General features: G+C 46.3%; 2 long non-coding RNA genes across 3 annotated transcripts; one reads left to right on the plus strand and one right to left on the minus strand.

The window, feature by feature from the left end:
* Positions 1-387: 387 nt before the first annotated feature.
* On the minus strand, positions 388-8,413 carry LOC131821361 (uncharacterized). The gene is made up of 2 exons (XR_009349889.1): positions 8,300-8,413; positions 388-609 (listed from the first exon to the last, which is right to left on the minus strand). It is a non-coding gene; the product is annotated as an uncharacterized LOC131821361 (long non-coding RNA).
* LOC131821362 (uncharacterized) lies at positions 7,687-41,768 on the plus strand. Of its 2 annotated transcripts, none has more exons than XR_009349890.1 (4): positions 7,687-7,902; positions 7,989-8,053; positions 9,764-9,889; positions 41,421-41,768. It is a non-coding gene; the product is annotated as an uncharacterized LOC131821362 (long non-coding RNA). The 2 variants fall into 2 exon arrangements; XR_009349891.1 differs by lacking the exon at positions 41,421-41,768 and adding an exon at positions 10,518-10,615.
* The last annotated feature ends 30,050 nt before the right edge of the window (positions 41,769-71,818 follow it).

Below are 71,818 nucleotides of genomic sequence, written 5' to 3' on the forward strand. Positions count from 1 at the left end.
TGGTTTGGCTGCAGGCTTCTCAAAGACAGGAGTGCAGCACTGAGAAGGGAGGTAGAGGGTGCCAAGCTGAGACCAGATGCAATGATGTGGCGACCATCGTCTTGAACCAGAAATGGGGACACATGGTCTGATGGGAGACTGTATCCAAAGAGGAAAATAAATGAAACAGGCAGGGGGTGTTGGGTGGTGAAGTCAGTTAAGCCTCTGACTCTTGATTTCAGCTCAGGGTGGTGAGATGCAGACCCCCGTTGGGCTGTGTGCTCAGCGAGGAGCCTGCTTGGGATTGTCCCTCCCCCTGGAGTCCCTGCCCCCCAGCACTTGTGCACTCTCTCTCTCTCCAATAAATAAATAAATCTTAAAAAAAAAAAAAAAGAAAGAAGCAGGTGGCCTGGGCAGGACATATGATTTTAGTAATGATGATAATGAAATAACCAGAGAGGACTATATTAAAAATCAGGCTTCTAGTGAAGTCTGGATTGCAGAGAGAGAAAAATACTGCTTTATATCCATCAAGCGGCATCTCCATGAGATGTTCAAGGTCTTCGGAATGCGTGAGCTGCTTGTCATACGGCTTCATCAGACTTCAGAAGGCCTTGGTCACATACTAACCTAAAAATACACAAAAGCCAAATTGAGTCATTGGTATGGGGAAAAGAAGGTTTTCTTTTCCACGTGTTGTTTTGAAGAGGGTGTTAATGAACTCAAATGGGTCTCACACAGCCGCTCAGTATAAGGGGCTTTTACCTGAAGGTCAGCTCCAAGAAGAATTTTTAAGAAATTTTTTCCCTATTCCCGTTCTATGCCTCTTCCTGAACCTCACTCTAAACATTTTTAAGAAAAGGTCTTAGAAAAATAGAAAATAAAGGGGCCAGGGATGGGGGAAGGGGAAGCCTGCTAGAATGTTCTTTGTTGAACAGCTGCAGGCACTGTGAGTCAAGGCCACAGGGAGAGAGCTCTTGCTTGCTCAAGTGTCTGAGGACTTCGGTCCAGACCACCGTTTCTTTGGAAATCTCCTTGACATAATGGTAATGTGTCTTCTTTCTATTAGGTGATATACAGTTGTACCTGATCCTTATTTCATAACTTGACAGAGGCAGGAGCTGGCAGATGTGTTTTCCTAATCCTAGACTGTTTGAATTCATGTCAACATAATGGACTAAAATGGCTCTTATAAAAAAACAGAATGCCACAGACTTAAGGCCAAAATTTCAAGGGACCAAATCTACCCTAATTCCTTATAATATCCCCACCGAGTGCAAAGCTGGACCCTCTATCACCTAGATGCCAAAGAGGCAAGGGACATGGGATGCCTGGGTGGCTTAGTCACGTAAGCCTCTGCCTTCAGCTCAGGTCATGATCTTGGGATCCTGGCATCGAGTCCCGAATTGGGCTCCCTGCTCAGTGGGCAGCCTGCTTCTCCCTCTGCCTGCCGCTCCCCCTGCTTGTGCTCTCTCTCCCTCCCCTCCCTCTCTCTCTGACAAATAAATAAATAAAACCTTTATAAAAAAAAAAAAAGAAGAAGCAAAAGACAGCAGAGCTTTTGTGCATCTAGGTGGTGGTTGTTACAGAACAGGCCCTTAGTGTTTGATCCACTGGATACGCCGTTCTCAGAAATCTTTGCAGACGCACGATCTTGCAAACCACTTGGTCGTTCAGCACTGCAGAAGATAATGCCGTAAGTATTTCATTGGCTTGTTGGTAGACCACCACAGAAGAGAGCCTCTAGCTGACCCACTCAGTGTTGTGCCCAAGCATACTCACCCTAGGCCACAAGAGCCAACTATGATATTTTTGGAAAGTGTCTTGAAATTGGCAATGTGGAGTGTATTGACGCCATAAAAATTAGCAAATGCCAAAAACCGGGGCTTTTTTTTTTCCCCTTTCCCCCAGACAGCTGGTTGTTAAATATTTACTAGCACACCACTGGCTTGACTCCATTCCTGGGAAGTACTAAACTAATTACAGGGCTAGAGAAATAGCATGGATGAATCTCACAGACATGATTCTGAGTGAAAGAAGCCAGACGCAGAAGATGACATATGGTATGATTCCACTTACGTGAAGTTCTAGAGCAAACTAATCTGTGGTGAAAACTCGCATGACTGAGTTACCTCTGGTGGAGGGGGGGGCATGAAGGAGCATGAAGAATTTTCTGAGTGATTAAAATATTCTGTATCTTAAGGTGGCTCTGGGTGGCCAGGTATATGCTGTTAATCAAGCACCCATCAAATTATATGATTAATATCTGTGCAGATCATTGTATGTCGGTTTTACCCCAAAGGGGGGAAAAATGACAAACAAATATTAAACCCTACTTAATAGGTTTGCTCTGTACAATTGTAAGGGCTCACCATTTTGAAACTATTTGTGTATTTTAGTTTTGAGTCAATGTGTAAATACATTGAGGATAATGAGAGTCAGTTTTCTCACTGTTGGAGGAAAAAAGATCCTCAGGTAGGGATCTCAGGATAGAATGAAGACTGTGATAAAAAGAATTTAACTGTATCACAAAAGTACGAACCCACCTCACAGAAGGGGGCAGGAGTGGAGGTCCCGACAATAAGTGACTTAAGAAATGATTGGATTCTCTAAGACGAAAGGCAATAGGAGCTGCACATAAGCACCAGCTTAACAGGAGCTGCACATAAGCACCACCCCCAGTGGGGGGCCAGATTGGCCATTCAGATCCTGGTACACAGGTGTACTGACGGGGAGCAATTTGGCACCCGGTGGTGCATGGTGGGAGCAAGGTTTCTCACTGTGGAGATGGGAACTTACAGGTAAGCAAGGGAATGGCCCACGTGGTAATGGATTAGAGTTGGAGACATAGATATGAATGCATGGTTAGCCTCAATATAGATACAGAAGTATCTGTAGATGTGTGTATATATTGAGGTTAGCATACAATTATATTTCTTTGTTCTGTCAACTGAGAAGGCCTGGAAGTGGTGATAGCCCAGTAGCAAAAAATACACCCCATGCCAAGATCTTGGTTCCTAAAACAATCCTTCAGTCAAAGAAAATGGCGCAGATGATTAACTCTGGGACTGGGGCAGATAAAATACGGGACAAGCCTGGAGGATCTTGTAGTGTCAAAGAGTAAAGAAACACAAAACAAACAAACAAACAAACAAAACTCCATTGCTACGAGTGTGTCCAAGAAGCTGTCTAAAAAGAGTTCCCAGTGGCTGAAGCTGAACAACTTTTTTTGAGCAACAAAAAGAGAGCAATACCAAAGCATAAAATAAATATCCGTGAGTCCACACTGATATAAGTAAGTTCTTGGGCAAGAAGAGACAAGTCTCCACTGTAGGAGAATTCCAACTATTTCCTGCAGACCCTTGAACCAAAGGATATGGTACATAATTCCCACACCTTAAGCGGGGGCTGCACACAGTCGTGTCCTTCCAAAGAGTGGAGTGAAGGAAAGGAGGAACAAGAGGAGATTTACAGTACAGATGATCAAGGTCAACATCAACAGCAAGAAGTCGTGCTGACAGTATACCTGTACCCTGGATACTTCACCTTTGTGGTCCTCCTCCCTGAAACCCATGCCCCCCAGTGTAATCATGAAAAAAACACCAGAAAGATTCCTTTTGAGGGACATTCTACAAAAACATGTGGCCAGTACTTTTCAAAATTGTCAAGGTCATTAGAAACCAGGAAAGCCAGAGTCACTGCCATGGAGGAGGAGCCTAAGAAGTCATGAGAACTACAAATGGCATGTGGTACCCTGGGTAGGATCTTGGGACAGAAGGGGGATCTTAGGTAAAAACCAAGGAAATAAAATAAAGCAGAGCTTCTGGTTAATAACAGTGGATCAATACTGGTTCATTAAGTGTAGCCACATATGCCTACCGCACTGACGCAAGATGTTAATAGGGGAATTGGTATGGGATATATGGAAATTCTGTGTACTCTCTGTGACTCAATAACCACAATTTTTTCTGTACAACCGAAATCTTTCTAAAAAAGAAAATCTCCTAAATAAAACAAAAGCCCTCAGCAACCGATGGCTGGCCATCCGTGGCTTGGGAGTGCAGAGGAGAGTATGGCCCAGATGTGCGGCTCGGAGCCACCGGGATGGTCCTAGCGTGCCCCTCTGCGACATTTTGAAAGTTCCCCTCTGTCCCAGTGGCCCTTTCTTTTCACACTACACTCCTTCCAATCTTGCCAGCAGAATGTGAGCTCTGATTAGAAACTGCAGTGGCCTCAGGGGGATGGGAAGTTGGAGCAGAGCCCCCAAACCAGCAGAGGCAAAACCTGGGGTGCCTCCTTCCATGAACTTTGCAGACCCAACGGGTGGGGCAGCCTGCCTGTGTGTGGATTATTCCAGTCTTATTCCAGGGAGACACAATGATGCGGCCATTCCCTGGGCTGTTCTCTTTGGGCTTTGTGCGGATCTAATTTGCATGAACCAAGAGGTTCTGTTTTGAGAGTTTCATTGCATTCTCCCCGAACGACGCAGTTGGGAAAGCTCGGCCAAAAAAAAGTGCTCCAACTACACAGCTGAGGGAAGCGCCTCCTCTCTGCAGCTCCTCTGCAGGCTTGCTGCTGTTGGTGGAACTGGAACATCTGAACATGAGCTAAAGGTGCTGATGTCTTAATTTCTGGAAGAATCCCAAATGAACAAGGCTTTGCACTGACTGCACAGGTAGCCAGGAGCATAGACTGCTCTGCTCATACCTGTCTGGTGTGCTTTGGTCAAGACTGCCTGAATGGGTGGTTCACTGACCTCAACCTGGTCATTACACTTCAAAGTAGTCACGTCCAGCCCAAGGTCAAGTCCATGCTCAGGGGTACCAGCCACAAATGGTCACTGACTAATACTATTTGAAAATGGCCTATGCTTCCTGATTTTTCCAGTTTCCCTCTTGAATTTTAAAATTGGTAGCCTGTTGTCTTACTACCAGAAGGAACGGTATGTGACAGCAATTAATATAGATTGATGGCTCCATCCGTTTTCCATATTAGCTTTGGGAGAAACACTATTGCACGATGTGTTGGGGCTCTATCAGACCAGCATAAAACCAGAGTAACTAACATGGAAACATAACCCGACCAAACAACATTAGAACATTCTGTCTTGCCCACAAAGGATTCCCTTCACCAACAGAACTGGAGAGAGGGGCGTTGGAAAAAAGTTTTTCTCTGACTTTTTGTCTAGCCCATCACTGTTAGCGGGTATCATCAGTAAAACTTCATTCCTAACTGACCGTGAGGCTCAGGGCTTTCATATACTCGTAAATACACCCAGAAGAGTTGATAAGAGATGCCTGGCTCTATACATATTGATCTACGATTGGGATTTACTGCTGCCTAGAAAGTTCTACCCAATTTCAGCTTCGGCACTGTACCCAGCAGAGGCAATAATAAATACCAGTGTGCCATTGGGGCTGTCACTTTGGAGAGTGGCATGAATGATGATAGAACACAAACACAAATTCCGGAAAGACTTGGATTGGCTTTCCTGTCAACGCTACTGAAATGCGAGATGGGAAACTATTGATAGAAAGCACCAAAAACTATTGATAGAAAGTCCCTGATAAAATGTTACATAACAATGACGGTGCTGTGCAGAAGGCCCGTTTCACCGTCTCTGGAAAAACAGGAATAAGTCCTCCGGAGAAGCCTGTTTTTAGAAAAGACTTTTGTGGGGCACCTGGGTGGCTCAGTGGGTTAAGCCTCTGCCTCCGGCTCAGGTCATGGTCTCAGAGTCCTGGGATGGAGCCCCATGTTGGGCTCTCTGCTCAGCAGGGAGCCTGCTTCCTCCTCTCTCTCTGGCTGCCTCTCTGTCTGGTGATCTCTCTCTCTCTCTCTCTCTGTCAAATAAATAAATTAAATCTAAAAAAAAAAAAAAAAAAAGAAAGAAAGAAAAAAGAAAAGACTTTTGTATTTTCCTTCCGAGGGAAATCAAAGCAGAGAGAGAATGGAAACGTGGTGAGCTGGAGAGACAGGTTAGGAACCCATCAAAAGTTGCAAAGTTATGTTTCAAAAAAATGCTCTGACCACTGTGCCTTCCTCCCTACTCAAGAGAAATGACTTCAGTTAGGCTTTGGGAAAGCAATTTGGGCTGTTTTTACTTGAGTACTTGTTTTCCCTGTGGTCTGATAAAGCCAGCGACACAGAACTGGCTTCAAGGAAACTATTGGGCGATGTAAGTGACAAAGTCAAAGGCAGTTGGAGATGTGGTACTGAAGCCCTCACTGTATTAAATTAGTTAATACATATACATAAAGGAGCAGTGTGTAGAACATAGTAAGTGCTCGATAAACAGTGGTTCTTGTAATAAATGCTGTCAATGTCCTGCCCCATGTTCCCTTGGCCAACCTCCGAGCTGGCTTGCCCCTGAGTTCCTGGGCACATCCCCAGGTTTCTGTCTTGAGTGCTGGCCTTCCTTGGTTTCTATGCCCCAGGGTTTTCAGTCACCCCTCCTACCCCCACTACCCAGAGCTCATTCACTTCTTGGCAGGAGAGCCCCAGGAAAAACCCTGAACCACTAAAAAATGGGGTTGGTGTTTAAGTACCCAGCTTCCTTGCCCTGAGGTGGAACGATTCTGAGGCCTGTTCTCCAACATTCCTCAGAGGGTCCTCAGCAGGCAGGATCGCACTCTAGCTGCCCACGACAGAAGCCCAGTCATGAAAGCCTCCTTTTCCTGTCTTCTCTCCTTTTCCCCACCCTCTCAGTTGTGCTTCCTGGGATCCCCTTTCCAAGCAAACTGCCTGAACCGTCCGTCCGTTCTCAGAGTCTAGTTTTTCCCAGCAGCCAGAACTAAGCAAAGTCTGGTTGGCCCTCCCCGCTGAGGAGCCTGGGAAGCAGAGCTGTGCAAGGTCGTGACATCAGATTTATTATTGGCGCCTCCACAATGATCTGGTCATGGGAGTCCAAATGGATGTATGTTGATTTGGGAAGTTATTGAAAATGGCCACAAATTACCGGAGAAGTAAGGAACAGGCTTTGGGGATAGGACTTGGAGCTAGAAACCAAAGAAAAAGGCCCATGTCTACTAAAATTTAAGAAATGTTGGCTACATTGTAACATGTTAGCAACTCCTTTGCTCCTGGGCCACAAACTTCGTAATTCCCATCATGTTCCAACATGGACAGCAAAAACACGTACAGTGGGTATCACAGTGGCCTGCAAAACTGCATTTGCTGCGTGGAAAAAAAAAATAAACAAGCAAAAAAAAAAAAAAAAGCCGTTCAAGGCTTTTAGTTCAGTATAAATTCATTCCTCTAAAGGAAAATGCCATCCTAAACATTTTTTACTTGCAAAACAATCTTCAAGCTATACAGCAATTTATTTCACATGACATTTACAGAAAATCAACAGAAGTAGCTTTTATAACGTGTGGATCCACAAATCACATCTCCTCACTACGGTTGTGCATCGCAATCTCTTGAGGTCTCCTTTGGTGCTGCCCCTGGCAGAGGGCCTTTAGAGATGATTGGTTCTGTTCACATAAGTATCCTTCCCTCAAAGGAAAATTTATATGATTCCCTACCCGGGCACCGCTGTTTTCTCCATTCCCAGGCCCACAAAGACAGTCATTGACAAGGATTGCTGCCTTGTGCCAACATTTCGTATGGTGCTTTATTTGAAACAAACAAACATTTGAAAAGGGAATTAAAAAAAAAAAAAAAGGCAAACTGAACAATTATAACAAAATCCAGTAAGATCTGGTGACAGCCTTAGTGCCCAGCCTTAGCATGTCATTATTCCAAGTGACGTTTCTTCCCTTCCCATTCACTCCTTTCAGTCCTTGGAGGGTGGCTGTCCTAAGGCCAGCTGAGCTCAGGGGTGGAGTGGGCTCTCACTCGGGGACGCGAGACCACAGTGTCTACTCTGCAGCCGTGATTATTGTTAGTTACCATTTAATGCTGGTCAACAGAAGACAGATGGTAAGCAATTACTTTCTGAAGACTTGTTCAGAAATAATCAGTATATTTAAAATTTTAATCTATTATGGATTCTTTTCCCTAATTAGGCCTAGATCCTCAATGAGAAGGATTTACAGTCTCTGAGCAAGGACACGAGAGCGACAAAACAAAGGTACATTAAAATATAAAACTGGGCAAGCTTTCAAATGAATAAGGTGGCATCAGAAGGCAGAGGAGGCGCTGTCCAGGGATGCAGGAGACCACAGGGTTTGGCTCTGATCTGCGTGGTTTGTGGACAATAACCCTCACATTGGGATAATGGTCAGGGAGAAAGTGAGCCCCCGTCTTAGTCTGCTCGGGCTGTTATAACAAAGTAGAGTGCACCAGGGGGATTAAACAGCAGAAATTTCTTTCTCACAGTTCTGGAGGCTGGGAAGTCCAAGGTCAAGGTGCTGGCCTGTTCTCATCCCACTGGGGGCCCGCTTCCTGGCTTGCCGATGGTTGTCTTGTTTCATTTTCATATGGTGGAGAAAGGGCTCTGGTCTCTTCCTCTTCCTCTAAGGGCACTGATGTCACCATGAAGGCTCCACCCCCACAGCTTCCTCTAGACCTAATGATCTCCCAAAGGCCCCACCTCCAAATACCATCGTGTTAGGGATTTGGGCTTCAACATGTGGACTGGGTGAGACACAAACATTCAGTCTTTAACACCCCCAAAGACAGATCTTTGTTGAGTGTTCATTAGCCGAAAGAAGACAGGGGTCTTGCCAGATTCCCTCCCCTCAGCTCACCTCTCTAGTGCTGTGAACAGCCTGGAGCACACAAAGCCACTCTGTGTGAGTGAACTCAACCTGCTTCCTATTCCTCTGGAAGAATGGCATGGAAATTTCCAAACTCGAGTTACAGGACCAAAAAAAAAGTGTTTATTGATAACCACAGTGGCCTTCTTAGGAGGGTGGGCCTCACTGAACCTGAACCAGAGCTGCTCTTGCAGCTTCTTGTTTTTCTTTTATTGTAGTAAAATTCACATAAAATCCTCCATTTTTTTTTTATAATTTTTTTATTTTTTATAAACATATATTTTTATCCCCAGGGGTACAGGAGGTCTGTGAATCACCAGGTTTACACACTTCACAGCACTCACCAAATCACATGCCCTCCCCAATGTCCATAATCCCAACCCCTTCTCCCAAACCCCCTCCCCTCGGCAACCCTCAGTTTGTTTTGCAGTCTAGTAAAATCTATGGACCCCTTCTTAGAACCATGCTGTTAAATGCCAGAAATAAAATACACTTGACCCTTAAACAATGTAGGGGTTGGGACACCGACTCCCCAGGCAGTTGAAAATCCATATACAACTTTTGACTCTCCAAAAACTTAACTACTAAGAGTCTACTGTTGTCCAGACACTCCTTTGATAGCATAAGCAATCGAGGAACACCTGTCTTGTATTTTATATGTATTATATATCTGAATTCTTACAAAAAAGTAAGCTAGAGAAGAGAAATGTTAGAAGAGAAAATACATTTCCAGTCCTGCACTTTATTTTGTTTAAAAAAAAAAAAAATCTGCGGATAAGTGGGCCCGTACAGTTCAAACCTGGGTTGTTCAAGGATTAACTCTACATAGACTCTCAAAGAAAGCCAATTTCTTTGGAATTTTGTCATTAAATGTTTGAGGACCAAATGTGCCAAACAGCAATATATGTTTTTCTTAATGAATGCATTGCTAGCAAGGGCTAGTTGGCAGAAGTAATAACTGGTAGAATTTTGCTTGTTGGCAATGGACTCAGGTACCTGATTCATAACAGATGCAAATGCTGAATGTTAGCTAGAAGGTTGTGAAAGTAAAGAAGTAACATTTTTCTGTCCGTGCTCACCAGCAGGGCAAAACTTGGAGGCCTTGGGCCCCCGGGGGAAGTTCTGGAGAGGACTTTGGACTTTAGCTGCACATGGAGCTTGAGTTGGCCTAGACCCCCAAGGAACAGAGGACGCCAGCTGAAATCCAGGTATGCAGAAGTACACTGAAGTCACTGCCGAGTGCAGCATTGGCATGGGTTGGAGGGCCTGAGTGAGTTCCTGTGGGGTAGTGGGCAAGCGCTTGAACTCTGGTTCTGCTACTGATCTTGGGCAAACACCTTCACCCCTGCAAGCAACAATCCGCTCCTACATTAAGTGAAGAAATCAGCTATCCGCAATTCATGTGGCTTGCATGAGGGCTCAGTGCAATAAGCTGTGTAAAATTTCTAGTGTGGTTTCTGATATGTGAACAATGTAACTATCATCATCATTATTATTGCTATTATTATATCAAGCTTCTCTTTATAAGAGAGGTCAGTCCTAGTTTTTTTTTTTTAATTTTAGTGAAAAATGAAGACAATTTTTGCATAAAGGTTTTAAATGCTCACAATAACATCTCTTCTAGTCCTTATTCATATCCGCTCCAACCATTTCACTTGACTTTCTCCTCTTTGCCATCCTTTGGGATGACACCAGATTAATTTTTTTTCAGAAGGATGAAAAATTTCTTGAGAAAGTATCCTCACTCTTTGCCCTCTACTTGCTACCACTGTAAACACACACACACACACACACACACACACACACACACACTCATTCCTCTCTTTTTTCCTGCAGTAAGAGAATCAAATCCAGGCCTCCTGCCTGGAACTACAGAACATTACCATCAGGCTGGTCCATTAAATATCATTTGAAAGTCAATTTTATCCCAGAGTGGTAAGTAGTATGCGTGCTTATGTCTTCATCTACCTTAATTAGGAAAAGCAATTTGCTGCACATTTCTTAAAAAAAGAAAAAAAAAAGCTGATCAAATTTGAGCTCCTGATAGATTGAAACACAGCGTATGTTGTGGTGGTGGTACAAAGATGTGAAACCACTTCCCACATCTAAATTATGGCTTGGTCTAAAAACAGTCCAGCCTTATGACTCGCATGTTTCCTAAGTAACTTGTACAATTGCCCGTAATTATGGAAATAGGGGCTGTCTCCTGAAAGGCAGCCCCTCCTCATTTTGTTTCTCGACCCAGAATAGAAAACTCCATTTTGAGTCTATCACTGGAGATGTTTCCGTCCCATCATATTTTCTGTGATTCTGTACCATTAACAATCTCAAGACCATTTTCGCACATCTCCTTTTGCCAAAATGGTTGGAGCGTCTGAGAAAGTACAGCTACGTTGAATGTAGGTGCCTGCTTTTCTAATTTCTTTTAACTAGGCCAGACCAATTTTAACTCCCATGGGTGCCTCTGAATTGAGTCCTCCTGAGACACTAGTGGGGTGCCAATGGCAACTGCGCTGGCCCTCAGATGCCCTGGGAGTGTCCGGTGGGCTGCAGAGGTAAGCCCTTTGGAAGTGGTTGTGTATGAGGGACTAAGGAGACTCTTGAGAGTCCCTAAGAGAAGGATGAGCCAGGCCTAAGGAGCTCCCAGTAAGAGAGCTCTGCACTTTAGAAGAAGGTGTGATAGTGAGTATCTGTCCTGTGGTCTGTGGCACTCAAAGCAGACTCCTGTGTACCTGTAAACTCAGGTCTGGGTCTTGGTAAGACATGAGCTGTCATTCTTTCTTACCACCACCCTCCCCCCTGCCCTATTATTCCATTTGCCATATAGCAGCCAGACAACTATTTTCAAATCATGTATCAGATCATGCCCTCCTCTGCTTGAAAACCTTCCATGGCTTTCCACCCTGCAGAGTGGTAAATAAAACTCTCCTGAGAGCCTACAGGATCCTACCCAAGCAGCTTCTGCCTGCTTCTCCCATCTCGTTTTGTAATTCTCTTCCCTTTGTTTATTTCAGCCACATGGCCTTCTTTCTCAACCTGAGCCAGGTCCAGTCTTACCCTACTGCCTTTATATCTACTGTTCCTCTGTCCTCAATACTGTTCCCTGGAAGACATCTTGTCATCCTCTCGCTCTCAATTTAATTCACCTCCTTAAATCATCCTTTTCTGACCTCCCCTGTCTAAAGTGGATACACTTCTCATGCCTCATAAAACTCTCTCACATCCCCCTTCCTATTTTATTCCTAGCCCTTATCCCAGGCTGACATGATCTTATTTGGTTGCTAGTTTATTGTCTCTTCCCTCTTAAGGACAGGGTTTGTCTTAGTTTGCTTCCCTTTCAAAGGCAAAGCCTGAGACAAGTGTTTGGTGCAGGTACTTTATTTTGGAAGACAGACATCTTCCAAATATTGTAGTAATAAAAAGGTTTAATATAGGAATCAGAACTTGCACAAATATAAGTAGATGTAAGGGAATGAAGATCAGAAAGACTGAGGCTACAAGGTCAAGGAAACACTGTTGATCTCAGCCTGGAGCAAAGCACTGTAATGGCTGGTTCTTAAAGGTTTTCTGGGGAATTGTATCATACCTGGCTCCTATAAATTCCTGTAAGTAATAGCCTTTTCTCATTTCTTCCTTTCCAATCTCACTTTGGTTTTTCTTATTGGCAAATTCTAACCTGTGCCCAGGCAGGTAAAATGGGTTGAAACCTATGTGGAACTGTTCACTGTAGCCATGGCTGGGATCAGCAATGAAGCTGAATGGATAAAAGGTACCTGACATTGGAAGTTCCCAGTCTTTTTATTTCTCTGTCCCAGACCCTGGAATATGCCTAGTACATCAAAGATACTCAATAATTGCTTCCTGAGTGACTGCTTTGCAAAAGGGCTATAAGGAAAAACTAACAGAGTTGTGATACTCAATTTGGGAGCCCAGCAGCACACAAACCACATTGTTATGGGATCTGACTAGTAGAGGATACTTCAAAAATCTGAGTGCATTTTCTATCGATTGGTCAGGACAGCTGGGCTCTGCCAGCATCTCAGGTTTTCAGGGTTTAACAGGGATGCTCAGTGGGAGGTAATAGAAAAACAATATGGCTCCCACTAAGGAGTAGTGGATAGACACTGAGATATCTGAGCAAAGCTGTCCAGGAGCACATGTGAGACACCCTGGCACCTCCTAGAACTACTATAGATAAGGGCAGGACTGAGTGAAACCTTTGCTATTATTTGCGATATAAATCCATTAGTACCACTGACTTGGCTGCGGGGAACTCACATAACAATATCTGTAAGAAAACGTGTCATGAACAAAGCACCCAAGGATGAGGCACATCGCTTAAACGTTCAGAAACTCCTAGAATAGGTTGGCTACCCATGGGATTCCATTAGCCAGTGAGAAATTGTACTGGCCAGGAGGAGGAAGGAGGATATGAATTTGTTTTAATAGTGTCATTCCTGTGTCTGTTGATAGTGTGGCCATGGAAGTCAGCGTGAGTCCATAGGCCTAGGGACTGGAGGAAATTAAGTGGTGGAGAGATGAATTAGAATTTAAATCAAACAAGCAAACCAAAGCACGGGTGGTGTACGGGGCAGTGCATTAAAAACCCCTATACCTCTACTCAGTCAGTATGAGCCTGCTGAGGTCTGGGGATTAGCTGATGAGATAGATGAGTGCTGGTCCATGAATTCAATAATGGAAATAGTTGCTGTCCCAGAAGGCAATAAGATAAGATTTTTTTTTTTTAATAAATATCTATGTAGCATATAGGTGGTCTAATTCTCAGCTTTTATTTGAGTCTTTCTGGGCATGAAGACTGGTCTTCATGGCTTTGAATAGGCTGCTTTTATGTTCATTCATTCAACCAATATTTATTGAGCTCTTACTACATGCTGAGCAATGAACTAAGCGCTAGGGATGTAAGCCAACAAAATGAAACGCATTACACATTTATCCAAAAGAAATGAAAGGGTACATCCACACAAAGAACAGTATGCAAATGATCACTGTGGCTTTATCCATAATGGAAAAAAATGACCCAAAGGTCCATCACAATTGGAGAACAGATCAACGAGGACTCCATATGAGGAGTGCTACTCAGCAATAAACTGGAACAAACTACTGATACATGCAACCATATGGGTGAATCTCAGGAGGTCTGATGCTAAGAGAAAGGAGGTGACCATGAAAGGCTACATCCTGTATGATGTCATTTACAGCATATCATCCCATCCTGGAAGAGGCATATTCTAGGCACAGAAAGCAGATCTGTGGCTACCAGCATCTGTAGGGTTCTGACTGCAAAGGGGCACAAAGAGAATTTGGGGGGTATTGGAATGTTTTATGTCTTCATTGTAGTGGTGGCTCTCTTATTGAATACATTTGTCAAATTCATTGAATTCTACCCTTGAAAAGGCTAGATATTATTAAATCGTACCTTTAAAAACTTGACTTTAAAAAACAACGAAAGCTCAGGGGTGCCTGGGTGGCCCAGTTGCTTAAGCATCTGTCTTTGGCTTAGGTCCTGATCTCAGGGTCCTGGGATCAAGCCCTGTGTTGGGCTCTTTGCTTGGTGGGGGGCCTGCTTCTCTCTCCCTGTGTCCCTGCCCCACTTGTGCTCTCTCTCTCTCTCTCTCTCTCAAATAAATAAATAAAAATTTGAAACATAGCAAAAGAAAACAAACAAACAAACAAAAAAAAAAACACAAAAGCCTCAGCTCATATCCTAGTGGGGCAGCAGATATTAATGAACACATTTAAAAGATGGTGCCTACAACATTTTCCGTCAGCCCTCCTCTGATTTCACCTGCTGCTCCAGGGGACAGTTCCCTGTAAACTCACATTCCTCCCATGTCACAGCCTCTCTTCTCAAATGTGCACTTCACGTTTTCTTTTCTTTTCTTTCTTTCTCTCTCTCTCTCTCTCCTTCTCTCTCTCTCTCTCTCTTTCTTTCTTTCTTTTTTTACTTTCTTCTTTTCTTCTCTGGAGTTTCTCCAATACCTTGGGATTGTTCAGCCCTCAAGCAAGTCCCCTGGCTGTGTGGGGGAGTTAACGATCAGGGGTAAACTCAGTGCTTTGGGCCAAAAGTTCTGGGAGGCACTCTGTGCACTTCTCAGGGGGTCCCAGTGAAACTGAACACAAATGACCCCAGCTCACAGTGGTCTGAGTGACAACCTTGATAAAGCACTTTTACATTGACCTTTCCTTCTCTTCCATGTCTTGCTGTCCCTGTCATCTCACTCCTACTTCATGCGATTGCTTCCCAAAACTACTTGTGCTGGAGCCCTTGTCTTAGGCTCTGCTTTTGAGGGAACCAAAGTAATAACAGCATATAATGTCAGATTATATGAAGCAAGATAAATCAAATAGAGGGATGAGGAGACAGGAATCCTATTGCAGATAAGGTTAAGAGAGAGTTCTATGATGTGGGGACCTCTGAGCAGACATCTGAACCCAACAAGGGAATGAGCCATATGACTATTTAGGGGAAGAGAATTTGGGCCTGGGGAAACAGTAAGCCTAAATATGGAATATTCTAGAAATGGCCAGGAGTTCACTGTAGCTGGAGCTAAGTGTACAAAAGATGAGGGCCTAGAGGTAGTAGGGAAGGCCATGTAGGATCATGTAGGCTGCATAGAGGACTGTGGGTTTCATTCTAAATGAGCTAAGAGACCACTGGAGGATTTTGAGCAGAGGAATGAAACGATCTGAATTATGTCTTTAAAAAGACAACTCTGGCTTTATGCTGAGATGAGACTGTAAGGGTCAATGGTGGAAATAGGGAGAACAATCAGGAGCCTTTTGCAGCCAGACAACTAAGAAAAATGATGGCAGATGGATTTCTTATGGTAGTGGTGATTTCTGTTGAGGAGTGGTTGGATTCTGGATATATTTTGCAGGTATAACTAACAGGATTTACAGATGGATTAAATGTATATATAAGATAAAGGGGAAGATGTGGGGTTGACACCAAGAATTTTGTCCTGAGCTATTTGAAGAATGATGTTACTTACCGCCTTGGGGAAGACCTCAGGGGGAGCAAGTTTGGGTGAGGGGAAGGGAGATTCTGGTTTAAGGTAGGTTAAGTCTGAGAAGCCTAATCAACATTCAAGTAGAGATGTTGAGAAAACAATGGGACATCCAAGCCTGGAGTTCCGGAAGTTGTCAAGGCTAGAGATTTAAATTTGGGAGTGGTCAGCAAGTAGATGATGCTTAAGGTCCTGAGATTCAAGATGAGAGCACCTAGGGAGTTAGTGTAGACAGAGAAAAGAGGAAGTTCAAGCATTGAATGCCAGTTTACTCCAACATTTAGAGGTCAGGAAGATGAATTGTAACCAGCAAAAGAGACAGAAAGAGCATCAAGAAAGATAGGAAGAGATCCAAGAAGGTGTAGTATCTCCAAGACTCAGAGAAGAAACTGTTTCCAGAAGAAGAGTGCTGATAGGTCAAGTTAGGCTAAGGTCCAAGAATTTGTCTTGGACTTACTTGCGGGCATCACTAGTGACTCTGAAAAAGAGCAGTTTCAGTGGGATGCTGAGGATGAAAGCCTTGCTAGAACAAGCTCAATAGGGAGAGAGAGAAAGAGAAAGAGAGACAGAGAGACAGAGAGACAGAGAAAAGGGAAGAGGTACAGAGAACAAGTGGAAAGAACATGAGTTTTGCTGTAGGTGGGGAGTGTAGAAATGAGGCAGTGCCTGGAAAAGGATATAGGGTCAAAGGAGCGCTTCTGGGTTCTGTTTAGATTCCTGACATCCAAGGAGGCTTGTGTGTAGATGGGGGTGCTCTAGCTGGGTGGCTAAATTCATGATGCAGGAGGGGGCAGGAGGCAAGTCTTGAGCAAGCTGGAGCTGGGGCATCCAGTGCACATACATTTCATTTTGGCTTTAGGCAGGAGCATGGACAGCTTGTCTACCATGACGGGAGAGAAGTTTGAGGATCTGATCACAGTTGCAGGGAGGCTGGGAAATTGGGTACAGGTTCTGGAAGTGGACTTCTGATTACTTCTATTTTCACCACAAAATAGGCAAGACCATCAAGCCAAGAGTGAAAACATAAAGGGGAGTTTTGCAGGTTTGAGGAGAGATGAGAAAGAGTGACCTCATTGCTGCAAAGGGTAGCATAGACTGAGTAGGAAAATGTCAAAGGATGCCAGCAGCCTTCCAGACCTACTTGGAATTCATGGTCATGAATGGAAGGTAAGAGCAGCTCCTTGTGTGCGGGTGCCAGGGAAGTGGGGAGGTGGATTTAGCTAGCCTTGGGGTGCAAAGGCAGGACAGATGGGGAAGGGACTGGGATGGCTGAAGTGGAGAGAAACGGAGTGGGAGTTAGGATAGGATCAAAGCAGGTGAGGAGGGACATGAGGCTACAGAATATTGATGGGAATGAAGAGCTACCAGGATCAGTGGATAACTCCCAGCGAGATCCAAAAATTGCTGGAGTGGAGGGATTAGAGAGGGTGATGTGGGAGATTGGGAGGTGCGAGATGGAGAGTGGGACACTTAACATTGGGATTATGTTAGGAACACAGCTATTGGTAATGATTACATCTAGGGTGTGACAGGTCTAGGCATCTGGCATAGGAGAGAGATACAACTGGGAGAGGAGAAAAGGTCAAAGATCTGAGAAGCTAGAGTTGGAAGGACTATCTATGTTGGATATTGAAATCACCAAGAATATTGCTCATGGCAGTGGTAGAGAGGCAAGTGAGCCAGGTGATAACATACTCAAGACATGAGAGGGGGGTGACTGTGTGACATGTAACTCAGAGACAGCCTAAAGGCATTTTTCATATTCTACCTGCACTGCTCACTTTTCCATGCATAGTTCTTGTTCAATCTCCCCTGACCCTCTTCCCCACTAAGGATGGGAAAGGAAAGCCCATGTTGTTACTGTTCTTGTAGCTAAGCTGGTACTTAGCCTAAAGATACCGTTTACTCGACTGACAGAGAGAGCAAGATCTGCTTTCCCTAGGCCTCTTCTAGAATACCTGAGATGCCAGGTGGGTGTCCAGATGTGTTTCAGCCCTGGTAGCACCTGCCCTTGTAAGGACAGCACAACGAAGTCAACTTCCCGCCACCAGTCATGCTCAGTGTTCTGTCAAGGTGGGTGTCCAAGTTGAGGACATAGTTTCTTCAACTCTACACCTGCCTGGACCAAAGGTTGGGCCTGAGGGGAACTGGAGGCAGTCAACATTGTTTCTGATGCTTCTTCCTTTCACTACATGCCAATCGTGGCACCCAGGTCCCCACACCTGGTTTCTGATCACTGTGTCACCTGGTTTAATTCCTGCTCAGGCAGTGCATTTCGAACTGACATCAGTTACCATTCCACTGGGGAACTACAAAAAGTCAAGTCCTGGTGTTTGCCATAATGAGTTATGCCAGAACCCTTGAGGGTAAGGCCCCAGGAATCAGCATTTCCAGTGATTTTCAGGCCCTTTCAGCAGCTCCAGTTTGAGAAGTGTTGCACTAAAGCAGTGCTTGGCAAGTACGGACTTTTCCAGGTGCTTTTCCGGTGACTTCTTTAATGGGAGACAACTCTCCAGTCCAAAGGAGCAGATTGCTAATGGTAGAATTTGGGATGCCTGTCAGGATCCTAGTAAGAAGCAGAGGGCTGGTGGGCAGCTATCCAATTTTGCCAGTCAAGATAAAGAAGGAAATGCTACCAGGTATAGTCAGAGTTTCATGGTCTCATGGTTCTCAACATCATGTGGACTCCAGAGCAGCTGTGGTGGGATCACCTGAAACTTATGAGAAATTCAGATTCTCAGGCCTCACTCCATGCTTGTTGAATCAGAAACTCTGGGAGTGGGGCTATCTGAAGTTTTCCCAAACCTGACAGGCGATTGTGATGCCCACTCCCATTTGAGAAGCACTCTTCTTCCAAGCTGTGAGCCCAAGCCATGGAATGCCCCTTCCTGTGTGACTCAACTCAATGTAGGCTGACCTCATTCACTCTCTGGATCCAATATGGCTCCCTGCATCTGGTGCTCTGGGGTGTTTTGAGTGTGAGAGGCGCTTTGTTCTGATGACCTATGGCAACGTACGTGGCGGCAATGATGTCCCTGTGTTCTCTGCTACCACCCTGAGGACAGTGGAACAAAGATCTTTGCATAGGGGATAGCTCTTCCTCTCCTGCAAGTGCCCTAAACTCTCATCACTGGGTGGTCACCCCATGTTTGTTCTCAAAGTAGGTCTTGGGTAATACCTTCCGATGTGTCTATATAGCAAATTATTCATTTTGACAGAGGTTGGGGGGGTTGCCTTCTGATGAGCTTTGTGAATGCTTACCTCTTGGTTTGGATTTCAGTGCTAAAGTTCATACACTAATACCTCCCAGGTGTTGTCTGGGTTTTCCTGCCACAGCTGTCCTTTCCTTAAAGAATGTCGTTAATTGAAACAGACTCTTTAAGGAACACAGAAGGTAGGAGTGCCCATCTTAAGCAAAGTCACACACAAATGATGTGGAATTACTTCCCTCACTGCCTCTTTCATTAGCCCAGAAAATAAGGGTTTGATTGAATTATACAGGAGTCTTACATTGGCTGTTGATTATTTTTAAACTTGGTCTATTATTTAAGAGTAATAGAGATTGTACAGTTTTATATGATCTGATTATTATTCAGATTTGAAAGTCATTCACGTCAAATTAAAATTCCTTTGGGCCCTTTAAGATGCCTTAAATTAAAGTTTATGATTTAATAACTAAAGGGTACAGAGGGAATGCAAACTGACTTTCTGAATCTTCAGTGATATGGAAATTTCCAGAAGATTCACAGTCTCTCCAAATTAACATTTCTTCTATTTAGCAGACACGGTGGCGATGCGGGGAGGATCCAGGACTGTGAGCCAAGATACCTGGGTTTCAGGGTAGGCTTTGCTGAAAGTGAATTAGTGCAGAGAAAAGACCTGAAATGCTTGGTCACCGTCCTTGAAGGACTTAGAAAAACCAGAGTGCAAACATAGAGGGAAAAGAGGGGAAAAATTGGTGTGGAAAAGGCTGATAGTACCAAACAAATCACAGTTAACACAGACTGCTGTACTAAGGCAAATGATGTCTAAGTCGAGGGGAAAGAACTTCTTTTTCCTTCCTGCTCCTCCTCCCTCTTTCCACCCTTCCACACTCCTTACTCCCCTGTTCTTCTATCAAGCAACCCACATAACAGCAAGCGTTCACTAAACATCTCCTGGTCCCACACTTATGGGAAGTACCATCTCCCTTTAGACCAGCGCCAGAGGGATGCCTGCCCTGGGTCCTAGTCCTTTAGACTCTTCGTGCTCAAAGTGTGGTCTATGGACCAGCAACATCAGCATCACCTGGCGCTTGTTAGAAGTGAGAACGTTTGGGGACTCCTGGGTGGCCCAGTCGGTTAAGCATCTGCCTTCAGCTTGAGTCATCATCTCAGGGTCCTGGGATCGAACCCTGCATAGAGCTCTCTGCATTTTCGCTAACCCCGCAGGTGATTCTGGTGTGCATTAAAGTTTGAGAAACACTGTTTCTGAAATTCTCTCTTCTGGCTCCTCCCCTCTCCCTCAGACAAGATTCTGAAGGGCCAGTGGATGTGCCCACTCAGGACTTGTCCTCCCAGAACACTCTGGATTCGTGGACTCCTGAATTCCCTGCTCAAAAGTCCCAGAGCCTGCTTCCAGGGCACCCTCCCCCACCCACTGAGGGTTGACTGCCCGGCCAGGCCTGTATGTGTTGCTCTAGGCTGGAGGGCCGGGCAGGTGTGGCTGTTCAGTAGGTGGAAATGAGGAGGTCCGTAGAAGAAGCTTGGTGAGGCAGCCGAAGCACCCACATCCACGTACCCACACTGCGGGTGGGAAAAGCAGGGTGGCGGGGTGGCTAAATGCCAGCTCTCTCTGCACCCCCAAATTCCACTGTGGCACTCTAATGAGCCCTAAATTCGGAATTCACAGCTGGCCTTCCAAGTTGTTAAGACGGTTTGTCAAGATAGGAGGAAAGAAGCTTTTCAATGTAAACATTTGTTAGCTTGGTATATAACTTTCAAACACTCAGCCATATGGTGCGTGGACCTCCATTTGTATGCTCGGCTCAGTCCGGCAGGTGTTAGGGGCGAGCCTCCTGGTGATGGGGTGAGGGGACATTTGAGGTTTTCCAGAGCACTGTGCCCCCCTTGTCTTCTGGGGACAAAGTTAGAGCGGTACATCTGCTTAGCTCTCTTCCTCAAGCTGCATTCCTTGGTGCATTTCTAGACTCTTCCTAAACCTGGAAGCCTTCTAGTTAGGGGATTTTCTTTAAGATTTCCTTGGGAGCTATGTGCTCATCATTTAATCACGCTTTCCTCTGGCCTCTCTCCAATTTCTCTCTCCCTCTCTCTTTTTAAAGAAGTAAATCCAACACCTTTGTCTGGCATTGGGTATCCTGACGTTAGTTCATCACAGTTCCTTAGAAAAACAACTCCCCAGATCACAACAAATTAATGGAAAATAAAGATCGAATGGCCCTATTTACGTATAGTAGAGATAGCCCAGACATCTCCCGTGCGTGCCCAACCCTTCCACACATCCTGGGAGACAGTTAAGGGGTTACTAAACTTTGGGGAGTACAGGGGGGCAGGTTCCACATTTCAGCAATTTTAAAATCCCCCGCCCAAAGTAAGAATGTCTCATATGGATAATGGAAGGACAAGAGTGTGGTTGGCAGCTTTATTTTCCCTCTCAAGATGTCTCAGAAAATAACCCTGCGTTTGGCAATGGACTGTGTCTTAGGTTCAATGAGATGTGCTCTTTTTAGGTTCAAGCTTGTAACAGAAGTAGCATTTTCTCAAAAGCACCTGCCAAGGGCGGGAGAGAAGGTACTAGTCCTCTAATCTAGCACCTACCTTTCGGGGCCCCAACCCCTCCCTTCTTTTTTCCTAAGGGCGGGGCCACACGGATCTGAATTTTTAGCAAACACCCCAGTGATTGTGATGCTGGTAGGTGGCAGGCTATACTTGGAGAAATCTTGGTGTGGAAAGACGGTGGCCTTACTGTCCCTAGGTGGCCCAGTTCCATTTATATCCTGGGTCAAGCCTGTCAATTAACTGTACTGACGCCAGTGACTCACGAGTGACTTGGAGCTCATGAAATCCCTGCATTCAATTTAACAAACATTTATTAGGGCATCAGCTCTGCGCGGGGGAATATAATGGGCCCTGGGAACCCACCAAAGTATCAGCCACAGCTCTAATCATGAGGTGCTTGGACTCGTCTCTATTTACATCGAGTCAGGACTGTCAGTCCTATAACTTAGGGATATCTGTTTTGTTTCCTGGGTAGAGTCCTGCGTCAGATTGGAAATAGGCACAGAACAGAATGCAGATGAATGACACATCTTTTTATTTTTTTCAGGGGCGTTATTTATTTATTGAGAGAGAGCGCCAGCATGTGCTGGGGGGTTGGGAAGGGGAAGCAGAGGGAGAAGCAGACTCCTGTCTGAGTGGGGAGTCCAACGTGGGGCTCTATCCAGGACCCTGAGATCATGACCTGCGTCAAAGGCAGACGCTTAACCCACGGAGCCACCCAAGCGTCCCTAAATGACGCCACATCTATTGAGACAGAAGTACCCAACTTGATTATCTGTATTGTCTCCAAAATTCAGGGTAATCATTCAGCCTTGGCTTTTTGTTGTTGTTGTTTTAGTTCAGGTGTGGATTTTAGGTGTGAATTCCGTGTGAGGCTCGGTGATCGGGCACACTGGCGGACATGCCTGGACCAAGCAGAGCCATCAACCCACCTGCACGCGGTGGTTGAGGATTCTCTGACATAGTTCATTGTGGAAGTTTCGAGCCTCTGAAGAAGAGTTTGTGAATTAAATGCCTTTTAGTCATAAGGTTTAATGAGACCACTTTTAAAATATATTTGGGGGAATTAATGGAATATCTATCTTCCTTTTTTTAAGATTTTATTTATTTATTTGATGGGGGGATGGGGGGGGAGAGAGAGAGAGACAGCACAAGCAGTGGAGCTGCAGGCAGAGGGAGAAGCCGGCCTCCTGCTGAGCAGGGAGCCCAATATAGGACTTGATCCCAGGATCCCAGGATTGTGACCTGGGCTGAAAGCAGACACTTAACTGACTGAGCCAGATAGGCATTCCAAGGAATATCTATCTTCTTTTCAATGTCTCCCCCACCACACACACACACACACACACACACACACCAGTCCCCTGCTTCTATCTCAGAGAACACAAAGCTGTGTTTGTGATTTATTATCAACCTGAAGCTAATGATTAAAAACTCCTCCCAGGGTGAAGTCTGGGGAGGAGGAACTCCGCCCTTGCTCACTACAAGAGGGGGATGACTTTCTCATTTACAGAAATGTGCCTCAGGTTTGGAATATCTTCCGTCCTTGACTGAAAATGGCCTAAGCCCCCAATTCTCCACTCCCTACTTAACCTCCTGCTGCTTTTCTCACCTCTATTCACCACTCACAAGAGACCCAAGTGACCTCAAGTTGAAATTTGGGGCCCCCTGAAGCAGATGCCTGAAACAGGCGCCATCTTGTTTTGGAGATTGCGAGAAAAAAGGACCCTCAGCCCCTCCCACATGAACTCCTCCTCTCTCTTGACCTCTCTGGGAAACGCAGGCCCTCATCACACCTATCAGACTCTGTGGGATTTCAAGTGTGTGGGAGTAAAGGCGGTCCCATGGCTGGTGTTTCTTTGCTTTTTCCTTGACAGGGAGCACCATGGCTCCCAGGCTCTCCAGCCAGGAAGTCCCATCCTCAGGCTGCCTGGCTCAGCAAGGGAGCTGCCTGACTCAGGGACATGGGGTGGGGGTGGGGGGTGCCTAGTCTTCACTTGGCACCACAGGCAGCCTTTTAGAGTCCATACCTGCCAATAAGGCAGCCAAGAGGGTGGTTTAGTAAGTAGAGAAAAGGTGAAAACGCAGTAGTGAGCCAACTGTCCCCTTTTTCCTGCCCTTGATGACTTGCATTTTCTCCCAGACGGCTGCCATTCTGTTCCCCCAGCCACCGTTGAGATGAGATTAGAGCTTTAGCTAGAGCAATGTCTCTGCCAGTCAGAGGTGAGGAGAAATGAAAGGGGTGCTGGGGCTAAGTGCTGCCTCTCTAAGAAATCACTCAACCCTGGGGCCTGTGAGTGGAGGAGGGGTGTGGGACGGGGCGGGGGGAGGGGAGAGGGTCCCATCAAAATGACTCAAAGTCAACAAAAATCCAATTGACTTCATACTCCTTGCTTTCCCAGGCTGTGTATTATCTGCACACACACACACACACACACACACACACACACACACTTTCCAGGGGAGGACTTCTCTCCAAAATGCCCCTTGGTGATGGCCACTCAGACCCTGCTTTAAATGCTTCCAGTGATGGACATCTCATTCCCTCGCGAGGTGAGCGTGCTGGTCACAGTCCACTCGGCAGCATCTCAGGGATATTTGTAGGCTCGTGGGGGAATATGTTTAGTCGTGAGCTCAGCCGACCCAGTCCCTCTGAGCACCACAGGCCTGGACCAGGAAGCCAGTGGCTTTTAAGATGAAATCAATGGTGAGCCTATGTGTCCTCCAGGGCTAAGGCTAGGGCCCTCGTGTGTTTCACGCCAATGACTGGATTGTGCCTCGAGTTCTGTTACAACCACTTTTGCTAAAAGTCGTGCTCTCCTGGTGTTTTGGGGGGCCCAACTAGCCTAGGTGGAGTCTTTAAGTACCTCTGAATAAGGAGGCATATTTTCACATGAAGGCACGGGGAAACCGCAGTCCCGGAAAGGAGGTTTAAGCTGGATTTTCCCAGAGAGGCTTGGATGCTCTAAGACCATGCGCCATGATTTCTGTTGAATTTTCCTCAAGCATTTGGTCTGCTCTGTTCTTCCCTAGGCTTTCTCAGCTTTTTTACACTAATGGTTCTAAGGACATTTCTGTTGCAAGAACTGACTGGCTAAACACTGTCAAAAAACCCAACTTCAACTGTCTTAAGGGACACTTAGAGAAAGTGCTGGTTCACATCCCAGAGAAATTCAGGGTACAGGCTGGCTTTATGGAAGGCTTGATTCGGAGACTTGGGACGGTCAGGGAGACCCATTTCTCTCAGACTGGAGATTCTGCCCCACTCTCCTCCAGCCTCTGGCTTGATTTTCAGATCTCACACAGTGTGTGTGTGTGGCGGGGGGGCAGGACATAGGCAGTGGCTTCTCATTATATCCTCACTTCTAAGACTTGCTACTCCAATCAGAAGGAAGCTTGAGACTTGGAGAGGAACTACCAGAACGTGACCCCTTCTCTCTTTCTGTTTTCTGCACCTTGTGTAAGGGGCGGAGCTCCACCTAGATCATTGGTGCTTAGGTTGGAAGGAGGGATGCATGCCTAAGCAGAAATCTGGAGTGTTGCTGGAAGAAGGAGGGTAAACAGATACCAGGAGGGAAAACCGAATGTGTCTGTACCATGGACCCCTATAGATTTTGCTCTCAGAGTCTTCTACCCCATCAGTGGGACTCATAGGTCCACAGAGTTGGGAACCAGCCAGCACTGGCAGCTGTGGCTTCAAACACAAGAAGGATAAATCAGGAGCCCTCTTGGAGTAGAACACCAAGAAGAGTTTTGCAGTCAGGGCCAACACAAGGAGGGCAACACAGGGAATCCTGCTGTGTATAGGGGGAGAGGAGGGGAATGGGAAGAATTGGAGGGCACTGTGTATGAATGTGGCTTGGCCACAGGACCCTCCTAAACTATATACTACTACTACCTTGCAATAACGTACATTGAGTATAATGCCAGACATTATCCAGGTACTTCAGAAGATCGCAGAGCTCGTAAGTGGCAGAAGTAGGATTCAAACTCCAATAGCACATAACCCCCATGTTATAGTGTCCCCGGTGAATACACAGAGAGGACAACACCCTCCTGGCTCTAGGGACAGGTACATGACTGAGGGAGCAGCTGAGCCATTCTCTAGAGCCGGCAGCCTAGAGACCATAGGAGAAGGACAGATGAATGGGAGAAGGAAACGTCATGTCTTCAGGACGGAGGTCACTGTGAAGGGAGAACTGTGCCCAGGACAGCACCAGAAAGTGGCAGGGACGCTGTATTCTAGGAGGAGTGCAGGGAGCAGAGTAAGTCTGGGCTTTTGCCAAGCTAACCACTACCTTGTAGTGTGATGGGGACAGGGCACATCACCTCTCTGTGCCTCAGTTTCCTCTCCTGTGAAAGAAAGATGACTGTACTTTGTCTCCCCTGTTGTATACCATTATGGAGATTAGACAAAATAATGTAAGATAAAACACTTTGTACAGAGAACTCCCAGTCATAATTATGCTTTCTTTACGCACTTAAAAGCCTATTTGCAATAATTTACGGCATTGTCACTGAGGTAGTGTTATTAAAGAAAAGCCTGTTTTTCTAAAGAGTATCAGACAGTATCTTCTAGAAATAACTTCCATTTAAGAAATTACACGTTCAAGGTAGATGATTTACAAAACAAAAATGAATATGGGAAGAAAACAATAAAATCGCCCAGAAAAATCTATTTGGTATTTTCATTAATATTTTTTCCATTGGTTTTCTAGGCCTCTCTGTGCTTTCTTGTAAGCTAATAGTGTTTCGATTTAATATTTTATCTTACACACACACACCGTCTTTACTCTTACAACCCACTTCTTTCCATTTAATTTATTATGAACATATTTCCTAGTCATTAATCTTACTACAATGATTTCTGATTTTTTTTTACCATGATCCATAGTAAAAGATATATTTATGTTGCTACTGAGTAAACACACATACACCTGTACGTATAACTATCCAATACCCCCCTTAGTATATATCGTGCACCCCGGTATTGTGTACTCTGTATTAGAATGAAATGGCGTATAATAGAATACACTGTTTCATGATTCATTAGCAGATTACATGATCCACATAAGGATCACAATCCATAGTTTGAAAAGCACTTAAGCCACGACCTAAGTTTTATCAGATCGACAACAGCCCATTTATGGGCTATACCATAATTATTTCACAGATCTTCAAAGGTTGAACTTCTGTAATATTTCTAATATTTTGCCATTTATTCTTCTGTTTATTAAAATTTCCAGGAAATACGTATCGAGTGTGTAATAGGAACCCAGCAGGGACCTAGACAGATGAGGTCCCACGTTTTTGCTCTTACATTCTCTGGGGGCTGGAAGACCAGTGATCCGCATGTCCACAGAGCAAGAAACTCCAAGATAACGTGATGGGGAGTCACAAGGTGGGAGCTATCTTAGGCGATGGTCAGGAAAGTTCTTTCTGAGGGGTGGCATTTCAGCTAGTATTTCCATAATGAGAAGATATTGTTGAACTACTTCCTGAGAAGACTTGGGGTCAAGAGAATCTGGGGTGGGAAGAGAGTTAACAGAAAGGTCCTAAGGTGGCGGTCCAGAGCTTGGCCCATTTGAGGATCAGAAATATGCCCAGTGTGACCCTAGTACAGTGAGCCAGATGGAAGAGTGACAGTCCTAGGACAGGAGTTTAGAAAGGTTGGGGCAGAGGTCAGATCATCCAGAATCTCTTAACAACACAAACAGGCTCCAACTTTGCTTACACCCACAGGTATGTCCCAACGGAGAAGCTTACAAAGCCTCTTGAGCGGCAGCGGCTATGACCTGGGAACACTGGGTTGGTAGGGAGATTAAGAAGCAGGCATATTTTTCTGAAAGAAGACTTCTGTGCGAAGATCCAAGTTTTGTTGGAGGAGCAGGTCCCTGGCCCAGCACCTGGTTGTGTTGTAAACAGATCTTTCATGAGGGACTTTAAGGTCCCAGAAATACGGTCTTTGTCTAATCCCCTGCCATGTCCGCAGCACCCAGCACAATGCTTGACTCAGTAGGCGTTCGATAAATGTTTGTGAAGCAAACGAGCCAAAAAATGGACACCAACCCCAGACTGTAGGCAAAGGACAGATGTAATTTGGGACAAATCTTAAGTACACATTCATGTTTTCTCAAATGTGACCCTCTATCCCCATGTGAACAAAGAGAAAGGCCTTCTATGTACCAAGGGGACAGTATTTCTCCAGCTTCTCTCTGGTGAAGTCGTAAATAATCTCTCAGAAGGCATGACTTATTTCACTTGGTTTTTTTTTTTTTTTTTTTTTTTTTAATGAAATGGCATGACAACTCACCAGCTGCTTTTTGCAATGAAAAAAGATAACACATCACGATTGCCAGAAACAGATGTTGAAGAGACCTAGAAATCTGATTTTTCCACATCAGGGACTCTGTTGTGTATTGAAATAAATGGACAGGGTTATTGGAAGCTAGACTATTGCTTCCTTTGTGGTTACTCACTCATTGTATTGAGGAAGGGATAGTGGGGGACATCACTGGGGACAGGCCCTGGAGGAGGCATCAAAGGCAGACCTTGTCGGCCAGGGGTTCCTACTGCTTTGGGGCCAACTGGCTTCCATGTAACACAGCCCTCTCCTGCCCTCCTTACTGGCCATTATGATCAACCCAAGTGCCCCAGCTGAATACAGATGGGCCTACAGAGACATCTCATTCCAGTGGTTCATGAATGCCTCTGTTGACTGCTTTCCCTTTTCTGAGTAAATGAGCACCTAGGCCCAGTGCTTTGGAATATAGAGAACATTCCAAAAACCAGCACAGGGAAGAATGTGAGGAATAAAGAGAGATCTCTGAAAAGCAACTTTATACCTCCCTCAGGAATCTGAACTTACAAGTGTGATCACCCAGTGAGAAGACTGCTTTAGTCTTCATTGAAATAATTTTCCTTCTGGGGGAAAAAAAAAAAGACAGCCTGTCTATGGGAATTAGGTGGTGGGAGGCTTTCTTTCTCTCTCTCTATCTCTTTTAAAGATTTTATTTATTTGACAGACAGAGATCACAAGTAGGGAGAGAGGCAGGCGGTGGGGGTTGGGGGGAGAAGGCTTCCGGCGGAGTGGAGAGCCTGATGTGGGGCTCGATCCCAGGACCCTGGGACCATGGCCTGAGCTGAAGGCAGAGGCTTTAACCCACTGAGCCACCCAGGCGCCCCAGTGCTTTCTTTCTCTTCACAAAATTGTCTTCGATCAGGTTTTTAGCTTTTTATTGAGCTATATAGTATTCCTCCAGGAAGTACACAAATCACTAGTGTATGGTCTGGCGGATTTGCATTAAGTCAAGACACCCAGGAAACCAGCCCCCGGATCACAAAACGGAACATGACCATTGCTCTGTAAGACCCCTCCTGCCCCGTTTCAGGCACCTCCCACACCAAAGGTAACCACTGTATCGTCTCCTAACACAATAGATCAGTTTTGTCTGGTTTTGAGCTTAATGTACAGGAATCTTGCCATATATGCTCGTGTGGCTTCTTTTGTTCAACATCGTGTGTGTGAAGTCTCCCATAGTTTTCTATGTAGTTAGAGTTCTACGACTCCTACTGTCATAGGGTCATCTGTTGTGCAAGTCTACCCCAGTTTATTTTTTCCTTTCTACTTTTGATGGACATTTGGGTAACTTGCAGTGTTTGGTATCATAACAACACTGTTTTAAACCCGTCTTTTGGCGGATCTATGAACCCATTTCCATTGCTTTGCCCTTCCTACCCCCTGCCTTGGGTAACTCTCAGCCTCGACCACTGAGACTACCTGAAAGTGTGCTTTGACAGGATTTCCCTTGGAAAAGTCTGTGCTCTGGAGCTGTCTTTCCTATTCTCCCTTAAGTTGGATCCTTTCTGTAGCCACAGACATGCAGACTGCTCAGCATCTGCTCAAGTATGAAATTAATCTTTACATAATGTTGGCTGGGATTGGGGTGGGGGAGAGGCGATGGGAGGAAACCCATTCGGGTTATTGAGATTTGTTTTTCAGGATGATAGTTTCAAAATGTCCCTGATTCCCTGGATATTAAAGCTTACAGAAAGAATGAGGGAGGGCTGAACTTGCTTTCTGAAAAGGAACATAAGCAGATGTTAAAGAGAGTTATGAGAATCGGTGTGGATTGCGATTGTGGTTGGATGGGGTGGTTTTGAATCTGGCTTTGTCACTTACAGTGTGGCATGGGGCAAATTACATGACATCTCTGTGCCTCAGTGGTCTCAACTGCCAGGTAGAGATATTTGTACCATTGACCTCATGGGGTAGATTTGTAAGGACTCAACGAGGGAGTACACATGAAGCACTTAGAACTCCCGACACGTGGGGAGTGCTATGTGCCTGGTGATCATTTTAGTGCCTCTTATAAGTCTTGAGCCCTAGAAACTGTGCCTGAGATGGAGATTCTTGTTCAAGTTCATTGAGAGAGTAGTCTCAGGAGACGGGGAGGGCAGGAGGCTAGACAAGGCAGAGGGAGCTAATCGAGGGTGTGGTGTGGTGGGAGTCCAGCATTAGACTACTTTCATAGTGGCTCTTGGAGTCACTTGGGGCACCAGAGTCGCCCTACCTTGAAGCAAGGGGTTTGGCTTTTATGTCCCCATTTCTGTTGCTTATTGACTGTGGGATGCCAAGGGCAGGGCACCGGGCCCTGGCTGGCTGGAGCCAATCCTCTCAGCAGCCAACAGCCCACAGCATGGTGGACAGGTTGCATTGGCCAAAAGGGGGATCCGAGTGGGGGCACCTATACTGTCTATCATTCCTAACCAGGCTTGTGTTTGCGGTCAAGTCAGAAGAGCCACAAAACCAGTGGGGGAAGAAAGCCTTTTAAAGGTAAGGCTGGTACCTTCTGGGACATTCTTTGGCAGGAACAAGATGACCAAAGGTGTGCATGAGCTCTGGAAGTCCGTGCCTGCAGGAGTGAAGAGATTGTGTGAGTGTGTGTGTGTGTGTGTGTGTTCACCCGCCCACACTAGCAATTGCCTTGATACAGGCTTAAAGCATGAAGGCTGCCCTGTCATTGGTCTCTTCCACTCCACCAGCCCCTCCCTTAGCCCTGCTTCTTGGGACACTTACCATTCTAGACCACCACTTTTCATCTGAGTTTTTCCCTGCCTTCTGGCCATCTCTATCCCTGTGGGAGAAATGAATGAAAAGAAATGTCATCTCTTTGAGGCTGCCTGGATCTCTGGTGCTTCAAAGTGAAATGTCTCAGTACCAACAGCTCATGACTTAATCAGCATTTAGATAATCTGCCCCTCTCTGTGGGAGATGGAAACCAGTGAGCTCTGCCAGATGTGTGTTTGGTTTCTAGGAGGTTGCTCCACCGGCCGTGGCTCTCTAGTAGCCAGATTTCCACTCCCACAGGACAGGGCGAAGTTAAAGCAAGATGAATCACAGCGGCAAAAGATAGGAAGCCGCTCTGCTGACTTCCCTAACTCTCGGGGGAGGGGATAGGATGTGGGAGGAGCCTGTGAACACCCGCGAGGCGCTGAAGGGGGTGGGGTTTAAAGTCCACCAGGAAGCTGGTCTCACACTACCCTACGCATTTCCTAATTTCAATCCCGCAGACTCTGGGAGGTACATCTCAGCCTGCCTGGGAGATAAACTCTAGAAAAGGGAAAGAGGCTGTCCGGTAGCACCCAAGTGACATCTGTAGCACATATGAGCTTCAAGCATTGGTGGGTGAGGTAGGAAGCTATTCATTCATTCTCCATTCATTCATCTGGCCAACCGGTATTTACCACGTATCCTCCGTGCGCCTGTTTCTTGGCTCCGTCATGGACCAGTCAAGGAAGTCGGCGACCGAATGAACAGTCATAATTGCGATGAGTGTGACAAGGCCAAGCCCAGCACCGACCGGGAGCTCCAGTGCATGGCTCACTGCTCCCAGAGCAGAGCTGGAAAGCTTTTTTAGCTTGGGGCCTGCTGCTTCTGACACATGCGAAGCCCATGGGACAAACATAAGGCCAAAGCAAAAAACAAATGAAATGACCCCATCAAGGAAAAACTGCTCATTGTGGTTCCTAGCAGCCCCCTCTCCACCCCCATACCTGAGGACAGTTTTAAAGCACGCAGTGAATTTTCATGGGTCAAATGGGAGGTTTTGTTGCTAGCTTTACCTCCCGAGGAACAACAGGAGAGCTGGCCAATGTTCCGTGTGATCGTTGGTCACTACGTGACTCAGTGGTCAAAACAAAACCCATGGGGCCTGACCGCTGAGGCCCGGGCTTTGCCGCCAGCTGTAACTTCCTCATTTCTTTTTGTAGCCGGTGGACCGGGCTCTTGAGGATGGTATCAGATGAAGCTGGTGCAGCCATCCGGTCCTCTCGAGAGTGGGACGGAGGTGGAGAGGCCGCACGATAACCATAGAAATAGCAAGGGGAGGAGTAGGAGCAGTAGCCTTTCTCGGAGGCACCCAGCTCTGAGTTTAGCTAGCCCTTGTCTGCACTGCCTCCTTCCATCCCCCACCCCAGGTTCCACCACGAAGCTTGTGGCATTTTTCTCCAGTAGAGCTAAGCTGACTTGCCCAGGGTCCCAATACCTTCCATGCCAGACTCCCTAAGGGGGAGTTGAGGTCTGTTGGACTCCGCAAAACCCATTCTCTCAATTATTTGGCTTGACAGTCTTTCAAGAAAGGGAGCTTTGGCATAGAAGGAAAAGAAAGCTGCCAGTTAAAGCCCCATGACCGTGGCGGGGGCCTGCTTAAACACTTTGCCCTTTGATTTTCTTCTCTGAAAACTGTGCACAGCCCAGAGAGGTTGGGAGGATTAAGTGGAGTAATTAATTTAAAGGCCCTGGCACACAGTAGGCACTCAATAAATGAGGGTTCCCTTTCTCTCAGCAAAAGCCACTTGGATTCCTTGGCCAGATGAAAATCAGGGAAGCGTGAACTCAAATGGAAGCTTTCCCGAGGTCTGCCATGAACAGGGCCTGAATTTTCCCAGCTCCGGAGGGAGGCTAGTGAAAATCCCAGCCCTCAGCCACCCAGTGGGTGCCACACCTGACCCAGCAATGGAGATGGTGGCAGGGAACGCCTTTCGTTAAATGGAGAAACCATCGCCATGCAAATATTTAATTTTTTTAAGATTTTATTTATTTATTTGAGAGAGGGAGCACAAAAGCTGGGGGGGGGGGTCAGAGGGAGAAGCAGCCTCTGTGCTGAGCGGGGAGCCAGATGTGGGGTTGGATCCTGGGATCATGACCTGAGCCCAAGGCAGACACTTAACTGACTGAGCCACCCAGTCACCCCCAGCCATGCAAAGATTTTAGTGCACAACCTGACAAAACTGTAGGGACTTCGAGAGAGCTGAAAAAACAAACAAACAACAACAACAACAACAAAACTTTTGAGAAAAGAGCTCCTGGCAGGTTGAGGGACTCCTTCCTTGATTGTTGAAGCTTCTAGAAAGTGAGCCCAGTGACTTCTCAAGTGCTGTATTTTTACTGGGCACCGAGTCATACAGCCACCCACCCACCCCTGGCCCCCTATGGCATCTCCCAAGTGGCCTTCCTGCCCGCTGGTCACATCCCCACAGAGGACAGGTCAACGCCTGGGTTTACATCTGGCTCTACCTTGGGCTACGGGGAACTCCCACCCTTTTCTTCAAAGAACTGCCTTGGGCTTTGTAGATAGTTTCTCTATTGTATGTAAATATTCTTTTGATGGTCTTTACAACTTCCTTCCTTCTACTGTGACTTTAGTTTGCTTTGTTTTCCCATCTAAGGATGAATACTGACTTTCAGTTTTAATTTTTACTTTATGAATTTGAGGCTATGAATTTCCACGTAAGCCTGGCTCTAGCAGCATCCCACAAGTTCTGATGTAAAATATCTTCATTCAGGGCACTTCCGGGCTCAGTTGGTTAAGTGTCTGTGTTCATCTCAGGTTATGATCCCGGGGCCTGGAATGAGCCATGTGTCTGGCTCCCTGCTCAGTGGGGAGCTTGCGTCTCCCTCTCCCTCTCCATTCGCCCCACTTGTGCATGCTATCTCTCTCTCTCTCAAATAAATGAAATCTTTTTTAAAAACTTCATTCATTGTTCAAAGTACTTTCTAATTTTTACTATGATTTCTCCTTTTACCCAAGCCTTATTTACAAGGAGAATATTTAATTTCCAAATACTTGGTGATTTTCTAGTTATACATATTTTTATTTTTTTAAGGATTTATTTATTGATTTGAGAGAGAGAAAGAGAGAGAGAGGAGGAGCAGAGGGAGAGAATTTTTCAAGCAGACTCCCCGCTAAGCTCAGAGCATGACCAGCCAGATCCCACAACCCATGAGATCATGATCCGAGCTGAAACCAAGAGCTGGATGCCTAACTGACTGAGCCACCCAGGAGCCCCTAGTTATACATATTTTTAAATTGATTTCTACCTTAATTGAACTGTGATCAGGGAACATATTCTAAGTGACTTCAATTGCTTGAAATTTGTTTTGATGTGTTTAATGGCCCAACATATATTTAATTTTTTTTAAACAGACTCTCTCTTTTTTAAAGATTTTTATTTATTTATTTGACAGAGAGAGATCACAAGTAGGCAGAGAGGCAGGCAGAGAGAGAGGAAGGGAAGCAGGCTCCCTGCTGAGCAGAGAGCCTGACACGGGGCTCCATCCCAGGACCCTAAGATCATGACCTGAGCCAAAGGCAGAGGCTTCAACCCACTGAGTCACCCAGGTGCCCCCATATATTTAATTTTGATAAATATCTCATGTACACTTGCAGCATGTGCCCGTGCGTGTGTGTGTGTGTGTCTATGTGTGAATTTTGTTGTTTGTATGGTTCAAATCTTCTGTATTATTCCTGATTCTTTTTGCCTTTATTTTTCTCTATCAGTTATGGAGGAAAGTAACAAGACAGGAATTATAGAAATAATTTAAGTCTCTGAATAAACCACTCATACCCACACTTTTCATTCCTTGGAATCCTTTTAGCTATAATCCCTGCTTGCCAGAACATAAGTATTTGGGAAAGTGTGGTCCAAAGGCTTGCTGGTGATCTTGGGTTTTTCAAGAATAAGGGAATTAGGTTAAAAGTCCTCATCAAGGGGCACCTGGGTGACTCAGTGGGTTAAGCCTCTGCCTTTGGCTCAGGTCATGATCCTGGGGTCCTGGGATTGCGCCCCACGTCAGGCTCTCTGCTCAGCAAGGAGCCTGCTTCCCTTCCTCTCTCTCTGCCTGCCTCTCTGCCTACTTGTGATCTGTCAAATAAATAAATAAATAAATAAATAAATTAATTAATTAATTTTAAAAGTCCACATCAAGATTGTGGGTTTCTCTGTTTCCTCTTTTTTTTTTTTCCAGTCACTTTTTGCTTTATATTTTGAGGCTGTGTTATTATGTACATACATGATTGTTTTACCTTCTCAGCAGACTGACACTTTCTTTATCAAATGTCCTTTATCTCTCATAGTGCTTCTTATTCTTAAGTCCACTTGATTTGCTATTACGGTAGCTATGCCAGCTTTCTTTTGGTTAATGGTTTCGTGGTATAGCTTTTCTATCCTTTTGCTTTCAACCTTTCTGTATCTTTACACAGAAAGGAAGGGCATTGTGTCAAATGCCTCAAAGAATATCAGGCTCATTTTAGTACGTTTCCCTTCTCTCTGAAATCTTGGCCCTTCAAATTCTTGCCTCCTGGGTATCCCTGAACTTTAAGTTTTTTCTCCCCATGCCATGAGACTTCCAAAAGCTCCATGGACTCCCCAGGGTCTTGGTTGTCATTTTTCACTTGGCTTCTTAGACTCTTGGCCTCAAGTTTCCTAAGAATCAGCAGATGCCTCCAGAAGGGGATTGAATACAGAATGCCAGATTCTCCTCCATGCACTTCCCTTCTCTCTGGGATCCTGGCTACTATAGACCAAATGTTGGCATGCCCCCCAAATGCATATGTTGAAATCCTAATCCCTGATGTGACGGCATTAGGAGGTGAGGGCCTTTGGGAGATGATTAGGCCATGATGGCAGAGCCCTTGGGAATGGGATTAGTGTCTTTACAAAAGAGACCCCAGAGAGATCCCTTACCCCTTCCACTATGGAAGGTTGTGGTGAAAAGATGGTAGTCTATAAACCAGGAAGCAGGTCCGACACCTCACCAGACACCAAATCTGCCAATGTCTTGATGTTAGTCTTCCCAGTGTTGAGGACTGTGAGAAATAAATGTTTGTTGTTTAAACCAACGACCACTGTTTTTTGCTCTGGCAGCCCAAGAGGACTAAGATACTGACCTTTTAAGACCTCGTTCTTCTGGAAGCTCTCTGAAGCTTTCAACCACATTCTTTGTATTTCTGCCCCCCTCTTCTTGTCAGTCTTTGTGGAAAAGCTAGTCTGCAAAAACTCCTCCAACACTGTCAGAAGTAGATGCTGAGGTGAACACTTTAGATGGTCATTTAATCTGGGTAAGCCTCAGTTTGCTCATGAGTAAAATGGGGGCATATGAGACACACCTCATGGGGTTGTTTTGAGGCTTGGATATATATTAAATATGCTTTGTAAGCCTAAAAGCTATTTAAACACAAGCTGCTATTATTAGGTTTTTATATGATTAAGGTTCCTGATGAAAAATAGTGCTGGGTGTCAGGGCTTTATGTATTTATTTGAGAGAGAGAGAGAGAGCAGAAGAGCAGGGGAGGGTGGAGGAGGGACAGAGGGAGAGGGAGATGCAGATTCCTCGCTGAGCAGGGAGCCTGACGCAAGACTCAATCCCAGGACCCTGAGATCATGACCGAGCTGAAGGCAGACGCTTAACTGACTGAGCCACCCAGGTACCCCCAAGGCAGTTTGTTTATGTATCCAAGTCTATCTGGGGGCATGACTAGAGGTTCCTTCTGCTGGGAACTTGGGTTGCTATGACTGCTGACTTGTTTGGTAGAACAAGTTACCGGGTAGAATGTCCCAGAACACCATTCCAAGCACTTTCTCTGAGGGCTCACTTGTGAAAACTTGTGAAAGGCTATCAGCAAGACTTCTGGAACACTTTCTCCCAAGTACACATCTTTTTGGCTAGCAAGGGTTTACCTAAAAGGACTGGCAGGATTGTGTGTTAACTCTACTTCGATAAAAAAAGAAAAGAAAAGAATTAAAAGGGGTGAAAACTACTGGTGTCCATGCTTCATTCTGAGATGAATAGCCCCTGGGATTTTTGTCCCACTGGTTACAATCTTAGGGTTCATCCACCTTCTCCCCTGAGCAAGTCTGGCTCAGCTCAGGTGGTATAAGAGGGTTGCACAACTTGTTGGTCTATTCTGAGTAAATGCATCGCCCGCACCCCTTTCTCTTCCTGTCCTGTCAGATCTACATTTGCCTACCGTTGTGGAGCTCTGTGGCTTTTTCTCCCTGCGCAAGGTAAGAAGCCACCTGGCAACACAAAGATGCATCTGTCCATCACTTTTTGAGAAGACCACTTTACCTCTTTCCTGCTGAGTGGTGGATGATAAGACCTGCTTCCTGTTCATTCTGCTTGGCATTTGAAATATCACCTTTCATATCTGTTATCATGTCCCAGGATCCTGATGTCTTTTTTTGTCTTGAGGAACCCTGCTGTAACTTGAATCGGGCATTAAGAGCTGCACAATGCCATCCCTGATCAGGCCTCAAACACACTTGACTTACAAATGTTAACTCAGAGGGGTATCAGTGTGATTCAGAACCACACATTAACACCTGAGCTCCAACCAGCCTTTTGAATTGGCTAACATGTTCCTTGCCTGACCTGATGGAATAGAACACCAGACACTGTGGGGGCGAGTGAGAAGGAAAGTTCTAGATGCTAAAGCCATGGTTCTTACCTGGGAGGTGGGAACAATACTTTCAAAATGCAAATTCCAAGCTATACCTTAGTTTTACTGAATCAGAACCCAGAGTGGAGACAACACTTCCCCTTTCCTTCTTCTTTCCCTATCCAATAAGAATCATGGTGTCCAAGCACAGAGGGGCTGAAGGCACTGGCATCTGAGGGTGATGAGTTCAGCACCATTTTGATTGTTCCATGGTTTAACAGACAGTCAAGAATGAAATTATCAGACTACCAAAATCTTACGTACAAGACACCTGGTTCAGCCACACTGCTTATTCACTCTGTATCTAGAAGTAATAAACTTGATCTTTCAAACAACAATTTTTCAAATGGGAAATGCACTAATGAGAATAGGTGCTTGAAAAAAGTTCAGTGTCTGACTGGTTGGTTTTCGTTGTTGATGCCATCGATGCTATCAATGAAATGATGAAGAATCAGGTGTGATTCTCTGCTGTGCCTTTGGAGGTTCCAGAGAAAAACTGGCTGCCTGGTTTCAGGTTGATTTATACCAAATACTTCTTCATTATGCTATGCATTTCATGGTCAAGTTGGATCTGCTTTTCCCCATTCTCAAAATTTTAGGAATATATGTTTACAATTTTTGAACTTTCTTGGAAAGACGTATAGGTATAAGCAGTCTTCAAATGTTTATTCATGGAGCAAGGAAGTTTTTAGATAGGTATTCTAAAGAAATAAGCTTCTATTTTTTTTTTTTCTGTACCTGGAATAGTTGTCAATACTATTACGTTATTTAGATGAGCTCAGGGGTCTTTTTCTGTTCAACATTACATGCTCAGGACAGTGCACAATGCCTGGCATGCAGAAGGTACTCAATGAACATTTGTTAAATGAATGGGTTGATAGTTAAATGTTACCTGCATGTCTGTGGATAAGTCATTCACTTGTTTTGTCCTCATTCTTCTCTCCTGTAAAATGGGACCAATAATGAATAACCCTTGGAGTATCGGGAAGAAAAGAATTATAGTGGGGACTGTGACTTGCCTCTTGGATCTCCTTTATGGAATGAAGAACTCATTCCCATAGGGGTTGGGAGTGTTGAGTCCCAACAGCCTTAAGCTGAGCCCCACTTTGTGATTTGTCTTAGCTGCAGAGAGCTCCCTAGCCCAAGGTCATGCTCCTTCCACATGGTATCCCATACCCAGCCACTATCTAGTACAACATATAAAGGCTCAGCTTCCTTGCTTCAACTCAGAACAACTATGATGAGCCATTTCAGGTCTAGAGCTTTCCAGGGGGTCATCTGAGGCCTTCAGTGGAACTGGACTGACTATAGTTCAGATTCTTGGTCTGGCCCCCCCTGCTTCTTGCCCCTCTCTTCCCTGGGTGTTGATCCCAAGAGCAAGGCCTAAAAAATCTAGAGTCTGGTTCCACAGGAATCCAACCAGAGACAGCAGAACACAGTATGTGCTAAATAAAACACTTATGGGGGTCTGGTGGCCAAGCTAAGGCAAGGATCCACTGCAACACCTCCCAGCCCAAGAAATAGGCTCTTCTGTGAGCTCCAAGATCCTAATAAAATTGTTTTCTATTAAACTTTCTTGGAGGGAGTTGCTGCAGTGGTCCGCAGTAGACCATAGACCTTCATCCTTTCCCGAGGGCATACAGCTATCCCCCACTTTTCAAAGTCTTGCCTTAGGCCACTTCGCTTTTACAAAATACCTACATCTGGGCCTGTTTTTGCTAACCGAATGAAGACTGAACAGGACTTCTGCTTTTATGAGGGAAAAGGCAAAGAGTGAAAATAGCAGCAAAATTAGCATTCCACGTTTGTGTTGCAGCGAACCGTCAAAGAGGTGGTGAGAGGGGCCCCCCAAGCTCCTTCCCCCAGAACTCCACTCAGCACCTCCGCATCAGGCCGCTGAGCTTTGAACTGTGTCTGTGAGCATCTATGCTTTATCTTGATGTATTTTATGCATCCGTTAGCAAGATGTGGCCTAAGGTATCAGACAAGTCTAAGAGAGGTGATTTTGGGGGTCGGGGAATGCTCAACAATTCCTCCATATAAACGAACAGCAATTGCTTCTTTGCTTTATGTCAATGTGGCTTAGGGGAGGTTTTGCCAAGAACACCCGACTTGGGGATAGCAGGGCAAACCCATAGTGTCATAGATTAGAGAGTGGACTTTGGAATCAGGCAGCCCTGGGTGCAGGTGTCAACAACCATTCATCAGGTCTAGGCTATGTGATGAGTCGTCCTTCTTGCCCTCAGTTTCTTCATCCTCAAAATGGGAATTTTAAAATCCCTGCCTCTTGCGGTTGTTGCGAGAATGCACGGAATGGTAGGTACAGCTTGTAGCATGGGGCTGGTTAGTGCTTAATAAGAGGGACCATTACTAGGCTGGGCTCAATGGAAATTGATAACGCCATCTGGGCTGGGGAGTGACCACAGAGATGGAGGGAGGTGGGCTACGCTCACGTCGGGGGTGGCCAATCTCATGCCCATCCAGGGAAGGACTTTGTATGGCAGCCCAGGTGGAGATGCAGGGATCTCCCTGCCCAAGAGCACGCCCTTGGCTTTGCAAAGACTGAAAGTGAAAGAGGGAATACATTCCCAACCGTTTGGTGCCAACGCAGGAGCGCCCTGAGCTCTGTGGGGGAGGGGGACTGTTCGGGACTCTGTCCAGCCTGCATTACGGCTCGGCTTCTCCCTCTGCCCAGTCCTGCCCCTGCCTCCTGCCTTCTGCCATTGAGGGTCTATCCTTCCGAAATAGCCTTCACCCTAAACTCCATCACAGGGGCTGCTCCGGAGACTCCAACCTATAACAAAGTCTGAAAGCACAATTAAAGGGGACGTCTTCAGGCCCCACCTCCCCCCAAAACCCCCTCCACACTTCCTTTGTTCATCCTTTTATCTTTCAATCTTATCCCTTTGTCTGTGTTTTGTACTCTCCCTATTCAGAGCATTTCGTTTTAATGGCCTGTTGTACACAGCTTGTCCAGGAGCTGTCAGGTCGTGGCAGAAGCCTATTTAGACAAGTTGTCAGGTTGAACGGGAGAGGGGGGAAAAAAATCCCAAATCAATGTGTTTTCGCATGCAATCACACGTGGGCTAATTTATCTGTAGCCACGTTCTACCCCGCCAGTTTGGCATAAGGGTCCTCAGACAAGGGGGCTGTGCGTTGGCTGATTAACAGAGCGATTTTTATTGGGAGAAGGACAACACAATTGTTTTATGGTAATTATCACCATTTGAACCTGCACACACGCTCCTGGGGAAGATTAAAGAAAAGGCTCTGTACGGATGATGAAGCAACTCGAAACGTGCGTTGGCTAGAGAAGGCTGGAACTATTTAGAATATTAACGTTTTCTACCTTGTGAAAGCCCCTGGGAGGCCCCAGATTGGCTAACTTTTGAAATAGCCCCTGTGCCTTATCTGTAGGACTGAACACAAGTACATTCCGTTTATGGAGTTGGGGCAACAGGACGGTGCTGGCTAGGATGACTTGCCTAGAGACAACAATCCAGTCTATTTCAAGGCTAAGGACAGAGTCTTTCTGAAGTCCTGCGCTGGGCCAGGAAACATCCTCACATTTGCACTTCGTGAAAGCAAAAAACCAAAACCGAAAAACTGAGCGAGAAAACACACATACACACCACTCACGCTCACACACACAGAGGAGAGTGTTTTTTTGTTTGTTTGTTTTTGTTTTTGTTTTGTTTTTTTTTTTTTTTAGAGTGTTGGGACTGTGATGGTTTTAAACTTGAAACATGCTACAAACTACAAAACACTTCCCAGGTGAATTGAAACCTCCAATGGGGGAAAACACAGACTTTGGTATTTTCTTCTTTGATATTTGATAATTCTCATTGCATTTTTCTTTTTTTGGTCCATTCCCACTGTCATGTCTGAGTTTAGGACAAGGACAGAGTGAGAAAGTCTGTCACCGCAAGGCAAAACAGCTGTAAAAATGGTCTGCTAACCAGAATATGGCTGTTTTAAAGGTTTGTGGCATATGATTAGCTTAACAGAATCTTGCTTAAATAGGGAAGAATAAACCCTCTTGAGTCTGTTTCTCTTCTGAAATTTGAAAGTTGATGGTCCTGGGGGCTGACTTGTGGAGATCTTCCCACTTCTACCACTTTCTCTGCTTTTTTTCCCCCTTCCCTTTTACAGGTAAGAATCATTAAGTGATGCCTCTCTCCTTGTGGCTGGAGCAGGAGAGTGGAAGGCCAGGAGCATTCCCGACAGTCATTTTGTTAAGAAAACCCAGGCCTGGGAATCAAAACAGCTCTCTTCCCCCGCCTCGCAAACGAAGAAGACAGATGAAAAGTCTGGAAACTCCCACCCAATTAAGAAATGCTTGCCCCAGAAAGGAACATTAGAAAGTTGAGCTGCTAAGAGCAATTTAGAGCCCGCAGCCAGGCTTCCATTCTGCTGCCATTTCTAGAATGTCTTAGAAAGACAGATTTTATAATTGAAAATTAAAACATTTGACATGCAAATGTAAGAGTTAATTTTTCCCCTTTGTAAGGCCACTGAAAATTTTTGCTAAGGGAGAGAAAATCAATTCTCCATTAAAAGAAGATGCTCAAATGAAACAAGGCATTTACCATTTGTTTTGTAATTATGCACTTGGAGGGATGAGACTGGCGATGGGATATATATGGGAGCAGACATCTCTCAGCTGTGGCTTCACACCTGAGATCTGTGTGTGTGTGTGTGTGTGTGTGTGTGTGTGTGTGTGTGTGTGTTTAATCATCAGCTGATCGCTCTCAATTTGCTGTGGTTTTCTAGAAAACAAATTTTGGTCTCCGTTTGGTTTCTCTCGAAATCACCAAAGATCATTTCTTTATCCACCAGGCTAAATGGGGGATGGACAGCACGTGTGAGGCACTGGGCTAGACGCAAGGAACAAAGCTACAGCCACAGCCTGTGCTCTGAAATTACACACAGTCTCGTGGCAGAGCGGACAAAGTGGTCAGAATTCACAGCCAGGCAGATAGATTCCCAGTGTGTGTTCTTCACCTTGACACTGGGGATGTGGTGACCAGCTGGGGTCGGTGGGATTGAGGTAGGCTTGGGATGGGGACGAGTCAAGTAAAACACTCCAGAAGAGATGATCTAAGGGCCTCAGAAATACTTCCATTGGCCACTGGCTTTTCTGGACTTTTCTGGAGTCAGGATGAATATGCACAGAAACCTAAACAGTGTGCATGTTGGAAAGCTGACAGCAAGGAGAGAGGTGGCTTCTAGGACATGCCTCCATGGAAGAAGGGTCCACACGACTCTAGGGTGGCTGTGCTGTAGGGTAGTATTTCTGTACCTCTTATCTTGGAAACCTTAGTGCTCTCTGAGATGGTAACGGGCATTCTGCCAACAGGATGCCAGGGTCAAGTAAGTTTGGAAAATCAGTTTGGTTCAATAAAGGTAAATGGGTGTGTTTGCTTCACATTTGCAACAGCCTTTTAGCATGCTCGTGTATACTGTAAAACTCCAACAGGGGAATAGAATTTCAGCACATATTCTTTGTAGAAAGCCCTGTGAAGATCTCACAGAACAAGAGCGTCCCAGAGAATGCAGTCCAGCAAACGATGTCTTCCAGGAGGCATGGAAGGGGTGAAGCTGTCTGGAACCCTGAAGCCTGTTTTGCCCTCTTGGCAGCGTGGTAAGAGAAGCCCTCCACTGGGTGGCCCGTGGTGTGTTGTGGTCTTGGTGCTTGGTTCCTTTCCTTCTGACAGTGACCCAGCCTGTGTCTCATTACGGGAGCCCTTTCCCTGGCTCTCTGCTCCTTTGGTCTCTGGTTGCCTCCTCAAGGTTATGGCCTCCCTGCTTCAGTTCACCTTCCAGGACCTGTGAAGTCAGCCTGTTACTCCAGCAGGAGCTGACTTTTCTGAACTTGGCCTTTGAACATGGGGAACCTGTTAGTCTTAACCTTCAAGTTGGCTCAGCTTCTCCTGCTGGTTTCTCCTAACTAAATCCGCCCCTCTGCTTCTTCCTCCATTTCTTTCTCCCTCCCTCCCTCCCTTCCCCCTTGCCCTCCTTCAACATTTATGATGCATGTTCTATGGCCGCCACAGAGTTACGACGGTTTTACTGCAGTCGTTCATGACTTCTGGGTCATATCAGAGTTCTGAATCAACGGGCCAAACTCCAGTCCCGTGCCTGCCTCCTAACTGGTGCATTGAGGGGACATAGTTATTGCAAGGGGCATGTGTGAGGGGCCTGGTGAAAGCCTTGCTACATAACATGTCCTTCACATATGATTTACAAATCACCGATATCCTGTTGTGATTAAAAGCATTTTGTGTAGGTACGATTGGGACTCATAAAGTAGATTTTAATTTATATGGATTAACATTGCTTTGTCATTATGTATTTTTTAAAGTTTTTTAAAGATTTTAATTTCTTTTTTTTTTGAAAGATATATGCATTTATGAGAGAGAGAAAGAGAGTGTGCATGCGTGTATGCATTCGTGCACGTGAGCAGGAGGGGCAGAAAGACTCTGCACTGAGCACAACCCCACTTGGGGCTGCATATCACAGCTCTGAGATCACGACCTGAGCCAAAACCGAGTTGGACACTCAACCAACTATGCCACCCAGGTGCCCCTAAAGATTTGATTTTCAAGTAATCTCTACACCAAGCATGGGGCTCAAACTTACAGCCTTGAGATCAAGAGTCTCTTGCTCTACCGACTGAGCCAGCCAGGTGCCCCTGTCATTAATCAATACATGCTATAAGTACATTATCTTGTTGGTGTCTATAGATTTTTTTAATGTTGAAAGGGGGTCCTTTATCCCACCTATGCCTCGGGCTTTGAAGTCAGCCAAACACCAGCTCAAATCCCACTTCTGTTATACATTAGCTGAGTGACTTTGGGCAAGTTGTTTCCCTTTTAAAACCTTAATTTCCTTACCTGGAAATGGGAATCATCATGTGTACTTCGTGGGTGCCATGGAGATGAAATGATGAATGTAAACCGCCTACCAAATTGCGTAATTGCTCAACAAGCGATTATGGATGTGCTTATGACAAAAAAGAAAAGGAAGAAAAAGAAAAGGGGGAAGAGGAGGGAGACAGAAAGACACTAACCAGGACCTGGACAGAAATACTTGGGACCAGAAATACCAGGGGAGATTAAAAACCCGTTTTCACTGCCATTACAAATCTGCTATATCTTTGAGTTGCACAGACCCATTAACAGCCTACATGCTGCCAAGAGTGCTGCCCAATGCTAGGGAACACTTGTAACATTTTGGCTACTCCACATTTGAGCTTTCTTCCCATGGTCCCAGTTGGAGTTTGGTGGGAGACGAGGAGCTGGATGACTCCTACTGATTAGCGGGAACCTCAGGAGGCATTTTTCTCAAGTCTTTGAGCTGATACCCTGCCAACAAATTCTCCTTCGACTTTAGTTATCTAGGGTCAGTTTCTGGCATTCGCAACCAAGAGAGCCACCCAGTACACCCATGATACGGACTTGATCTCATCTGGCCGGTCTGAGATGGGCAGGCTCCAGATCTGATGATCAAACCAGAAACTTTCGGCTCAGCCCCGTTCCCACTGCAGAGACTTGGCGGATGACAATCACGCCTGGTTTCACAGTCTGGTTGGTGGCAGAAGACCCGTTACTCCTCACTCCTCCTCTGTCCCTCGGTGTCTGACTTCTACCAGCTGTCGTGGGGGGAAGGCAGTGGAGGAATGGCCACAAAGGCTGCCTAGGGCCATGTACAGCAAGGTCTTGACTGGTGGCTCTGTCCCACGGCTGAGTCACCTTTGCAGGACCCCTTCATCCCAGAGAACATGGCAGCAGTTCAACCAGTGCAAGGGGGTGAACGATAATGCCGACTCCCCCTCCTCTGTCCCCTCCTCCCTCCCCACACATACTGCACCCCAGGGATCAGCCCTCCAGGGTGACCTCTGGATGTCCCACCCCGGGCACACCCTGTTGTTTGCAGTGGAAAAGACTGCCCTAAAATCCTAGTCTCCCTGAAAGTGCTCCACGGAGCCCAGACGCCTGCAAAGCACTCTCGTTTTGTTTTCGCATTTCAGATGTTAATTATAAGGAAGAGAATTAGGCATATAAAACAAATTACATTGGCAGCGTTTGCTTCACTCGTGCACCACAGGGCCCAGGCGCCCCTAATGAGATGTGACTACAGATCATCGTGCTTCCTGCAAACAGCCAATTGCTTCTAACGTGGCGGAGTCTTCTTGTGTTGCCTGAGAATCAGCCACAGGTGTAGGATTTGACTCGTGAGCATCGCTCCCCCCAGGGAAGGGCAGTTAGGTCAACAGCAGGGTGAGGAAGGCTGGAAGGAGAGAGAGGCAGAACCCTCCCAGGCTTTAGATCTTCCTCCAAATCTCCAATAGGGCTCCTCCTCCACCCACCACAGCCACCCCAAATAAATGCACAACCCAAGAACAAGCAGCGTATCTTGGTCCTTTCTAGAAAAACAAACTCTGCAGCTGCCACGAGATGCAAGCCATGAACACTGTCTTTTCCCAGTGCTTAATAATATTAATGTCCCTAGCGAAGAACAAACAGGCGTTCTACCATGGGTCGAAAACTGTTTGTGAGTTTAATTGGAAAACATTACTTAATGTTTCCCTTAATTGGAATTAATTACAAGACCCTAGTGAAGAAATAACTCCATATGCGAGATTCGAAGACCTCACACTGTGATGTGAAATTTCCCTTAGAGAGTTCGCCCCATCGGACGTGCTCTGACAACCTACAGAATTCGTGCACCTAAATGTGTTGTGGGCGCCTGTCTTGAGCGCAAAGGACACTGGCTTGTTGGTAAACAATAGGGAGACTCAGCGATGTTGAGTCTGAGGAGATGGCACAGGGAAGCAGGGTGACTTCTTGAACTATTAGTGAATGGAAGGGTTTAGAGTTTTCTCAAGTTCTTCAAGCTCCAACACTCCGGGTTTCTCATTTCCGAACCCCAGGATTCTGTCTTGAAATTGCTAACTGGGAGACAGAATTGAAACAAAAGACAGACTTGTATTTATTTATTTAAAAGAGGGAAAGGGCCGAAGGAGAGAGAGAATCTTAAGCGGGCTCCACACCCAGCTCGCAGTCAGACGCACATGGGATTTGATCTCAGTACCCTGAGATGGTGACCTGAGCCGAAGTCAAGAGTCGGGACTGAGCCACCCAGGCGCCCCTGAAAGAAGGAACGAGACAGTCCTGGAGAAATGATCTTGATTGGATTTCCAGATTTGCATAGGGATAGTTGGTGTTACCTACCTGCAGAAACAGATTTTTTTTTTTTTTAAGGAAAATCCTCTTTTTTTTTTTTTTTTTGCTCAATCCTTGAGCTAAAAGTCAAATGTGCAGTCCTTTTGAAAACAACCTTTGAAAGCAACTCATGACCACATACTAGTTTGCATGAATCAAACCACAGTCGGCAAAACCGTGTGTGCACATAGATCCAGCCATCGTGTGCTCTTAAGAGTCTCCTGAACCGTGTTCTGAAGACAGGAAGGGTTGTATGATCCATGATCACGGGTCCAGTGGAGAAGAGGGAAGGTCAACGATTAAATAAGCTTTGGAAACACGGAATCAAATAAAGTTATATAGGTTTCTTCATAACAGGCTTCTCAGAGCATTGGTCATGCCAAGGGGCTTTGTCACTTTCCTAGGACACACAGTTTGCAGTGTGATCTTATTTGACTTTGGAACTCCTTTTTATTGGCGTGTCAACAATTCATGGCAGACCAGAGTTCTGCAGAATCAGCTTAATATGCTTGAGAACACTTTAGTATTTCAGCTGGAAGTCCAAGAAAACAAGCTTAGAAGAAAAAATAAGCTAGGAGGGGGCGTCTGGGTGGCTCAGTTGGTTAAGGGACTGCCCTTGGCTCAGGTCATGATCCCAGAGTCCTGGGATCGAGTCCTGCATCGGGGTTCCAGCTCCACAGGGAGTCTGCTTCTCCCTCTGACCTTCTCCCCTCTCATGTTCTCTCTCACTGTCTCTCTCCCTTAAATAAATAAATAAAATCTTTAAAAAAAATAAGCTACGAAAATATGGAGAACCGTGGACTTGGATACATTTCCTTAGTGATAGGATTCAAATCAGTATATGAAAGAATTTGCCATTAACAATCAGAATAATTGATAAGTCGGATAAAGTACGATCAAATGATTTCTTATAAGTGGCAAGTATAAAACCTAATGATATATTAAATTTGCTCTCTTTAAAAGAGGTACAATTCTATTTTGCTCTTAGAAGATCTTCAAGTTGTATGATTTAAAGGGTTATAGAGAAGATGAATGATTGATAGTGATTTTGTTTTTCTACTTTAATAGCTAGTGAATCCAAATCTATTAACAGAAATTCTAGTTTCAAAGAAACAGAATTCTAGTTTCTTTGTGCTAAGAATAGGGAGTAAATTTCTAAGTGCATAGAGGGACTTGTGGCTGTGACATTCTTGTTATTATTAGCATGACTTGGGTATGCTTTAACCCAGGAAAATCTGTTTTGTAAGTGACCATTACATAAGGCTTCCTCTAGAGAACAAAAATGACCCTTGGAATGTAGATAGCAAGAGACCAAATAGAGGTGTACGAGTCAGAAGTTTCCAGAATAAGGATATTTCTTATGTGGGTGGTAAATCTTTTTTTTTTTTTTTTTTTTTCCGCAAGTCATGAGATCATGTATTTCCTTCAAAAGAACAGATGCTTTAGGAAGAAATTTTGAAGTGAGGACAAGATTTCATTCTGAGCATAAAGAGTTTTTGTACGTATTTGTTAGCAATACCCTCCAAAACTCAATTTATTATTTGCGATCGGGTTAACAGTAATGTCTTTGTTCCTCTCCTTTCCTTTCCCATGTTGCTGAGTGCCCAGTATCAGTGATGTCAAAAGAAGTCAGGAGGGAGAAAAAAGAGATCACAAAATCGGATGGAATAATTTATCGGAAGGGGTACTTCCTGCATGCACTGTAATTTTGTTTTCAAGTAGGAATTTTAAACCTTTATTCCGGGAGTCTTTGCCTCCTGGGAAAAGGAGGTTTCCCTCATACCAGACCATCCCTCATCCTAACGGCGACTGTTATGCTTCTAGTTGAAAAGACACTGGGTTTATGCTGTACAGCATGTGCAACTGGGACAAGGGACTGCAAAGGCTGATTGATGGAATTCGCAGCAGGCCGTCAGAATGCCCCACGAGGCGTGTGGCTGGTGTGCCCCAATTCCCACACGGGGCCGCGGGGCCGGGGATGAGCTGGGCCACATGGGGTGGGCTGCGCTGCTCAACCTTGCTCAGCTTAGCTGTGTTGACACCAGCCAGGGGCACCTCAAGCTGTCTGGGGCTGTGCACTAACCAAGTCTGGCAGACGCTTTTGCCACCGGCTCCCACTTCCCGGCAAGTAGGGTCTTTACTTGAAGCCCTGGGAAACCCACCCTTCTCCTCCAAGAGGAGATGGCAGAGGTGAGGCCTGCCTTTATTTCATATTATAATGAAAGGAGGGTTACATGCCAGCAGGATATTAAAACCATAAATACTATAAAAGATGAGTTCGCAAACACCGATTCCTCAGAGAAATCTTTTCTTAGACCCCAGACTAGGTGAGGACCCTCTCTAATATAACGCCCTGAATGCCTCCTTCGTGGCCCTTGCTGATGTTGTCATGAATTAATGTCCTCTTGGAGGAATTTTTTTCTTTCTTACTGGTCCTCAAAATTCTAATGTTAATTCTCTAAGGGTGGAGACCCCTCTGTCTTTCTCCCTAGCACCCAAGGCCAAATGGATTCTAGGCCTGCCCTGGCCTGTCCTCTTCTCCCCTCCCCTTCCCTTCGTGAATAATTTAGTCCTAAAGCCATTAGGTTGGGCAGAACGGGGTAGGTGTCCAGGGGGGTGGGAAGGGGAGGGGGTGTGGAAGCCTAGACTTGGATGGGCTCGTTTCACTTGTGTCCCAGAACAGGAAATTCTTGGCCTACTCAGCCACTTTGGGAAGGGGGGGGAGAGGGCCATCAAATTATGAGTGCAATTAGACAAAACATCTGTTAGATTGATTTTTTTTTTCATTGTTTCAACCAGTTCTTGTGGCTTTGTAGAGACAGATCACTAGTTAATTTAGTTTGATGACCAATAGTATCTGTTCTAATTGAATTTTTGACTGGATGTTTGGGAGTCATAAAAAGATATGTGTATTTGTGTGTGTGTGTGTGTGCGTGAGCGCGCGCGCATGTGCGTGCACGTGTGTGTGTGTGCACATGTGTATGCTGTAGTAGAAAGATCACAGCCTTTGAAATCAGATAGACTCTGCTTTAATCCTCTGTTTCTTCCTTCATAATATACGATCAATGAGAAATTTGCTTGTGGGCTTGTGGTGATTATTTGAAATAAGCTGTCCATATTCATTTATGATAGACCCTTGACATCAGATGTTCAAACACGGGAGTGCTGCGTATATTTCTGCGCCATGGACCACTTTGGCAGTTTTGTGAAGCCAATGCATTCCCTCTCAAAAGAATGTTTTTGAGATGCATCAAAAATACATCAGATTCAAAAGAGAGCCAATTATATTGAAATGTAGTTATCAAAATATTAGTAAACACATTTGTGAGATAGTAATTGATGTGTTTTATTGATATATTCAACAGCAAGTTCTAGTGACAGGTCTAATAGCTGGCATAATTTTGAAGCACAGATGAGCAGAAATGATAGATTGAGATATTCTGAACAACCACAACGATATGAACGGATGTGACGTTTATCGGTGGCAAAAGACACTAATAAAATGGTGGCCTGTTTCCTACGTTCGCGAACAAAGAAAATGCTGAATTTTATTAGATTTTTCCCCCTTTTCAAATTTTTATTTACATTTTAGTTAGTCCACATACAGCACAATATTAGTTTCAGTGATTCACCGCTTACCTACAATGCCCAGTGCTCATGAAAATGCTACATTTCAATTAGAGGTCAGGGAGTCTAAAAATGACAACCTTTTCGCATCTCAGTCCACAGACCTCTGAATTCGAATTCCTCCTTGGATCCCAGGTTAAAACCCCTAGTATAAGGTGACATTGACTTTCGTCCACCTGTCTAAGCCTCTTAATTTCCCCCCAGCTGCTGTCATAGGCTTGTCTTCACCTGGGGCTTCTGGAGGCGATGTCTGTGACCTGGGGCAGCATGTGACCCGGTGGAGCCAGTGTGTGCTTGCACGTGGAGAGACCTCGGAAACGTCCCAGTTAAGTTCCCTCTGCCTCCTTACTGAGGGGTCCCATGTGTCCAGTGCCGCGGACACTTTCTAATCCCTATCCCTGACCATGCCAGCCAGGTTTGCTTTGGAGGAAATGCCAATGTCGCCATAGCCACTTGCTTTTAAAACGATCTACCTTGCCTCCAGCAAACTATTGGTTCTCTGAACTTTATTTATAAAAACCCTTCTCCATCCCTGGAGAAGGCATCCATTCCTTCATGTGGATTTTGCCAGAGCCCATCTTCCTCTAGCCCCCAAGGAGAGCTCCAACCCGTGGGCCGGAAATGTGAGAGAGGCCCTGTCCCCGGGTCCAGGCTGGGACAGCAGACAGAAATGCAGGGATAGGGGCACGGGTTCCTGACCCACCAAGCCCTGAAAGCCAGATGGGCACGACTGTGCCACTGTTCAGGCTGTGCATCCAAGTGTGAATCCAGAAAAAAAAAAAAAAAAAGCCCACTTTCTATGTAAGGGTGGAGGGTGGGGGTGGGGGATGCTGGCCAAAGTTGGAATCAAATGTCTCCTCGCTTTTATCCTGGATGAATGCTGCCTCACATGTGTGGCTTTCTCAGCCAGGAACCTGGCCTCTCCCATCAGCCCAGAAGAAAATCAGAGAGAAGCAACACGTGTCCCTTGCCTCGTGGTTACTGTGGCTGAACCGGCTCGCTTCTGTGTCGGCTTGCTGAGCTTTTCACACGCTCCCTCCCAAAGTGTGGAGGAAACTAGGGCGCTGGGAGTTGAAAACAAAGTAAGGGGAGCAGAAGGCACGTAGTTTTGTGCTGGGACTTCTGAGGTGAGCTGGCAATCACCAATGAAAAGCTTGAACAGGGCTCCCCGAGGTGGCCCGTGGTCATATCACGTAATGGTGGAGAGTGTCCCCTGAGAGGGAGAGGGGCTGTCACTCCCTGACTGAGGAAAAGAGTTCCCAGCTGAGGAACCGAGAGCTGGTGGCCGTGGTTAGAAGGGGACAGAAGGATGAGAGAATGATTAATTAAAAACCCAGGCTGAGCCTGTCAGTCTGGTTTTCTGATTTCTCTAGCCGGCCACAATCTTAACGGTTGATTTTCCCCACACAGTATGGTCAAATTGCACGCCTCGGGGAGCGCCCCTGTGTTTATCTGTGAGATAAACTTGCCCTAACGATAAGTCCCAGCTCCACTCGGTCAAGGACACGTTATGCAACAGACCTGCGGGTCCTCTGTGAGACAAGACTGGAGAGGGACATTCTGTCCCCCTGACCCCGGGATCCTACCGCCACTCTTTAGATAATGTTGATTCCCTTCTTTGTTTGGATTGTCAGGTACTTATCTATGAGACAAAGGGAAATTTCACCTTATAGTTTTACCAGCCAGAATTTCCCAGCTGATTTTCTGTATTTCTTCTCTTTTCTTGCTTTTAGTTGCATCTGTAGAATTATAGATTGGACTTGATTTATTTAATAGCCGTGTCTTGAAGGCTATTAGAGAGGCTGATGGAGACCAAGCCTTTGGCTCTGAGTGGCTCACTGTTCAATGGTCACAGTATGGTCAGTTGGTTGTCCCCGGCAGTTGGACCCTCTTGCTTGGCACTGCCTTGGCACTTTGGATGACCTTCCCTTATCGCCCTGCCAATTCCCTAAGCTGAGCACTCGGCCCGATGCTTTTCAATAATCATTCTTTGAACCAACTGCTTTGAATCCCTACTTTTGCATTGGGCCCAGTGCCGGGGGCTTTAACTTCCATTTCGCTCAGTTCTGTTCATGTTTATACGCCGAGGGCAGGGCCAGTCGCCGGCACACAGAAGGTTGGGGAGACAAAAGGGTTTTGGGAGGGAATGCCAGTGCTGGATGTAGACTGGGTCTGGGTAGCAGCGCTCTTGTCCAGCTGTGTAGCCTCAAGCCAGGGCTCTCCTCTGGCTGAGCCTCAATGCCCTCATTTGTAAAATGGGTGCCATAAAAGGCTCATGATAAAGATGAAGTGAAATGCTCCCTCGAAAATTCTGGCATATTGTCTGTGTTCCACATATACAGAATGACTGATTGGCTGATTAGAGTCCCTGGAACCAATGATGAATGAAGACTGACTCTGGGTCGCAGGCCTTCATTTTCTCCCTTCAGATGCGCTCTCTGGAGAGCTCCTAACTCGAGCTGCAGAGACTTTCAGGTGTGAGTGTAGGTTGAAACACTCGCTCCCTCCCCGAGAAACATTTGCATCGTAAATCAAATTTCTAATCATCTGGTTTAAATAATGTTTCCTATTATTTCAGAGGGTTCACAGTTTCCCCTGGAGCCCATCTGCTAACCCGGTGCCACCCATTAAGAACCCCTTATGTTTCAACAAGTATTGATTGGGAGGTCACCGGGAAGTAGATAAGAGACTTGTCGGGCGGGATGCATTTTAATTGGAAGCAAATCAGGATACGATTTTAGTAATTGAGGCATGAAGCAATAATCGCCTGAACACTGGTGGTGCCAGTATGAGCGGAAAAGAAAAACAGCTTCTAGAGACCTTAAGTGGTGAGAAGTGAGCATCACAAGGCTCAAGCAGATGCAAGGAGAGAGAGAGAAAAAACGATGCAGAGAGGCTCCAAGCCTTGAACTTGTGCCTGGCGTGTTGGGGTGGGGGAGGTTAATGGCACCTCCCTTGGGAGCCATGAGGCACCATAGAGAGGAGCTGGCTCTCTGGGGGACGGATCCTAAATCTGGCCTTAGCCAGAGGGAGTTTGGGATGGTTACAAAGCACCCAGGTGGGGGCGGGGGGTGTCTGCCAGGCAGCTGGAGATACAAAGTACCGCAGGAAAAATGAATGGTTCCTTCCGAGATCACCATCATGGTCGTGTGATGATCAGGGGGGAGGCACTGGGGCCAGAGCTTTGATCTGGGGGATCTTCACCTTTGATGTGAAGCCAGAAAGGTAGATAAAGTGTCTGAGGGAAACAAAGTAGGAAAAAATGGTGTAAGATCAAGTACTGAATCTTGAAAACAGCCCATATTTAGAGGCTAGACTAAAAGGAATCAAGAGAGAGACAGGGAAAGAGAGAGAGAGACAAAGAGGAGGTATATCATTCAGCAGAGAACAGACCACCCAACCAGGAAAGCAAGAGGACACAGGCACATCTTGAAAGACATAGACAGATGGCGACTTTGAGGAAGACCCTCTTCCTGCTGGTGTTCAGACAACATTTGGGGAACACCGGAGCCACGCACCAGCCTAGGGAAAGGAGGGGAGGCGATGCAGGGAACTGTGTGTTGGCATTGAGTTTCAATCTGGATGACTGAGAAAATCGCTGGAGTGTCTGACAGCCTATTAGTGACCGTGCTATGTTTTCTGCATCAGACAGATGGGAGCCCCAGATAGGATTTAAGTCCTGTTTACGGGAAATTTTTGAAAGTTACAATTTTGTGTATTTGAGTTAGTGACTATACCATTTCTACTGTCCATGCCGTAATAGCTTGAGCTCGCAAAGGCATTTGTTGTCTTCTTTCTTGACAGGTGCATCGATACAATCTCCATGAACTTATTCGATTCTGCTCATCAGGCAGGTAAGGCAAGTGTCAAAGTTCCCATTTTGCAGATGAGGCGACAGGCTTGGAGAGATAATGGAAGATTTTCCAAAGTCCCAGAGCTGGTAAGTGGCTGGGCAAGAACTTTAACCCAGGATTTTGGACTCCTGATTTTTCTATGCCAGGCCTGGCTCTAAGGATAGATTGATTACCCCCTTAGGAGTCTGTTTTGGTTTATATCTTCCACATTACATAACTCAAGTTAGAGACTCTAATGGATCATTTGGGGTAATGTGCTGTCAATTTCGCTTATTGATTGTGATGATAAAAGGAGTGTGTTCTGTGTGTGTGTATGTGTGTGCATGCACACACTTTGGGGAGGGGGCAGTTCAAAGATGATTCCGAACCGTGGGCATCCTCAAAAGACGGGCTCACGTGGCAGGTGCCACATGGACTTGCTGGAGCGCTGTGGGCAAGTTCGCTCCCTGGCCTGGGGTCCTTACCTGTAAAAAGAGGATGGTAATACCTATTTTGTAGAAAGGCTGTAAAGATTCAATGGGGTCATCTGTGTCCAGTGCCTGTCCTCTAACCTTCCTTTTGGAGGTGGATGACACACCAGGGCCACGGTCACCACCCTGAGCAGTACCCTGTGGAGGGCGGCCCAAGATCGTTTCAGGGTTAGTGGAGCTGCTCGGGGAATGGTCCTCTGGGGGGCCTGGGGCTCAGCTGTGCTCTCAGCCCCTTCTGCACCCTTGAGGAAAAGCCAGTGACAGCAAAGTGGGGAGAGATTGATGCAAAAGTGAGGCTTGCTCTATGGTACACCAGAAACGAATATAACATTGTGTAAAATAATCATTTCAGAAAAACCCCAGGGCTTGGGAAAGTGAGGAGACCCCCTTTCGTGAGGCAAGTCTCACAAAAGGATTGTTTTAGAAGCATCTGCTACTATCTCCTAAGAAAGATGGGAAGCGGTGAGGGCTGGGAGCTCCATACTTTTAGATCAGCGCTTTCCAACGAGGGCCTAGAATTCTGCTGACACCGTGAACCTGTAAGGCCAGAGAGCACAGGGAGACTCAGGCGGAGATAAAGAAGGAGCCTGGATGCTGACAACCAGGCCATTAGGCAGGGAGCTGTCCCAGCCCAGGAAAGATATAGTTCAGACACCTGAAGGGCCCTCCAGGAATTGCAGGCATTTGTAGAAGGAGCTAGAAGGGAGAGATCTGTGGGAAGGGGGCTGAGGGGGGCAGTAATTCCACTTGAGCTAAATGAAGCCACATGCCGAGACAGAAGTGCCTTACAAAATGCGGATGAGCACCGCGTCCTTTGCGTTGCTCCTCTTGGGGTGCATTAAGTCTCCCCTGGGGGTTTGACAGAGGTGGGAAATCCACGGAGTTTGGGTGGAGTGAGTGGGGGCACAGAACACCATCGTGCCCTTCTCCTATCGATACCTCCTTTGCAGAGTGACTGATCAAATATGTGGCCAGTTTGCCTCTGTGATTCTTCTGGAAGTGTCTGCCTTTTGGCCATCTTCTGCCATCCAGAGGAAAGCGTGTATGCTTCTAAAGCAATTTCTGACATCAGGGAGCAGATTGGATGGTTTTTGTGAGGCGTGTGGAAGCTTCCAGAGGGTGGGAGGAGGGGCCGTTGCCGCCGACTGTACCCCTATTACGGCTGGGCCTGGTTAGCACCCCTGTGATGTTCTCTACATCCGGGCAGCCCTGCATGCCGTACATGGATCTTTCTGTTACCCGCTGTGGCTGGAGAAGACAGTTCATCTGCCTTTGAACTGGTGAGCTGGGTGAGGATAACCAACTAGAATCTCACGGAGACGGCGCTGATTCCCCCCAGATCAGTGGCAGATTACCTGGATACCCTTAGGAGAGCACAGGGCCTGTCCTGGGATCCATTCAAAGCCGTTCACCCTTTAGAAAGCAGCCAGGCGTGTGCTGCTTTAGTTTCTCCTTGACCTCTGGCTTGCTCTGCTTTTCTTGAACATCTCCTGTCTTCTCATCTAATAGGGTCTCCAGTCTGTAGCCCCAATTTTCAAACCTGGCGATATATCAGAATTGCCCAAGAAACTTACACAGGGCGGGTAGCAACAGTGCATGCTTCCTACCTGCCAGGCATTGTTCTAAGGAGTTTCTATGTTCTAAGGAGTTTCTATGTATGTATTCATTTGTTATCACAACAATCCTGGAAAAACGAGTGCAATTACCATCACTACTTTGCAGATTAGCACACTGAAGCTCACAGTGTTGTAGGCATCTGCTCAAGGTCCTAGACTTATGATGAGGTCAAGATTTAGGACAGAGAACCAGTACTCGCCCTGTTAAGTGTCAAGTTTCCCCAACAGAGAAGACCCGACTCTCACCTCCTTCTGTAGGACAGAGAACATACCGTTGTTCATTTATCCATTAATCAATTCAACAAAATGTTACTGGAAACCTCTACTATGTGCCAAGCACCTTTCTGGATGCTGGGAAACATGGAGCATATATTCCATAAGACGGAGGCAGACAACAAATAAGGAAGTAAATACATACAGAGCATCCCAGGGAGTGGGAAGCACTATGATGAAAAAAAATGCAGGGTACAGTGACCGATGGTAGGATTGGATGGAGTGAGGATGTGTGGATGACTTTAGGGTAAGGGGTCTGGGAAGACCTCTTTGGTGAGCAGACATGTAAATGAAATCAGGAAGAAAGAAATGGAGATATAAGGGAAGGGCATTTCTAGGCAGAGGAAATGGCAAGAACAAGGGCCTGGAGGTGGGAGCAGCTTGATAGATTTAAAGACCTTTGAGGAAGCCAGAGTAGCTGGAGCCCAATAGCAAGAGGGGAGAATTTCCTCATTCTGTAGAGTTCCTAGAAGTTCCTAGAAGAAGCCAAGGCAGAGTCAGGAAGGGCTTTGCAGGTCTAGGGACAGACTTGTCTTGTAGGGACAACTTGAGGTTCTGGGTAGAGAGGTAACATGATCTGACTTGCCTCTTTAAAGGACCAGTCTGAAAGAGAATAGACCAGTTGGACAAGGGTGGAAGCTACTGTCATAGTCCCAGCAAGAGACGATGAGGGCTTGGAGCAGGGTGGTAACGGTGAAGGTGGAGAGCGATGGTTGGTTCTGGAGAGTTTTTGATCTCCTGGTGGATATTGTAAAGCTGAGGGACTGGATGAGCTCACTTAGGAACATGTGAATAGCTAGAGTAGGCAAAGACTCAGAGCATTCTGGAACATTCCAAAGTTGAGGATAGGGAGAAGTGAGGGGACTCAGGGAGGAGACAGAGAAGGAGAGGCCAGTGAGATGCGAACCATGTCAGAGACTGTTTGAGAAGCAGAGCCAGAGAGCTGGAGTGCAGGTCACTGGGGCTGATGACATGGAAATCTCTGGTGACCTGAAGAAGGAGGATGTTGGTGGAGTAGGTGAGGCCTGACCAGAAAGGGATCTGAAAAGACAAGGAGCAGAGAAAGTAGACACAGCAAGTTAGACTCAGGTCATGTTTTTTTTTTTAACTAAACAACGAAGTGGAGGAGCAGCTTGGTAGCTGGTGGTGGCCACAGGGTCAAGAGAGACTGTGAAGGCCGGGCCGCAGTTCTGAATGTCCGCGTGCAGAGGGTGCCACTGGGTTGGGAGGGGTAACCAGTAGTTGCAGGAGGAGCATGTTTGGAGCTGATAGCATCCCAGGGCACCAGGGGAGGACGTGGCCTTCCAGCATTGTGAGAAGGTCTTGCACAAGGGAATGTGGAGAAGAGGGTAGAGAGGCCGGGGAGGTGGGGGTAGTTGGTGGTAGGCTCACACGTGGGATTTCACTTCTGCTGACTTCAATTTTCTCGGTAAATAAGATGGAAGGCGGTGAGCTGAGAGCAAGGAGGGAGACTTCTACTTTATTCTACTATACTGAACAGCCAAGAATTTTAATTTCAAAGCTGTCCTTGCAGGTTTTTCTTTTAGAAACATCAGTTTTCTTTTATAACATATTTATGTGACTTTTTAAGCCCAAGCTTTGGGGGGACTTGGCAATTTCAGGCATGCGTGGTCTTTGGGGATGTTCACTTCATAATCAAAACACCATGCACTGGTCCCAACTGACTCCAGACAGTTTTTCTGCTGAAAAGCCACCCCCTCTCCCCTAAGGAAACATCAAAAAGGGTCCTATTAACATTAGAACATTAATTCAGAGAAGTAATTCTGGTTTTTTCCTCTGGTCTACGGCCATTTTGCTTTTTTAGATATCGATGGCATTCATTTCAGGAATCCCATAAGAAGCGGCGACACATCCTGATGTTTCCATCCCATTCTCTTACACACTTGAAAAATTCTCTTTCGATTGACTCTCCAGATTATCCTTGCCTTGTCTTTTCCTGATCTAGTTGATCTAAAACTTGGGTGTGCATCCGAATCCCTGATGGGCTGGTGGGGGGTGGGGCTAGTTAAAACACAGAGTGCTGGGCCTCATCACAGAGTTTCTGACTCCATGGGCCTGGAGTCGGGCCCAGGAATCTGCATTTCTGACAAGTTCCCCACGCCTGCTGCCACCAATGTTGTCACTGCTGGTCCGCGGCCCACACTTTGAGAACCACCGCCCTGACAGAAGTACACTTTTCCAGTAGTGTTTGTGGGAGGGCCAGACAGCTGCGTCGCCTCTCTCTGGCCCCACAGGAGTGATAGGGAGGGTGATATAAAAGAGGGAGCTTGCCGGCTTGCTCCACCCTTCTCTCCTTCCCACAGAAGCGCCCGAGCCACCCCTGACAGAGGAGACCCCGGACCGGGGGGGACCTTTGGTCTCCCCTGCAAGCATCTCAGATCATTCTTGTGTCTGTCCTTGCCCGAAAGCAGTCATGACTGCAACATCCCTGGGTGCTTTCAGCTTTCAAGTCCTGATCCCTAAGTGCCCCTTCCCACCCTCGGCTCACACACGTTGCCTTCCCCCTGCTCAGATCCCTGATCTCTGACTTTCCCCTGTCTGCTGCCACTTGCTCCCAGCGAGCTCCTGGTCTAGGATGGAGGGGACCTTCATAATAACCCTAGCAGGCGGCCGTGGGGCCAGGTCCTCCCCTTTGAGGCCGGTGTGTCTTTGATTCCTTGACAGATTAGCTGCGCACAGAAGCAGAGCCCGCATGAGAGGCTGGAGTGAAAGGACCTGCTCTCCCCATGACACATGCCTATAGTACACGGTGACTGACAGGTACGGTGGAAAGCTATTTGCGGCGCCCAGCAAGCGAGATGCTCATTCCGAAGAGCCCGTGTGGCCTAAAAATATCACAGAGGGTGAGAGGGAGAGAAAGGAAACTTCGACATGGAATATTTTCAACAAATTAAAAATAGAAAGGCCTTCGGGAAACGGGAGTCACCAGTTGCTGTCCCGCTCATCTTCGACGAGGCTTTAAGGATTCCCAGCAGCTGGCCGGTAGCCAGGAGGAAGGGAACAGGGAGTTGATTTCGGGGAATGGAGTCAGGCCACCAGTAGATGGATGGCAGAAGCCAGGCCAGAAAGATACAAGCGCCACGTGGTGAGCCACACGGATTGGGAGTGACAGAAAGGCAGTCTGGGAATTAATGAAATCCAAGAGATGGGGGCTCACCTCCGATTTGATGAACCGCTTTGTCAGGCTTGCTTAACCTCCGTCTCAAATCAGTGAGATTGTAGAGTGTGCAACAGGAGCCTGTCTGATTTTACTTCTCTTCTTGTTAGGATGTTACTATGCAGTCTTAGCCCTCCAGTACGGCCCCTCCCTGCCCGGCACTCCTCCCTCCCCTCCCTGCAGCCTCCTCATTCATTCTAAGCTCTGACAGAGAAATGATTTGGTTTAGGCTCATTCTTATTGTCTTTCTTTGAACATGTCTGGATTACTGATGTCAACAAATGTCCTCCCCGTGAATGAGTTGCCCTGATCAAGGACCTCCTGCATAGATAGATCTGACCCACCACTTGCAAGATTCTGGAGAGGGGAGGCAAGCTGCAGCCCGTTAGCTGGATCCAAAAGGTTTCCTTTGTACGGCTGTCTAGTTCAAGGAGGAAGAAAATGGCACCCAAGAAGAGACCAGAATTACGCAGAGGCAGAAACTGGATTTCTGTTCTCTAAGGAGGGTAACAATTCAACCCATCAGGATGGACCCAGTTGGGAGACGCAGGAAACTGGGCATGCATTCTTTTTTTTTTTTTTTTTTTAAGATTATTTATTTATTTATTTGACAGACAGAAATCACAAGTAGGCAGAGAGGCAGGCAGAGAGAGAGGAGGAAGCAGGCTCCATGCCGAGCAGGAGAGCCCGATGCGGGGCTCAATCCCAGAACTCTGGGATCATGACCTGAGCCGAAGGCAGAGGCCTTAACCCACTGAGCCACCCAGGTGCCCGTGGGCATGCATTCTTGAAAAGACACTGCCCCGGGAAGACCCAGGGCAGAAGCACTGAGTGCAGGCACTGGACGCAATCTGATTTATTTCCCAGTTCCCTTCTAACAGATGAAGCAGAGGGAACTCTAGGTCCATGTTTGCTGATTTCAAGGGTGATGGGCTGGGTTGCTATTCGTGCCAAACTATGAGACTTACTACCAAAGCTGTTGCATTTGGCTGGCATTATTTCCATGCAGGGAGGCATTGAGTGTCTTGAGGTACTCTGAGGGCTGGACTGGTTATTACCCCAATGGTGTCTGGGCCCTACATTCCCAGCTGTCAAGGTAGCAACTGTTCATGAGGACTCAGGGCCAGTATCACCCAGGGAGACAGCTGGCGAGGCTACTGTGTCAGCAAGGTCATGTACTGAGCTTGACTTTAGGGTGCCCTCACAGTCCAGCCCCACCCTGCTTAGCTTTTGAGCTCTGTTATCAAGCCTGAACAGACTTGAAAACCCCTCCTCCCAGAGATGAATTGGGTCCGTAAGTATTAAAGGTTGCTGAATTTCCGTAAGAATTAAAGGTTGCGCACTCTGAGAATTTGAGAAGGCCCCATATGGTGGATGTTCTTAAGATGTCAATTGTCTCGTATGAGATGCATCAAACACTGCTAGGGGTATATGGAGGTATTTAGATAAACAGATAATCTGGGGGGAAAATTGCCTCTTACGGAGTTGACTCAGAGAAGAAAGTCTTGGGGGAAATTCCAGTGTCCTCTGAACAGCTTTGCTGGCAGCGATTCACAGACGGTATCTCGGCCCTGAGGTTTTTAAATGTGTCCCTAAGACTAGGGAAGCGTCTAATTTGATACGTTCAACATCTAAGATTCAGAGAAGTTAACGAACTTTCTCAAGGATCATCACGAGTTTAGGGCCTCACAGTATTTTTTTTTAAATATTTTATTTATTTGACAGAGAGGTCACAAGTAGGCAGAGAGGCAGGCAGAGAGAGAGGAGGAAGCAGGATCCCTGTGGAGCAGAGAGCCTGATGCAGGGCTCGATCCCAGGACCCTGAGATCATGACCTGAGCCGAAGGCAGAGGCTTTAACCCACTGAGCCACCCAAGCGCCCCCTCACAGTATTAAAATTAGAGCTGTGGGCTTAGAATGAAAGACAGAGGCAGAGGTCTTTCTGTGGTCCCATGCTGCAGCTCCTTCTCATGACCAGATATCCCTGGTTTCAAGGGCATCTCTGGGAGAAAGATGAAGGAAGAGAGATTATGGAGCATCTTCTGTGTGCCTTGCATGGGGCCAACTGCTGCAAATACATAAACGTGTCTGATTCTTTGATGTTCCTTTGAGGTGGGTATTAAAATGTGGATTCTGCCATAAATGAAACCAAGATTCAAAGAAGTAGCTAGACTAGCTTACTGATTTGGGGCATATTAATATGTCTACGAAGACCATACTTAGTCTACCTTACCACACATGAGACTGCCAACCAGATTAGCCCAGAGGGCTCAGTAGATAGACCAGATCCTGCTCTGGTCGACTGCCAAAGTACAAGGGCACTGAGTTATGAGACAGGAAATATCGCCGAGGCCTTGCTACATAATAGAAGCCTGAATATTCCTTCTTTGCTAATCAGTGAAGCCATAGCAAGATTAAAAATAGAAAGGTTACTAGTCTAGAGTAACTATGACATCAAACAGTGTTTGCCTCATCCTAACCCCCAGCTGCTGCTTGCTTTCACCCTTCTTAAACTCACCTGCTGAATGAGGACAGCTTTCTCGAATACTGAATGGGCTCCTATGATGTTTGCACAGTGGCTAAATGAAAAAATAAGTTTATTTTCAAGGCTCTCAGACTGCAAAAAGAGGACCCATAGATGGAAATTAAAAGAAGGCAGCTTCAAGTTGAAAGGAAGAACTTTCTAGAAAGTGGTTCCATGTGACTATGGGATGGGTTGCTTTAGAATGAGCTAAGTTTCTTCCCTTAGATGTGCTTAAACAGAGGTTTGGAAATACTTTGGGGATTTGGCACTGGGTAAATGTTGGATTAGATGATCTCCAGGGGCCTTAAAGATCTGAGAGCCCATGTCATGTGGTACCAAGAGTGAGATGATCAATAGTGGACCGGACCCTTTGACTTTCCTAACCTCTCATTGTGTAACACCTCTGCTTAGTTTGCTCATCATCACCATCAATGCTGATGGAAGCTGTAGTGAGCCTTAATCCATTTGGAATTGGAAACAGATTTCATTCCTGTCCGAGCCAACTCTGGTCTAGCGTTCAGTGCCAACAGAAGGATTTGGGAGTTGCAACCCAAGCCAAAGGAGTATGTATGGTTCTACTTGAGCCATGAGGGATGTAAAGGGATGAGTGGATGGAAGCCACAGGAGGCAGAAGTATCCAAGTCCTTTGGAGATAGTGACTTCTGCTTCCTGAAAGTGGCCCAGCTCAAGTCAGCTGTGACTGGAGTGAGGGCAGGACTCCGATGTGGCGTGGGAGGTCAGGTCACTGCCACTCTCGGTTCTTTTCCAATGAAAGACTCTGGTTTTTATTGAGGAGACACTTAGAAACAGGAACTTAACTCCCTGCCAGCCTTGCCAGGTGAGGGAAAACCCTTCTCATTTTCCCTAAAGTAAGGCATCTTTTAAAGTGAAAGATATGCTAATCCTATGACCTAGCAATCCACTTCCAGGTATGTGTCCAATAAAAATCGGAATGTTTATTATCCAAAAGACACAATTAAGAATGTTTAAGGCACCTGGCTGGCTGTCAGAAAAGCACACAGCTCTTTATCTCTGGTTTGTGAGTTCAAGCCCCACACTGGGGTTAGAGATGACTAAAAAAAATAAATAAATAAAACTTTAAAAAAAAAAAGAATGTTTATGGCAGCTTTATTTATAATAGCTCCAAACTGGAGATAACCTATAATGTACATCGACAATAGAATGGGTAAGAGAGTTGTGATGTATTTATACAAAGATATGCCATCCAACAAGGAAAAAGGATTGACTACTGATATGTGCAACCTTGATGTGTCTCACAGACATAGTACTGAGTGAAAGAAGTTAGATGTCAAAAAATATATATTTGTGTGATTCTATTTATATAAAGTTCCAAAATGGGCCAAAAGTAATCTATGGTATGAGAAACAGAAACAGTAATTCTCTTTGATAGCATTCAGGGTGGGGATAATTGACTGAGAGGGGTCATAGAGACAATTTGGGGATAGCTGGAAATGTTGAATCTCTCAATCTGATGGTGAAAAAATGTAAAAATTCAGGTAAGGGTGGTCTTTCCATTTCACCATATGTATGTCACATCTCAATTAAAAAAAAAAACTGGAAAAGAAAGAAGAAGAGAGAGTTTCCTTTCCATGGAGACTGGGTTCTAGTCTAGATTCTGCTGACATTCTACGTCATGGAAAAATATCCCATCCTAGTGCTCTGGTGAACTATGTCCTACTTTCCAGGTCAGCGGCTAACTGGCTGTGGATACTTGATCTCATATCTTTTGGGGCTCCAGTATTCTCATCAATACAATGATGAGTCCTTGATTCATTGAATGCCTGCTATGTGCAAGTCCCCAAGCTGGGTACGTGGGGAGCAGGGGTGAATTAGACTTTCAGAGTCGGGAGACTCACCTGGCCAATTCAGTGTGGTAATGTAATCCTTTACTCCAGGAAATGAATACTTTTGTTCAAATATTCTTCTTTCTTCCATGTACACAGACCTTTGCATCTCACTGGAAAGTGGACTCTGTGCTGGGATTTTTTTTACGTTCAAAAGCACCCATAGACATTAGTGGGATATGCATCGAGAAGGATTGAACACAGAGTTTGGTGAGTTGGACGCAGCCTCATTGTTCGACATTTGGGAACCAACTATGTTTTGTGCCAGGTTACTTTTCCATGTGCCAGAAAGCTGCAAAATGAGTAAATAAGTCACAAGTGCAAAACGCAAGTTAGTATGATATCATTTATATGGAGGTTTAAAATGTGCGAAAGAATGCATTGTGATACCCACGATAGATAGTTGCAGGAGAGCCCGGTCTCAGATTGGATCCCCTCCCCCAGGGGAGCCTGAGACCAGGAATTGGGGGCAGGGCATTCACTGAGGGGCAGCCCCAAGCAGTGAGAGGGCAGGGGGGAAAGCCAGGAAAGGGTGTGTTCTTGAGGCCGCTGGTTGAGAGAAAAGTGTCTCTGGGAAGTGTCTGTCCGGAGGGCATTTTTCCAAGTCTCTGCCACCTTCTGTCCTTCTGTCGATATTTCTCCTGTGGGTACTCATTCTTATTCTTCTGGACTTTGGTGATGTGCCTGTGAGGGTTGAGTACACTCTTGAGGGTTTTGAGGAAAGCCTGAGAGTAAAGGAGCAGAGACCTAAGGTGGACCCAAGGGGTAGGACCCTGCCATGTAACCAAGGGCTCAAACCACAGGTGGGCTGGAGGAATGTGACACTTGGCCCTGCTCCCATCTGTTTTAACTTGCCCCCAGGAGAAGGGGCACAAGGAAGGGATACACAGGGAGCTTCAACTGGGTCTCTAACGGGTTACTTCTGAAAAGAATGGGGGATGAAAATCTGGCACAATGCCTGTCTTCCAAACAGCTGGATGGTGTTTGTGTGGGTGCTCATTATATTATTCTGGATACTTCTCTGTATTCTTGAACTATTTCAGAATTTAAAAAAAAATAGGCTGTATCAGCATTAATTTGTTTCAGGGGAGCTCTGATTGAATAATTATGCAGAGCAGTAATGTGTCAAATAGTAATACAATTTGCCACTAGTTCTTAAATTAAGTTAATGTACCTAAGTATAATTTCGATGGAATTTGACTAACAAAATATTGAGTTTTATCCAAAATGTCATGCTTTAATTTCTATTCTAGTTGAGAGATCTCACTTGATAAACTTTCCATTATATTTCCAGTTGTCTTGCCAAAGCACTTTGTAAACAGGGGGCGATTTCTCCATTTTCTGGTTGGGAAAACTGTAACTCCGAAGCATTTAGTAATTCATTCAAGATCACTCAGCAGGAAAAAGGCAGAAAAACAAAGCAGGAGTTCTGCCCTTTTATTTTTAATCTGTCATGCCATCCCTGTTTGACCCAAGTCTTTGTGACATGAGCACCAGAACATTCCGGGGCACACACAGCAGGGTTAGCACTGTGTGTATGTCTACAGCACACACACACTTACACACACACACACACACACACACACACACAGTTCCATCAACACAGGGCCATCAACACAGGGCCATGAGGTGTGGGGGTGGTTACAGTCTCCACGTTCGAGGGGTTTAGAATCTAACGAAGATATGAATAAACATATCAGCTGTATCTGTCCATCTCTCCCAAGTACAAGGACAGGACCACCGTGGGTTTTTGCTTATGGAATGTCAACAGCAGCTGCACCAACCGGCAACTCTCTGCTGAATGTCTGCTGTGTACAGGAACTGTTGCTGGCTTTGCTCATTTCCAGACTAGCCCAAGGTTACCAAGTTCCACTTAACCTTTCCTTTGATTTGTATGTACTGTGTTTTGTACCCCCCCCACCTCCCCCCAACCCTGGGTTGACAGACCCTTGTCCAAGGGCCATTTGTTGGCAGGAGGTGTTTTGAGGAGAGACCCAACTCAATCCAGACAACAGCAATCACAACCACAAAACCCACTACAGCCCAACCTTGAGTGAACTCCCCCTTTGTAAGGCTGCTTTTGAGACTCTATGGCTCCACTCAAGTCAAACATTTCAAGTGCTTGAACTTGGAACTTGGACTCATAGCCTTGTTTTCCGGAAGGAACTTGATTGGCCGTTTAAATGGTCATCGGGTAATACTGCAGGACAACAGCTGTGGACCTCTGGGCTTTTGACATTTATGACTGATGGAAAATGCCATTTGCCCCCCCTTGATTTACATGAAAAAAGCTCAGCACAAAATTACAGCTGAAGGGTTTGTTTTTCTTTCTGCCTCTTTTAACTGAATGGCATTTTAATTGAGGCATTCTTGTGGCACAAAGGAAAGTGGCTTGGCCTCGTCTATATTCTTTCCAGACCCTTCCACAGAACTCCTGAATGTTTAAATATCCCCTTCAGTCCTGGCTTCCCTGATCCTGGAGTTGCACCCGAATCTCCCAAACTGCTCTCCAACCAACTGTTGGCAAGCCCAGCCTTCCATTTGGTCTTTGAGTCGTCACAGCAGGCAGCGTCAGGACTGGGGAGCTGAGAGCGACAACAGAAGAACCAAGCTCGTTGAGAGCACTAAGTTCTCTGTGAGTGCTCAGTAGCTCCAGTGGGGACTCTCACAGGAGGCGTGGTTCCCTGGTCTTGATCGCTTCCCTGCTGTTGATATGACAATGCCTTGTTTTGATTTGTTTCCCTACTTCCCTGGTGGCGCTGTATGCCACCTTGGCGTTCCTCAGCCCTCTCTGGCAAATATTCTTACCCAGGAATATCTGACTTCTGTGGCCGGTGGTGGTGGTGGTACCCTACCTCTGTGGGGCGCTCATGTTGGAGCCAATCTGATGGTGTCCTCCTGTGCCTCTCTGCCTGGGGCATTCTCTGGCCACCGAACCAAGCTGTTCCTGAGCCTGCGGGGATTAGGGACAGGATGGCCAGTGGGTCCTAGGTGCCCGGAAAGGCTGGAGAGTTAAGGCCTCCTGGGCGACCCTCAATCAGTGAGGGATGGGAGAGGGTGGGTGAATCCCCTTGCCATAGGTTTTCTCTGGGGGACCCAGTGGGATTGGGCCCCAGTTGTCTAGTGGCCCAAACTTAATGTAACTTTATTGGCTTTTCCCCCTTCCCTGCTCATTTCTCCACTCCGTCTCCACATTTTCTGAGCTCACCTTCCAGATGAACCTCTTGCATCCAAATCTTGGTTCCAGGGTTTGCTTTTAGAGGAACCCATCCTAAGACAAGTTCCTGACCTTTCATATGAATTCAGGTGTAGAGTTGTGAGTGTAAAGAGCTCACTTGTCAGAAGGATCTACGACCCCACGACCCCAAAGAGACCAAGAGCCTGTACCTAACTCCTCTTCCCAGGGTTAGGGACCTCATCTGCTCCTGCCGTGGGGACACGGAAAACCAGGTACTTCCTGTGTGTTCCCCACTGCACGCCTCACAGCATCTCACGCTTAAATGTCTGCTGCAGATGCTGGGCTGTGCCACCTAGAACCCCCGTTATGACACAAGGGCCTACTCCCTGAGCTTCTGGAAAGGTCATTGCCTGATGGCTTAGCTGTTAACCCTCTCTGGGAATTGCCTTCAGCTGAAGGGAGCCATATCACCCAAGGTTCAATGCTCTCCCCCAAAGTCATGTGCATCCAATGGCTGGGTGATATGGGTGAACGGAGGCCTGGCTCCTTTGCCCCCAGTCAGAGCAACCCTTGTGGGGACCTCCCAATTCCAGAGCTCCCCATGAGTTGGGCTGAAACCTCCATGGAGATAGCATCACTATCCAGCTTCCACCTTTGCCCCATCTTGCTTCTGCAGTCCCTTTCCCCCAGCAAGGGCCAATCCTGAGAGCACTTTGCAATAAACTTCCTGAACTCTGGTTTCCAAAGATGAGTCTGCTTCTTGGGCATCTGGACCTGTGATGACCGGGGGATCATCACTACCTCTTCTCCTACTTAGCCATTCCCACACAGTGAATCCCTCAATCAATCAAAACTTGAGTTTTGGTGATCGTGACTTTGGAATGTGGCTTGAATGTGCTCATGTTCCCCCACTCCATCCCGATGAACTCTTCTAGGTGATGGCCTGAATGTCTGAGACAACCTCCTAACAGTTCCCAGACTCTCCTGCCCATCTTGAATGTATTCCACCCATTGGAAACAGAGTGACATTTTTTTAACAGTAAACCTGGTGTGGTCAGTATTTTGCTTAGAGTCCCCCAATGCCCCACTGTTGTCCTGAAGACCAAGTTCTTAAAGTGACTTAGACTTTCAAGACCTCTGCCCCCTTTGGTACCCCTCCCACCTCACGTCTTGCCACATCCTGGCATGTATGCATTGGGTACCAGCCGAAGTGGACTGTTCGCTGGTTTCAAATTCACAACGTGGGGGCTAGGGGTCAGCTCCTACCCCACTTTCAGTTCGCTTTTCCATCGCCACCTACCATACACGCATGCGGACAGACACCTACCGATGTTGGTCCTATTTAGAACATTTTTACAACCCCAGTGTCCCTGCCAGGGGCCTCCACAGCCCCAATTTGGTGTTCCACAATTGCAGCATGTCTTAGATTGGATTTCCTAGAAGTAGATGCTAAGGTGAGAATTTCAGGAGAAGCAATTTCCTAGGAAGGATTTCTAGGAATAAGCAGCAGGGAATGGGGAAATGGGCGATGGAAGGAAGGAAGCCGGGCCAAGGTGTAATAGTAAACCAAGCCCCCCAGAAGGTAGGTAAAATGATTCTAGTGCCAATTTCAATGCGTGGAATTTCCCCTCATGCCAAGCAGTTCCCTGCCACCAGCTGGATGTCCTATAATTCAGCTCAATTCTGGCACTGTCTACCGAGAGAGAGAGAGAGAGAGAGAGAGAGAGAGAGAGAGTCAGATCCCACAGGGTAAGGACTGGGGCCGCCCATCCCACTGCCACCAACGTTGTCACCTGGGCTTCTGACCTGATAGCCATGAAGCAGACTTTTCCACGGTTCCCTTCTCAGATTTGGTCAATTCCCCAAGGAAACGTTTTACTCACTAGATCACCAATTTATTACAAAAGGCTAGAGCTCTGGAACAGCCAGATGGAAGAGATGCACAGGGCGAGCAAGGTAAGGGGAGAGGGCGAGGAGCTTCCCTGCCCTCTCCAGGCCCGCCCGCACCACCCACATCTCCGTGTGCTCCCCAACCCGGAAGCTCTCCCAACCCCATCCTTCTGGGTTTCTATGGGGGCTGCATTACACAGGCCTGATTGCTTCAATCTTTTGCTATTGGTGAGTGATTCAATCTCCAGACCCTCTCCCCTCCCTGGAGGTCAGGGGGTGGGACTGAAAGTACCAACCCTCTATTCACCGGTTGGTTCCCCTGGCAACCAGCCCCCAGCCTTAGGTGCTTTCTAATCGCCTCATTAACATAACAAGAGACAAATTCTAAGGGCTTTAGGAGTTCTCTGCCAGAAATGGGGACAAAGACCAATATATATTTCTTATTATAAATCCTAGTGTCACAATAGGAAACTGGCTCAGTCGTGGAGGGGGGCTCTGGACATGGTGAAGGGCACTGTTCAGAACTGTCCCAAACAGAGGACAAGGGAGCTGAAGTAATTATACTTTTTTAGACTTCATACTTGTGGAGCATTTGTACCCCCATCAGTCACTGGTTAAGGGGAAGGACAGTTCCCAGGCACTTCTGGCTTTCTTGGATGCTGGCAAATCAGGCTCCTGCCTCCTGGGGACAGCCCACTGACAAAGGGACGCAGGTGGTCCCCGTGGGAGTGAGTCAGGGAGGTGTATGGTGAAGTGGTCCAAGGGGATGTGGGCAGAGACCAGTGGAGTCGGCTACGGGACCCGCACCCCCATGGGGCTGTAGTCTTGCCCCACCCCCATGAGGCACTGAGCCCCGGCCATCGGGACCCCTGTGTTCATCATGGTCAGCCTCGCCCACTGCAGGTGCCCACGAGATGTTTGTGAGACGTTTGCGAATGAATGAGTGGGTGGATGGGTGCGTGAATGATGACTGAATGAAGAAGGAATGAACGGGTGGTTGAACAACATCCCCCTCTACCAACAGACTTTGAAACAGGAAACTTCTATAGTGAGAGCTCCAACGGCTAGGTACCCATTACCCGCTTTTGAAAAGAATTTGTCCTTCTTGAGAGGGAGATGTGCCAGAATGTTTAGAAAAAGGGGATCTTATTTCACGAGGAGTGGGGCTTATGCTTCCTGCCAACCACATGCTTCACAGAAGTCTCGCTTTCCCAGCTAGAGGGGCCTGGTGCCTGCAGGACCGCAGAAAACATGGGGCCTCACCAGGAGAAACCAATAGATAGTTCTGGATGTCTTCCGGTGCGACAGCAGCCAGGAAGGACTGCTGTCCTTCCTAACATGATCTAACATGACCTGTTAGTTCTGGAAGGGACTGTTGGAAGTAAACCCACCACCCACCTTGTTGCCTTTAAGACTGTGAGTGTAAAAGGGATGCCTGGGTGGCTTAGTCGGTTAAGCACCTACCTGTCTTTGGCTCAGGTCACGATCCCAGGGTCCTGGGATTAAGCCCCACGACAGGCTCCTTGCTCAGTGGTAAACCTTCTCCCTCTTCCTCCGCACCACCCGCCCCAACTCATGCTCTCTCTCTCAAATAAATAAATAAATAAGTCTTCAAAAAACACTGTGAGTATATACATATGAATTATTTTCACCCCCTTTGTGTCTTGCTTTCTCACATCTTAAAGATGTCTTTTGAGAGCCAAAGTTTTCTATTTCAACAAAGCCCATTCCCTATTTTTCTTTATGCATTTGCTTTTCTGTTGTTGCTGGTATCTAGGAATCTTTCCCCACCCCAATGTCACAAAGATGTTTTTATTTTTCTCTAGCCCTTTTATTATTGTCGCTTTTATATCTAGGTCCGTGATCCTTTGTTGAAACCCTCTACCCTGTTGACTCCAAGGGGATTTCTGCTCCAGTGGCTGAGTGGGTGTGTCCATACACTGATTGGCGCAGGCACGACAACTGGCCAATGGGGGTTGTCTCCTGACAGGTCCCCGGTGCCCCCCGGGGACACCCTCCAGGAACACAAATGAGCGAGTACCTCCAAATGCAGAACCCCTGAGTGACCTTTCAGGTCTCCCATGGAGGCTGTCACTGGGCAGGGGCTGCTGTCACTCTGTCTCCGCGGCCCACAGTTACCCTGCCTCAGCACTATTTGAATGCCACGCTGATGGCCAGGCCCAGGTTTTTTTTTTTTTTTTTTTAATAAAACTGTGCTGATGGTATGTGTTGATGTCTCACTGAAAGCTCATTTGAACCTTTTTAAAAATAGGGCCCCTGCTATATTTGGCAGGTCACTGCTCTGGTATGAAGGGACTTTTAGGGCCATGCTGATGAAGCGTGGCTCCGGAGTGGACACCAGCCAGTGATGAGTCAGAACACCTTTGGTGTGCTTCTCGGCAATATTTTAAAAATGAGTCCATGTGGGAACTTTCCACTTATTCTTGGGAACAGGCACAGATGGGAATTATGGGAAGGGCTTAGTCTTTGTTCTAACAGATGATGCAGTCAACATCGTGTCCTCCCCAGCCCTCCACAAAATCAGAGCCTGTGCCCCTGAATGTAATGGAATAGAGGAAACCAGACAGAAGTACTTCTGGATATATTTTAAGACTCACAGTTTTTTTTTTTTTTTTTTTTTTAAGATTTTATTTATTTATTTGAGAGAGAGAGAGAGAGAGAGAGAGAGAGCGCACACACATGTGGGGGGGCAGTGGGGAGGGAAGGAGAGAGAGTCCCAAGCAGGCTCAAGCTCATGACCCTGAGATCATGACCTGAGCCAAAACTAAGAGCCAGCAGCTCAACCCACGCGCCCCAAAGACTTACAATTCTACACTTTGGACTTACTT

This window comes from Mustela lutreola, chromosome X (genome assembly GCF_030435805.1).
Source record: "Mustela lutreola isolate mMusLut2 chromosome X, mMusLut2.pri, whole genome shotgun sequence".
NCBI classification, from domain to species: Eukaryota; Metazoa; Chordata; class Mammalia; order Carnivora; family Mustelidae; genus Mustela; species Mustela lutreola.